Source organism: Elephas maximus, chromosome 17, assembly GCF_024166365.1.
Source record: "Elephas maximus indicus isolate mEleMax1 chromosome 17, mEleMax1 primary haplotype, whole genome shotgun sequence".
Classification (NCBI taxonomy): Eukaryota; Metazoa; Chordata; class Mammalia; order Proboscidea; family Elephantidae; genus Elephas; species Elephas maximus.
The window spans coordinates 14,951,698-15,012,645 of record NC_064835.1 but is presented as its reverse complement, the minus strand read 5'-3'; the positions used below and the strand labels follow the sequence as shown (position 1 = coordinate 15,012,645).

General features: G+C 38.7%; 1 long non-coding RNA gene across 2 annotated transcripts; it reads left to right on the top strand.

The window, feature by feature from the left end:
* Positions 1-2,425: 2,425 nt before the first annotated feature.
* Positions 2,426-22,239, top strand: LOC126060886 (uncharacterized). 2 transcript variants are annotated; one of them, XR_007513667.1, is made up of 3 exons: positions 2,426-5,970; positions 6,385-6,617; positions 7,005-22,239. It is a non-coding gene; the product is annotated as an uncharacterized LOC126060886 (long non-coding RNA). The 2 variants fall into 2 exon arrangements; XR_007513666.1 differs by having other exon boundaries at positions 2,426-5,996.
* The last annotated feature ends 38,709 nt before the right edge of the window (positions 22,240-60,948 follow it).

Here is a 60,948-nt window from a genome sequence, read left to right as displayed (position 1 = left end):
TGACATCTAACGACAACAACAACAAATGCAAAGGCAGAGGGAGGCAATTGACTTATGAGGGTTTGTCTTTCTCTTCCAATCCATCCTTATTCTGGTGCAGAACCATGTGGCCCTGCCTGTCTTCATAGTATGGCAAATGTCCCTTCCAATAATCTGAGGGTGTGGGGATTTAACTGCTCAGTGCGGAGATTTGCACAGACCAGATGTAGATATGGGTATGTTACTGTTGTTAGGCGCCGGTTGAGTCGCTTTTTGACTCATACTGACCCCATGTGACAGAGTAGAACTGCCCCATAGGGCTTTCTAGGGAGCAGATCTCCAGATCTGTCTCCCGTGGAGCTGCTGGGTGTGTTCAAACTATAAACCTTTTGATTAGCACTTAACGATTAGCACTAAGGAGCCACCAAGACTCCTTAGATAGAGTTACAGATAAACACAGTATGTATTATATATAGTATACTGTATCTGTTTATATCTATATGTACATACACAGCCATGATATGTTCTGTGAAATAGGACGTTATGTGGTTTGAACATTGTGTAAACCTGTCTAAATCGTGTGCTACCTCACCCCCTTTCCATTCGAGTATCTGACAACCCGGTTCATCTCCAGGCATTTCCCAAAAGCTCACCTAAAAAGAGCTGAAGCCACCAGAGCAGGGGTGTGTGTGTATGTATACAAGTGTTTCAATTGACCTAACCACTGATTTTCTACCTTCGTGTTGTTTAATAACCTTTTGTTTCACTTCCAAATCGATACTTCTCCTTTGCCTTTTGCTGCTGCTATCACTAGCACTGGTTTTGCTCCGTTTGGGAGCCATGATGCACTTCATGGTAATATTTTCAAAAGAAAATTAATCAGAGAGCTAACACTACAACACTCAAGAGACGTGTGATACAGAAAGAGATCGGATGCTGCTGCCTACGTACGAGTCGAAGCACACACTGCTATACGGTAAACTTTTTATTTGTAAATAGGGAAAGTTCACATTAAAATAACGATAGAAAGCACAGTACAGTACACACGTAAGCCAGGAACATAGGCGTTTATTATGACTATCAAGGCATATGTGTTATAGGTTATATTTTTATGTACTATACTATTATATGCCTGAAAACCCTGGTTGCATAGCGGTTAAGAGCAATGTCTGCTAACCAAAAGGTTGGTAGCTTGAATCCACCAGGAGCTCCTTGAATACTGTACGGGGCAGTTCTACTCTGTCCTATAGGGTCAGTATGAGTCAGAACCAACTCGACAGCCATGAGTTTGGTTTTTTGGTTTTATTATATGCCTGGCAGCACAATTGCTTTGTATACTAGAGACATGCGATATATGTGTTGTGTTTGGGAAGCTATTGTGTTCGCTACATCCAGTAACATCTGCGATCAGGATTTCCGAAGTCTTTTATAACATTATGGGACCATGGACCTATAAGTGGTTGGACTTTGCCCTAACAGACATTATGCAGTGCATGATTGTATATGCATAGATGTACATAATGGATGTATCTTTTCCTGTCAGTTCTTGCAGTCGTTAGCTTCCACTGATCTTCCCCTAAATATTCACAAACACACCAAGCTCTTTTCTTCTGTTCTTCCTTCCGCCCATGTACATCAGGCCTTTTTCTGCTGCATTTATGCAGTTGTTGATGTTAGCCGCCCTGGGATTGGCCCCCAAGGCATGGTGACCCCATGTGGAACAGAACAAAATGCTGCCCAGTTCTGTCTGTGCCATCCCCATAAAAAAAATAATTGGTTGCAAATTAGACTGTTGCGATCCATAGGGTTTTCACTGGCTTATGTTCAGAAGTAGATTGCCAGGTCTTTCTTCCTAGTTTGTCTTAGTCTGAAAGTTCCCCTGAAATCTGCTCAGCATCATAGCAACACGCAAGGCTCCACTGACAGACGGTGATGGCTGGGCATGAGGTATATTGGCTGGGAATCGAAGCTGGGTCTCCCACACGGGAGGCAGGAACTCTACCGCTGAACCACTACTGCCCTTCATTCAAGTAGTTAGGTCAACTAGAACATTTGTATACGTACACATACACACCTCTTCTCTACTGGCTTTAGCTCTTTTTAGGTGAGCTGCTGGGAAATGCCTGGAGAGGAACCAGGTTGTCAGATACTCCAATGGAAAAGTGACAGAGTGGGGAACAAGATGGTAGCAGCTGACCTTCACTTTTCAGTCTATAACATGAGACAGAATGATAGTTGGACATGGCAAAAAATTTTTAAAACGTCAAACCAAGAGCATGAGAGAGGCCAAAGAAAGGAGGCAGTGAGGGCCAGAGATGAAAGAAACTGTGAACCCAAAAAGTTTTAGAGTGAGAGGGATAAAAACTTGGGGGGGGGGGAGAACTAGAGGTGTTTATTATAATGGGGGAGGGAAAGCAATTTATTCTGCCTTTGAAACCATGCCAGGAACCAGGATCCAGGGGGCAGTTGCAGAGGGGAAGGCCAGGTAGGACAATTAAAACGGAAATCTGGCTGCTTACAGCACAGCGTGGAGCAGGCTACAGCATTTGCTGCAGTGGGAGGTGGGGCCAGTCTGGCACAGTGGATGGGTTTGAAGGGGGAGAGGGGTGGAGTATGCCAGTCTGCCTTTGTAGTTCTGAGCTCAGAGAGGGGGTGACAAACACTGGGCTTCAGGTCGGAGCCTGACTGGGGTAGATTTGGGAAAAATTCCCCTCTTAAAATATGCTCAGGGCACCTCTGGCCACTAATCACAGCATAAGTCCGTGAACAGGAGGCTCTCCTACAGAAGAGACCTCAGTAGTCATACCTGTTGGCAGGCTAAGGGGGTCCTTCCCTATTCCCTAGAAGCCATAAACTGTGCCAAACACGATCTCTGCATAGTTCCCTTCACCCTTCCCACAGGCTTCAGGTTTCTCAGATCCTTAGGGTTCATCTCCATCCCGGACAACCTTGCTTTGGGAGAAAAAAACGTGGTGAGCCTCTTGAAGATCTGGGTCCCAGAGGCCTCTGTGTGTCCTCGTCAGCCAGTCCCCAGACAGCTGTTCAAGGAGATGGACATTTACAGAGAGAGAAACAGTAAGTTTTTTTTTTGCTTTTGTTCGTTTTTCAAGGCTTGGTTGATCTCCAGAATTAGGGTCATGAAAGCATGGATTTCTTTTTTCTTTTCTTTTTTTCTTTCTCAGCAAAAACGAAGGATGCACCCCTCCTATACTCGTGTTGATTCATAAAAGCCATTGCGTTGAAGGAGCCCCTTCATCGCTGTTCAGACCCTGGTTTAAGGATACCTGAGGTTGATCTGTGTGTGTCTCCTCTCAATATTGTGATATTTAAAAGTGCAACTGCATTTGTGAAAATAATTTGTACAGGTGGTTCTTCTCTAGCATAAATTCTCAATAACTGGCTGATTGATTGGGATCAGGCTGATTTTGTGCCAGGACTTGCATAGATTCTCACGTTGGGAGATTTTTGTGCATGTTTGCTGCCCATCAAAGTGAACGATAGAAAGATTTGGAAGGAGGGTGTGGTCCAGATGATTCAGCTTCCTCCTGGCCCATCAATGACTCCTTCCTTCTGCTCCTTCCTCTTCCCACCTCCCACCAGGCTCCCTCAGATCCAACCTGAGCCAGCTGTCAATGAAACATAACTGACCTTTCTTCGCTATTACGGCCTGTGCTAGACTCTGTCAGGTAGGAGACCACGCCCCATAATCAAACTCATCACAATCGTGATCTCTGCATTTTTTCCAACCAGGACCTAGACCAGACAATCCCATCCACTCCCTCAGCTTCTCCCATTCTGGGATTATTAGCCAAGGTAATAATAACAATAATAATACTGTATTTAGAAGCTCTCTATCACATTTCCTCTTTTGAGAGTCTTACAGTTGTTAACTAATTCATCTTCACAACACTCCATACAGGGGAGGTAAATATTATTAACCATGATAGAACACACATATGTATATGCTAAGGAGAGCAAAAGAGTCCCCTTACTTATCATGGTTCACTTGATATAGTAACTGGTATTTTTAAAACACCCATCATAGATAGAATAATCAGAGATGTGCTTTTGTTAACAAAGCCACTACCCACTTCTAGCGTACCCTTGGGTACTAAATAATTACCCACTTTGCGTGGTTATCTAGCTCACTAATTACCCACAGAAATTGGGGTCAGGTGTTAACTGCTTGAAATAAGTATCCTCCAAAGACATCACTGAGTTGTAGATAGAAAATGATGTGTTCATAGCAAAACTTCCCTAAGTCAGATATTTGTGTATCTTTGTAAGCAGAGTGGGCTGACCAGGGGCGAATTAGCTTAGAATGTGAAAATCCTGTGGAACTATCGTTGCAGATATGGAGAGGTTTAAGAGAGTCTCAGGAAATGTCATTCTCTAATTACCTTCCCTTTTCAAAGATGGGTACAATGACACAAGTCCATAATCTGGCATTCATATACAAGCACACTAGAACAGTTGATGATTCTGGCTGGGAATGATTCATTTTGGCTTTACAGGGAGGCACCCAGTGACTCAAAGATCTTTTTTTTTTTTTGACAGCTCCACCCTTTATGATTATTCTAGCATGTTTCTTTTTTCTCCATCAGCCTAGTGAAAACACCCTGTTAGCCAAATCTGAAAAAGATTCTAACCAAGTCACAACCCCTGGCAATTCTTTTCACCTAGCCAACAATGACACACACGTATTAAAGGAAATTCAACACTATGACTCTAGGTCTTTCTCTTTTCGCCTCTATTCATTCTCCTCTCCTTGCCTCTCACTTCTCTCTCTCCATCTCTTCCTCTCGTTTTTGCTTTTCCTTCTCCTTGGCAGCCAGCCGTGCTTTTGCAGGTCTCACAGTCAGAGACAAAGCACAGTATCTGAGTTGAGCACAAAGAAGCTACCTTTTAAAAACATTGACTTAGAAAAGCCTGCATCCTTGGATACCCCCTCCCTTTCTTGCGGTGTTATATTTAATGCCCAACTGCCTGTTGTCTGCAGGATTCTAGCCAGGAAAATTGGGCAAAGATGGCAATATACCCACTGTGGGTATAGACAGGTGGAGACCCTATTTTTTTTTTTTTTTTTTTTTTTTTTTGTGGGATGTCTGCTTTAAAGGATCACTCTCTAGCAGAGCTTTTTAAACAGGTGCCAACAGAAACAATACAAGATGCTCTGTTCTTCAACTCAGGATGTCTTTCTTGTTCTTTTGCCTCTTTTTGCCACCTGAATCATTACTTATCATTAGCAAGGGACTTCAAGCTCACCCATGAAGTGTCTGTGTATCCAATGGACATTCGAGGAGAAAACTGCTTCAGGAATAAGGAAAATGTCTGCAGTCGAAGCAAAGGGTTAGGATGAGCTGCAGCGACCTATGGGTCCATTTCAAAATCCAAGAAGATCTAAGTGGTAAATTAGTACATATGGTGAATACAGTCAATAAGCAAACCCAGCCACTGAAAGGAGAGAGCATTTTAACATTGTAGCCATCACTTGTCTGAATGGAGTGTTTACCAATCTTGAATGTAGATTGAAATCATTGCACTTTCAACCCTTTAAATGCTGATTGCAAAGAAACATTTGGGCACTGGCAACATTGAGTAGGTAAAGAAAATCCACCAAGATGCACAGTCACAAAACATGGCTTTCACTCACACACGTACATGTTTTTAATTCCCGTAGAATGTGAAACAGGCAAAGAACCACGTCTTCACTCCTTCCCTCTCCCCCCGTTTTTTTTTTTTTTTTTTTTGAAAATGTGATACCTGATCTCTGGGTCTAGCAGGCCGAGGATTTTTGTATTTGTACAAGACAATGTCTGGCCTTCCCCCTGACCTGCTGGTGTATTTTTGGTCTCATTAGTAGTCAGGGAGATGCCTTGGTGCATCCGGTGCTGCGAGTCAGGGATGAGCCACTCTACGACGGGGAGAGGAGAGGGAGCCAGCCGTGAGAGGATATTAGAAGAGAGGCTTGTCTCCAAGATATGGAAGGAAGTGAGAAATGACAGGACCGCAGCTTTGTATGTGGGAGTCGGGCAGGGAGGGGGCGCGGCCGAGGAGAGCCAAGTGGATTCTTGGGGGAAGGGGGAGCCATAGAAGAGCTAAAGGTGATTAGAGGGGGATATTGATTCCTTATTCTGCCAGCGATTTAAGCAGGCATGCGAGGAATCTGCACGATGGTTGGCAAAAGGAGCCCCGTTGCCTCCTGTAACCAGACACTCGGGCTTTCCAGGAGCCTAGGGAGAGAGCCCAGAAGAAAGGGGGCAGTGTGGTCTAGGAAAATTCAACTTGTCGCTGATTTGTGCCTGATGCTTGCTGTCCGTCAGCAACCTCCCTTACAATCTTTTTTTCCTCCCCCCCCCCTTTTTTTTTTTTTTTTGCTTCTTGTCTTCTCCTTCTTCACTGAAGCCTAGGGGAGCCAGTAAAGATTAAATGTGCTTTCTCAAAGGCGGCCACTTCAAGCTGCTATGTCGAAAGGGCCTGTCTTATTATGTTTTAATAGTAAAAGAAAGAGAGAGAGAGAAATTAGGTACGATGATGACTGACTTAGCTTTTCGGAGAGGAAGAGGAAAAGGGAAGGGAGAGAAAAAGGAGAGACCCTGAACTGGACGGAGGATTGTGCCTGAGAAGAACCCACGGAGGTGAGAAAAAGAAGTTGGGGGGTGGGGGGAGGGCTGGATAGACCCTGTACAGAGGGAGAAGAGACAGTTTTTAGCTGCCATGCTGGTCTGATTATATTTAAAAGGGGAGGTGGGGTCTGGAAAGCCTGGATCTTTCACAGTTATAGTTGCATATGGACGTGTATGTACATCATATTCAGCGTATTTACTAAGCGCTGGAGGCCCCAGCTAGTGTCCTCCTTGCTGTGGTTGCTTTGTCATTCTCTTTGACCAGCCAGCCATCTACCTTGCTTAGGCCTGGGGGAAAAAAAAAAAAGAAGAAGAAAGAGAAAGGGGCAGAATTTTTTTTTTTTTTTTTAAGAGTCATCTTCCCACCCATTTCCCCTCCCTTTCGTTTCATTTTTGGAGGCGGCACTGGAACACCGTCTTTGCAAAGGAAAGCGCAGCTTCCAGTCAGATGGGGAAAGCGACCATCTATCAGGTACAGAACGAGTAGCTGTCTGCGAAGATGGAGGGGAATTATGCTTCCGATTCCTGGGAAATATTGGCAAAAGGCTTCCAAGGCTCCGCGGCAGGGGGGAGGGGGGACGTGTCTCCCCAGCTTGCACCCACCCCTTCCCGCTCCGCGTCTACCAAATGACAGCCTGGTGCCGGCTCTTGGGGATCTGGCCTTGGCTTCAGCCACGCAGCTGATGCAGAGGACGCCCCAGTTTGCAGGACTGGCCAAGTGGACACTAAAGAAAAGAAGGAAGAAATTTTTAAAAAGCAGCTCTGAGGAGGTTGCGCGTTCTTTCTCTTTTTTGGATTTTTAACTGAGGATTTTTCAATCTTTGACCAGTCCCAGCCCCTCCCTCCACCTCCACCAAACTGTTCCCCCCCACTACCTTCCTCCCTCCCCCCAGTCAAAGCATAAACTACAGAGTTACAGTCTCTAGATTTGGTGTCTCGCTTCCTGCCCCCGCCTCCCCCTCCCCGCCCCCGGTCACCGTCCTCTATTGAAACACCTCGCCCAGACCAGCGCGCTGCGAGCTCGCGTTTCCCCCCTTGCTTGGGATGGTGGTACCGGAGCCGGCAGCCCAGTTTCACTTCGAATGGGTGAGTTTCAAACGCTGTTGTTTATACTTCCATTGCCTCGAAATCCCACTTCTTGGTCTTCCCCTAAAAACCTGGTTTCTCTGATTCTGCATGCGGCATGCTTGCCCTGCGGGAAAGAAATACCTCTTCACCTTCGTTTGTGCTAGGGGAAGTCGATTCAAGCTTTGGGAGACATTGAAGCCTGATTGTAAATTGTGTTTTTTAAAAAGCACGGGATTTTCTGAGTCAATTCGTCTTATTTTCCATTTTTGTCAAATATGTTGCTCAAAGCTTGAAAGAGTTTTCTCTGATATACTTATGCTTGTATGTTCAGGTATGTATATGAACCTATAGATGCTGCGCGTGTGTATACGTATATACACATACATACGTATGTATTTATTCAAATTGAATCTAAATTTTCGGAACTCAGGAAGCTTAGGCAGTGAGGAAATGCCATGCCACCTGTTTCTTGCCTTTAAGTCAGGAACCTTGAACAGCAATTGCCTGTCATTCTTGCTTTGCTTTGTTTTGTCTCAAGAAAGAAAAACGGGTTGCGCTCCTCTCAATCCCTGAGACCCTAACTTGTGATGTTTACCGTTTAAATCCACGGGTTAGGCTCTTGGGAGCTGTGAGTCGTGCCTTGGCGTCCTGGAAATTGTGGTGGAACTTTTTTTCTTAAAAGCAAAAACAAAAGAAAAGAAAGTTTGTCTGAGGTGATTGAGGACACCTCCGAGGTTTTCATTGTTAGAGGGAATCAATCAGGTGATTAGAGAGCGGCAGCTCCTGGATGTCTGGTAAAGTAGGTATATATTCTGTTATCATAGCCTGTCGCTGCTATGTATATGTCTGTGTGTTACTGATGCCTGAGGCTGCAGGAATGCATCTACATGGTATTTTCCTTGAGAGCAACACAGTACTATCGGGGCATAACACGAACAGCTCAGTACCTGGTGCTTGGCCTCAGAACGTCTCAGCGGAAGTCCCAGTATCCCCTGTGCCTCCAACTTTTAAACTCAACAGTTAATCTTAAAATTTTGCCCAATTAAAATGGGCATGTGAATATGTTATATATTCAATGCCCTTACATGTGTATCATATGTAGCTAGATAGTGAACATACAGACATGGATAAATGTGAACAGATAGTTTGGGCTAAAATACGAACAGGTTAAAAATTCTAACTCTTGCTATTATACGTGAAGGGTGGAATGTATAGTGTTAAAAAAAGAAAATAGTGTTAGTAGAGATTAAATTTGGATGGTTTCGCCAAATTTAGTAAAATAAAATAAAATAGAAGGAGAAATGTAGATAGCCCCTTTGCTTGGTAGCTGTTTAAAAAATTGTATACCTAATGAATTTAAAAGTAATAGAGACTGGAAATACATTTTCTAAATATATCAAAAGAAACAAACAACGGCATACACACACAATTAAGGTGTCCTTTAGGAGACATCAATGTTTATTATTCTTCATTTGGTAAAATTTATCAGGATTTAAATTCAACCCAACAAAAAGTTATTTCAACACCAAACTGTGCATTTAAAATTATCCTCTCGTAGTTTTCTGAAAATGTAACTTTTTTGAACAGAACAATTTCAGTGATTTAAGTCTATTTCATAGTCGGAGAAGAGAAACAGTAACTTACCTTTCCTTTGTTGTGAAAAATTCCAGTATACAATTTCATGTGAGGAATTCTAGTATTCTTGGGCCAAGATTTGTCTTCGCTTTCTGGAAAATACCTAAATCAACCCTGATTTCAAATGCTTTCTTCTTCTAAACCTCATTTTATACCTGTAATCACAGGTTAAGGAAACTGTTCTCTTCCTGTTTTTTTTTTTTAATGTTTATTGCAATTTTTAGTGATTGATTCCAAATCATAGTCAAGAAACCATTTTGTATTGGAAAACTGATACGAGAAGATTAACTGTGCAACAATGCACTGCATCTTTTGTTAAAACCTGTTCTGTAGTGGTAATATTTAAATATTACTTTCCGGTCTTTGATACTCTGAATGTGCTTCAAAGAAAAGAGTTATTAGTCATCTTTTGGTTTATATACAACAGATTAATGATTTTTGTTTTCCATTTTAGCTGAGGTGCGTGCATAGGTATTTGGAAATTATGAAAAGACATCTATTTAATATATGAGTCTATATTACCCCATGATTCATATCAAATATTTGCGAAACATTTGGAGCTTTTGGGAGTCAAAACATATCTGCAGTTTATTCAGTGAAAATGTACACATTTTCATTGAAGATGCAAGATACAATTGCATGCAAGATACAATTCTTCTGTGATTGTAGATGATAAGAGAATACTGATTGAATACCAGTGTTTCGGTTTGTCGTCCAAGGCACTCTTTTCTGTTTTTTACATGTTTTTAAGTGGATCGCTCATGTTCTGAGGTTGCTATCTTGCAGCTGATCTCACAGCCATTTAGGAGTGCGTAACGACACACAGATTTTATATTTCAGCAGGGAACTGCCTTAGTGCAAGGGCAGGTTTCTCAACACCCCTTCTTCCTCACCGAGCCCATCAGTGAAGTTCAGTGAAATGAATAACATAATTGGTGGTTGGTTCAATCACTACCAGTCTAGACTAGCCCAGACGCATCAATTAGAGGGGGCTGTCTTTTAAAGGGAGAGTGCAACCGAAACAAGCAGGGCATTATTGATACTGGTCTTTAAAAGTGCAAATCCAGCATGGGAGATTAAAAAAAAAAATAAGGCGGGGAATTGAGGAGGGGGTGCGTTGCGGGAAGAAAAGAGAAAGAAGTGAACTGGAGCTTGCGGACACAGAAGGACAGGAAGCTGGAGAGAAAAGGAGGGGATAATGAGTAGAAAGCAGTGCAGCACTTCCTTGGAGCACACAGTTACAATTCGTTCACAGAGCAGGCTGCTTCACCATATTTTTAACTAGATCCTCCCCCCCTTTTTTTAATTCCTTGTTTTTTTTGGCCTGTTTGCAAAGAAGCATCACCTCAAAACCAAGGCAATTGGAATTGTCACAGCTCTAGGAAGCTCTAGTGAAGATAAAACCAAGTCATAGGAACCAGCCAAGAACTCCTTTTACAACCTTGTCCCCCCCAGATTGCAGAACTACAGACAATGTTTATTCTCAAGTCTTTAATTTCGCCTTTCTTAAAAATCAAGTGTACTCATGAACAGTATTCATTTGAAACTCAGCACCTGGAGACTTAATTTTCTGGGCCAGACGCCTTTAGGTAAACCACCCCTAGTTTTCCGTTGAATACGGTAAAATTATGAAGACTGCAACAACAGGCTTTGGTGGTTTGGTGGGGATTTTTTGATTGGAAAAAAAGGCAGATGATTTAGAAAGTGTTAGGAACACATCAAGCCCCAGGGAAAGAAAATGTTTGATTGGTATTAATTAAAACACTGCTAATATATTCTAATAAAATCAAATTTAGAATTCTAAACTAATCCGCCTGGTATGTCAAAGGAAAAGCAAAGTATTATCTGATTTGCATCTCCGCAATTCAAATGCATTTGCTCATTCAGCAGAATTAATTTTTATCACCAGCCTGTTTAAGCTCCTCAAAGATTTAGTCAAACTTATTCCTTAAAGCTGAAAGAGATACGGTTGGGGGACGGGACGCATGGCAAGTGTTGGGGAGACTAGGCACCGTATTTAGTGCTGACTTTATATGTCCTGGTGTTCTTTCCTCTTCCTTCGCTGTAATGGCTTGTGGAGAAAAACAGTGAGACTGCAGCAAGAATGATGAATGGTTAATTTTTTTCTCTCTTTCTCTACTTCTACTTGCCAGGTTATTTAAGAATTGGAATTGCCAAATGACATGAGTGACATTTATTTACATGACTGGTGTTGGCCTGTTGACTAATATCTAATTTATTTCTGATTTCAGAGCCTATTTTTTTTTTTTTTTTGCAAATTCCAAATGCAAAAAGAACCGTAAGCCAGAAAGCCATTGCCTTTCCTAAATTATCTTCAACTGTAACCTTTCTGAGAGAAAACTGGGGAAGTGAATGTAAAATTTTATTCACAAGGAACTGAGCTCTTTGTTTCATTTTTAAGTCAAAATTTCTCCAGAAAAAGAATGGCATACTTTTATGCAACAGCAAGTTTTAGGTTTTTTCATTGTTAAAGTCTCACAACTGATAATCTTACCCCCCAAAATGACGTCATAGCCAAAATTATAATGACTGCCATGGCTATAATATCCTATGTAAACATGTGCCGAAAAGGAAAAATGAATGGGCCATAAATACCGAGAAGCCTATTGGTATGTTTCAGAAGTGAGGAATTCCACACAGTATCAAGGAGCTGTAAACTACTGATTAGACTAGTAACTGTATTATACTGCCGATGACCTGCCTCTCTGCACCGTTGCCTTTTTCAAGTCTTCAATGGAAAAGAGCAATCACAGTTTTGTCTCACATGCATTGTTCTATAATTCAGGCAATAAATGCTAATTAGTAATGCTCAAGGATCTGACCATCCAGACTAATTATCATAATTTACTTCTCCTTGTTAAAGACATTCCTTGCTGATTAAAAAAAAAAAATGAAATCGTCATTTGACCATTGCATTGCAGTGGAAAATGAGCTAGAGAGAGATGTTCAAGGTCTTGCCATATCATTGTGGCTCCCTTTGGAGTCACCAACATGTGCCTCTTAGCTTATTCCAAATGGAATTGCCACTTAATTTCTAAAAAAGAAATTCATGGAAATGCATAAAGTTTTGCATATGCCCCAGGAATGTATGATTTTATTCTACAGACCCCAAGGCTCCTCCTTCCTGGCCCACCCCCTTTCTAAAACCACTTACTGAGCAGAACAAAGGAAACTGCTAAACTATAGAGGCATCATTAAGTGTGAACAGCAACACCATGATAAAGTGTGTGATATGACAACATATTTCATTGCACAAAAGTGCAGATAATTAAATAATTCAATAAGAACCCTGACTAATTAGCAGAAAGATCTTTAAGGAGGAATCAAGAAAATGGATCCAATCAACTTGAATAATATGCTTCATTCTCCAAGATCACAAATACATCTTTGGTTATTTGAGAATTGATTGACTCATACCAAAAAAAAAAAAAAAATTCTCCCCTTGAAACACAGCTTTGATCTGGTGTCCTCTTCAGGACAAATTAATCATTTGCTTTAGGAGAGCTGAGTTTAGAGTTAGGGCTGTTTTCAGGTGATCCAAAAAATCATCGACCGCTTAGCTTTTCATATCATTGCCTGAGAATATATGTGCAGCCTCCTCCACGTTTTCTCAGGGAGGCTCATGTTTAAGTTTGTTTCTTACTGCTTGAAGCAAATAAGTCTCCTATGCACAGACGGAACAGAATAAACAACCGTGCTGCGTGTTTTATATGCAATACCTCCCTTCTTCCTTTCTCTATCAAGGTAATAGTCCCAGTGTTATTGTTCATTGGTCCTCTAAGGAAGAGCATCAGCTTTTCCTTGAGGGTCGTAAGCACAGTAGAGAAATAATTCCCTTTGGATACTGTGCAGAAGGAGCCACCTGCAAAATGTTGACGCTGTTATTGAAATCTCAAGTGGAATCAGCTTTCAAAAAATTAGATATTAGATACATCCGATATAATTTGCAATGTGTAATTATACTAATGTGCATATAGTTGTGTGTGGCTTTACATGGTGCCTACTTGAGATTTTTTTTCTTGGGCATTTCTCGTCATTTGAAATGGCTTTTAAATAGGCAAAAACAGCGTGTTTTTAAAGTCAGCTTTTTTTTTTTTTAATTCCTTCTTAATATAAGAATAAAAGGACTCTATGGTCTGTGTTCTCATGCAAGAATGAGTATGCATGAGCTAGCTGATGGAAATTCATGATCTTCAAAAGGGTTATCGTTTGGACACTTGGACGATTTGCTTTTTACAACTTGAAGTAGTGGAGAGCATTACAACAGTAAAACTTACTCATGAAAAATCCATTTCCTTTGTTGAAATAATGAGATAAAATGCCAGAGAAATAGCCTTAGGCAGAGATAATAATTTTAATTTAATCAAAATAATCACAATAATAAACAACTTTTTTTTTTTTTCCTCCACTTCGCATTGTGCATAGTGAAGAATGAAACTTTGCCTTGGGTCATTTATGTACTAACATCAACTTTTCTTTTGGTGTCTTGGGATGACACCAGAGATCTACTGATTGTCCTGCTGGAGACCCCCTCCAAGAAGCTGCCCCTGAAGATCTATTAATGAAATTCCAGGCAGAGTAACAGCTAGTTGGTCAGCGTGGTCTTTGGCACTTGCCATGTGCTCAGTAGTTGGATAGACTCTCCATGCAAATTCTGAGAGTGTTACCAAAGATCATAGAGGGACCCGAGCAAGATGATACAGGGGTCCCGATTTATGCTTATATGTTTGGGAAACCAAAAGGATTTCACAAGAGGCTTACAATGAGCTAATACAAGATATTACTCATTCTAATTAAATAGGCATAGAGCCCAAAGAAAGCTAATTTGTGAAGCATTTTGGCTTATAATAGACATCTGGAATATAGTGGTTCACTTATTTGTATTATTTATTCCTTAAGATTCAGTGTAATAATGGAATGCTTATTATAAAAAGGACCTTTTCCCTTGGCCGTATCTATGTAACGCCAAAACAACACGTTGGTTTACTTTTCACCCGCTCACGTATCCAGGCCTATTATTAGCAAGTCAAAGGAGCTACACAAAAATTGTATGCAATATCCTTCCTTAAAACAATTTCATATTGATTTATCCATGAACAAATGAGCCTTACACATGTATAGCAGAATCCTAGCACTCTGCCCTCCTTCTATAAAAAAAAACAAAATAGTACATTCTAAGCTCAGTAAGAGGTATATTTAATTACTTATCCAGGATCAGTTATTACATGCCTGATCAGAACAGAATAATATCTATTAACCATATTTAACACTCCTATTTCACAGATCTTAGGGAAAACACACACACACACACACACACATTATACCTGCCAGCTGGAGACTTATCATCCTAACTATGTCCAAAGTGTTTAGGGCAGAAAGCAGGGGTACGTTGGAGTACATCCCTTTTGGCATGCCTAACCCGTTGTGTATCTTTGTGCTAGCATAATGAAAAGGTTGGCAATAAAGACTTCAGTTAAATTAAAACCCACCTGCAAAGTATATTTCATTCATACCACTTTTGTAAAACAAAAGAGAGAAACAGTCCTACAACTCTGTGCAAATATCCTTAGCTGTAAAAATGAGTGGGTTGGATTAGTTGGTCTCTAAGTTCTTTTACAGCTCTAAGAATTTTTGAAGCTCTTCTAAAGGGTAGAGACCCAGGAACACCTCCAGGACCGGTGAATCTATTTGTGGCAACAGTTACCCTCCTGAAGTTATATTTGATTCCACCTCCAGGTTCTGTATTTACTAACGTATTTTGCCTTGATGCTAAAACAGTAAAGACTGGAGTTCATTTTCAGGAAGGGACAGTGACAGAAAAGAGGAACAGCTGAAGAATGAAAAAAGCTACACAGTGGGAGAAGGAAATTGCTGATCTGAGTTCTAAGCCCATTTCCTTCAGCATTAACGTAGAAGAAACCCAGACAAGCACCTGCCTTTCTATTTTCAGATCATATTCTTTAGTCCTTCTGCCTTCCTTTGTTTTTTTATTCCATTGCTTTGACACCTTTGAGGTTCAAGGTTCCTTTTCCACTTGATTCCTTTGGATCATGTAAATATTCCTTTCAGAAGCCTACAATAGTTACATCAACACACCACACTTCCCAAATTAAATCTTAACATGCTCAAACACCTCCTGGAAATTGCCTCCACCCTATTTTCTAAAAACACTCAGAATGTATAATGTCTTCCTGAATTAAGCGAACCTAGTTTCCGGGACTTCCAGGTCTTGAACCCCAGCTTGGGTTGCTTTTTCTGTCGGCCACACTCCGTCCCTCTGCCTCTGCCACATTTCAGAACTCTTCCTTTTCTCTTTGCCTTCCTCCTTTCCGCCCTCGCTTCCTTCTTTGTCTCTGCCTTTCCTTCCTTCTTTCCTTTCTCCCTTTCTCTTTCCCTCCCTCCCTGCCTTCCTTCCTTCCTCCCTCCCTGCCTTCCTCCTTCCCTCCTTCATTCCTTCCTTCTTTTGTTCTTTCTTAATGAAAACCATGTGCAATACTCAGGGCCAGGCACTGAAAATACAAAGATCACTAACTACAAGGAATTAACTCTTAACAATTCTAGAGACTCCTGCTTTGCTGAGCAGTTATGCATTGACAACTATTTTGCATCCGGTCCTTAGATTTATTTAAATGCGTCCTTAATGTCATGTGTCCTTTCGTTCTTTTCTTCTGTGTCTTGTTTCAGTAAATCCCCTATTGGATAAGCCTGAAATTGTTTTCCTAGAGTGTTTTCTCCCAGAGAGATTAGAGTGGGGCTCTCAAACACCCTCAGGTGATGCTGTTGATGGACTTACCCTTGAGAGAGGCGAACAATGAGAAAAAGCTACATTTTCCTAGTGATGTAGCACTTCACCTATAGTTAGAAGCAGCATGTTCCCAAGTGTCATTACATGTATTTCTTTTGATTAAAGAGTCAATGTGGTAACTTTCTGTGACATGTTCTGTTATTTTTTTAGTTGTGTTGATGTTCCTTTCAGCTGGTCCTATAGCCCCCCCTCCTCAGGAATGTCTCCCAGTGAAAAGACAAAGACCACGAGACTGCTACATTGATGGAGCCAACTATGAAGTTGAAACAAAGAAAATGATCTTCTGAAGACACCTGTCCTGCTAAGCAGCACACCCAAATGGTGCGGTTTCTGCCAACAGAACTCTCAGAACAAAAGGCAATCTTTTCAAGAAACAGTAAAAAAATAATGACACCTAGGTTTCTAGTGAGCCAAGAGCTTTCCCTTCCTTATGTGTATTCCTCTGTTTGTATTTAAATTTAGTGTGACATTCATTTTAAGAATTTGTTTCCTAGTATGAATATGCTTATTAATGCACCAATTTTACAATGCACACATTGAAATTGCGCAAATGTGTTAATGTTTTAAGGAGCAAAATTAATACTGTAAATGGATTGAGTTTGAGCTATGCACAGTTTGTTCTAATAATCACCTAGAGAAGAAAAAGAATTTTTGAAATAACATAGCCAGAGGTAGTCCAAAAAATGAAATAATAGCAGAAACTATATAAAAAAAAAAAAAATACTTGAGCATATAAGCACGTTATTCCACCTGACGTCAACCATTACTTCTATCAAGCAAGCTAGGTTCTGTGAGATATGTTGCTGCCTCCCACAAATTTTTATCTAGTTTTTAGAGTTACATGAACTCTGTGTAACAAGATGAGTAACAAATTGAGTCAGGAGATGACAAGAGAGAGGTAAAAAAATAAAATAAAATAAACAAGGAGCTCAAAGGAGGTTGCCATAAAGGGGCCCTGTTTAGAGAAGAAGGTTCCCAAAGGAGGTAATGTGTAAGATGAATCTTGAATGATGTTAAAAATGTAGATAAACAGAAAGGAAGGAAAAATAGAGTCCGTTCGGTGGAGGTAATATTGTGAGCTAAGCTATGGAAGAAGGATTCATGGGATGAGTTTAGGGGATTCAGAATACCCACCTTTCATCGAACTCACCCCGGACATTCAAGACCAACATACCTATGTATCTGGTAAGGATTTTGCGCACATACCTTCCCTTTCCCTCCTCAGGGGTGCCTAGAATTATAATCATATTTCTTTGCCATTAGAGCTAGTGTGGGTGATTGGTGATACAGAGAAACTGTGATTTTTTTTTTCTGTTAACCTAATAATAATTGGCATTTATCGAGCTTTCACTGTATGTTAAGTATTTTTCATAACTCACTTCAACTTCACAGCAACCCTGCAAAATAGATATCATGATTATCCCCATTTTACAGACAAGATAACTGAGGTTTAATAGGGTTAAGTAACTTGCCAAAGTGGCATATACAGGGTTGATATTCAGGATTATGACTGCAAAGTTCATGATCTATAAAGTACTAAGCCATGTTATTGTGATCAGTGTGACAGTATTAGCTCTTTCTCTAGATTCCTTGATATTTTTCTATGCTAAAAAAAAAAAAAAATGATGTTTCTTTTCATTATTCCCTAAAATTTTTCAGGGTTCTGGTTAAATTATGGTAGAGTGATCGAATGCATTTTCATAATAGAATATTGAAAACAATTGAGAAATAGAGCTTGTCAGCATTTTAGGCTTTTTTTTTTTTTTGGCCAGATTTTGATGAGATTTTCCACTTGGGTTTTCAAATTTTTGAGAATGAAAAATAGGAGGATTTAAGGTAATCTGTTGCAATGTCCTTTTTTACAAATGAAATAAATCTACAGCTCGTAAAGTCAGAGTGACTTAGAAAAGATCACACAGTTGGGGATGGCAGAACTGGCTCCAGAAACCAGACCCTCCAGCCTACCCTCAGTGGCTCCTGAACTAGGGTCAGGGCTCTTGAACCCTGCCTTAATGCAGTATAAACTTGAAATTGATCAATGGAAACATCCTTTAGTTAATCAGGGAGCATTGTGCCTAGTAGATTTCTTCAATTCTGCACTTCTGTTGGCTTCCTATCTCATTATGAAAATATAACCAGCTCTGAACTAACATCTTTAAATCGAGAAATTGTCAATGGTCCATCCCCAAAGACTGTATAATGACGGAAGTTGTATGTGTGCAGTGTCTTCAATGATATTCTTCAGTTATTTGGAATTCTTAGCTCACTTAAACAAATTAGCTCTTCGATTGAGCACCTTCTTAACCAACTCTATGCACGGTATATATTTATAAGTCTTTCTGCATGAGTATTTATAAATGATTCTTCATAGTACTTACGTTTTTCAACTGTCGATAGATATTTGCTATTTTAATCCTCACTTGTTCATGGAACTAACTGAAGAACACTTTGGCCATAAAAAGCTGGAAGTGACAAAATGTCACTGTTCTTTAACAGCCTCTTTGCATTTGGTTGGCCTTTATTAATGACTAATAAAGTGGTCAGCTGGATAACACAGAGATTCAAGAGGCTCTTTTATCCTGAAGGAATCTTAAGTTGGGTCTACTTAAGGACAAGCATCTAGATATTTGAAGGTATCTGAATATCTTATGGTTGTAAAATTCCCAGTTAGATATATGGTATTGGTAGACCTCCTCTTGGCTCTCATCATCCTGATGAGATCCTTTTTGGCCATATTTCACCAGTTTTCATTAAGTTCGTAAATAAATGGGAATTTTACAAGAATAGCCAAGCACAAAGTGTGGCTTTGTTGACATTTTATGAGACTCTGTTATATATGTCCCCTGAACCCCTAATAAAAGCAATGTTGAATCAACTGTGAACTTGTCTTAATTTTTTGGAAGAGCAAAATCTCAGAATTTTGTTTGTTGCCACTATTGTATATCAAGGCTTGTTTCCAAATCCATAAGGAGGAAATAATGAAATGTGATGGACAAATTTAAATTTAGAGGCAATTTCTAAAACACCCATTAAAAAAAAAGAAAAAAACAAATGGCACTATCTTCTACTCAAGCCAGAAACTTGGGTGTGGTCCTGTCTCTTCCTTTTCCACCTCACCTGCCCTGTGCAGTTGGTCATGTAATCCTTTTGATTTGTCCTTCTCTATGTTTCCCAGATACACATACTTCTTTTCATCTTCTACGCTAGTACTTCAGTTAAGACAACCTCATTTCTCATCTGAATTACTACACCATACTCCACTTTTCCCGTCTTCACTGTCAAGCAGCAGCCAGGGACACCTCTCTAAACCACAGATAAGATCATATCATCCCATGGTTTCAAAATCTTCACTGGCTTCCCATTGACCTTTAAGTATCATGACACCTAAAGCCCTTCATATCCTGCATTCTGGACCCAGCATAGCTCTCTGGACTCATCAAGTTCCTCTCTCCCACTATTTTTCAAGGCTCTAGACATACATCTTTGCAGTTTCTCAGTGTTGCTTTTTATTTTGAGTTTTCTCATACACTGAACCTTCAGCCTAGTACTCTCTCCACTATCCCTCCCAAACCCTATCACTTGTTCCTTAGGTTTCACCTTAGAAGCCATTTCTTCTTGGATGTCTTCACCCCAACCATGCTCCACCCCCAGGACTAGGCTAGCCTCCCCACCTAGGTCTTTTAATACCATTCCGTGCCTACCTTGTATTTGACCTTAATCACCCAGCATTGCAATAACTTCTATATATGCCTTCTAGAGCTACACCATTCAGTATTGTAGCCACTAGCCACTTGTGACTATTTCCACCTGAATCAATATTAAAATTTAAAATTGAGTTCCTCAGTTGCACTACCCACATTTTAAGTGCTTTAATAGCCACAGTGGCTACCCTTTCTGAACAGCACGGATATAAAACATTTCCATCATCGCAGAAAGTTGTATTGGACAACACTGTTCTAAAAGTCAAGTACCGGGTTTGTCATTTTAATTCCTTAGATTCCTAACAATTGTCAACTGAGCTTCCTCATCTGGACCACAGAGCACAGAAAATGATTTGAGTGACAATTTTCTCAATTCTTCCAAGGATGACATGTAACTGGCACTATACTAGTTGCATGGAAAGGATGTTAGTTTATTACATGTAAAGATGCCCATGGCATTAAGGTTGAATTTTAGTGTGAAACCCTGTTTCAGAAAGTCTGCAGTAGGCTATTATAGTTCTTGGCACCATGAAAGTACTTGGTAAATAACTGCTGAAGGGATGAATGAGACGTCTGGGTATTTAGACATTTTATTTATTTATTTAGATTCTAAAGGACTTCTTCCTAGAAGATATTGTGATAGACTATTTCCTTTAATCCCAAGGATAGGTGAATTGTATCACTGAAATAGGATTGGCCATTATTTCGTTTTCCTTCACTGTTTACACAGACAAACAAAAGTGGAGAGCTGAGCTCTTATTCAGTGAATAAGATCAAAGTGAAAATGATCAAAGTACGTGGCAGGTTTGACAAGACCTATCGCTTTTAGGGACTTGGCTGGAGTTTATTAAAAATATTAATTATTTACCGAGTACCTACTATGTGCTAGCCACTTTGTTAGGTCCTGAGGCCGTAGAAGAGAACAAGGTGGACACAATTCTTGCACTTCCAGGGAACAAAATTAACATTTCAGTTCCTCCCTGGATATTGTACCCTAAGCAGGAGTTCTCAAGCTTGGTTGCACATTGTAATCACCTGGGGAGTTTAAAAAACACTGGTACCTGGATTCCTCCTCAAAAGTTTCAGATTTTTTTTTTTTTTTAAGCTCCCCTGGTAATTATAATGGGCAGCAAAAATTGAGAACTATTGACCTAGGGGTACATAGTCTGAGAGTGAGTGCAGAATACCAAGGACTTTTGGCACTGAGAATCTGTAGCACATTAGAACCAAAAGGAGAAACTTTAAAAGTCATCTGTCTAACATACCCTCATTTTAACATTTTATTATTCCTCAAGAGAGAAATCAATACTAAGAGTCACTGAGTTGCCCAGGTCAAACAGCCAGTTAATGATTAAGACCTGACCCCAGGTTTCTGACTGCAACATAATGTTCTTCTTGCTACCCCAAACTGTACCAAGGAAATGGAAAATATATCTTCAACTCAAGCAACAGTCAACATCCACTAAGGTCATACTTTTTAAAAGGAAGACTCTGGGTTCAATTTGAATCCCATATACTCAAATTTTTCTAATAATCAAACTCTAGATTCATTTTGCTAAAATGCAACTACCTTTTACAAAAGCGACTACCTTTTAAAAAAGCACAGAAAAGAGAGAGCTCAGTTCCTCAGGAGTCCTAACCACATTCTAACAAATTCCAAAATCAATATACAAATGTTAAGCTCTGCACATTGTTAGGAACACATTTTGCCTTTAAACTTGAATTACTCAATAGCAGGAATGGTAGTGGGAGGCGAAAATAAAAGAGTTTCATTGTGTTCCCACATTCTCTGACCCCACCCACCTTATTACATGACATTCCAGTCAGTTTACCATTTCACAACACAGGTAAAAATTGCCAGTCTCCCCATGAGAAAGTTGACTTTGAAAAATAACTACCATAAAAAAATAATAATCACTTTCCTTAGTCGCCATCATCCCCCATTTTTAGATTCTACTCATAGCTTAAGAGAATCTAGGAACTCTAGCTCATTTAGTCCATTCTTCTTCATCCATGCAAGACCACATAATGAAAACATGCCATTCCATTTTTGTTAAGGCATCAAAATGAAACTAACGTTCACATACTTCCTTCAAGACACATTTCAGTCTTTGAGAGCTTACACAGTTGGGAAATTCTTATTTCTACTTCAAATTCCTCATGCTCTAGTTTAATCCCATTTTCTCTTGCTCCCTGTGGAGAGAAAGAACAGCTGGTCTCCATTCTCTCTAAACTCAACCCCTTCATGTCCTTAAAGACAACCCTCTGTCTGCTCTACCCCAGAATAAATAATAACAGTTGCCATCAGGAAAATGACTCTCTTGGATTGTGCATAGTTACTGCCACATCATATATATTCATGCTCATTATGATGTGAAACAAGCCAAATCCAAGAGCAAAAACAAGCAAATGTATCATAGTTTTCATAAATGAAGTTACAGATCCAATAATAGCAAGTAAATAGTTGAGAATAATGATCTTCCAGTAATTATGAGCCAGAATTATCAGAATTTCTTTTAGAATGTATTGGCAATCTGTTGCTTTTTACAGAGGTGTGTTAAAAATTAAAATGATGAGGTTTCAATTTCCTTTATGCAAGTTTCCCCATACCCCGCAATAGAGTATTCCATTCAGCATTCCACAGCGGGAGCCGCCATTGCTTTCACAAAAATAGATTCAGTATTAGAACATTCAGTCAATGGAGTAATCCAATTGTCTGAACATTCTTTTCTGCTTTGTCATTTACATTTTAATAAATCCCAGAATATGTCAAGCTGTATCGAGTTGTACCAAGTGTAGCTAATAACGTGCAGTTACCAGATACAATGAGGAAACCATAACATGCAGTTCCTCCAATGCATCTACATTTGGTTTGTGTGTGTTTTTAAGTTACGATAAACAACAACTCTTAAAAAAATTTCTTTTTAAAAAGGCATTTGGCAAAATCTTTGCTATTTTCAACATTCTGTTAGTACATTCAGTTTTCATAAAGGAAGCTGTGTGTGTGTGAGGGGGGTCTATTTAATTGATCTAGGAATGCTGGCATTTCTTAACCCAATATATATTGCTGGCAAAAAATGTGGAATGCTAAATTGTCATCTTATTCCTAGTTCTCTGCCAGTTTACTGTCTCTGCATTTAGGAGTCCTACGTAATCACACTTTAAAATCACTTGGCATGCTACGATGTCAAAATTTCAAACAAACCAGTCCTGAAAGATTGTATGTGTGTGTATATAGTTATTATTAACCTGTATGCATAAGTTAGCCCATGCATATACCGACCCTCAACTGTTTCAACACTGAGAAATTTACTCTCCTGATTCGACAGAGTCCAGTGAATTTTTACAGTTTGGCAGAGCTGTAATGATAGTGGAATGAGCCTCAGAATTTTGGAGATCCGTAAGTGGCTGATATGTCCTTAGGGAGGAGGGTTCCTTACAGATGAGACTGTTCAGATTAGCCTCTACTAGTGAAAAATCCCATGGAACCTGAGGCTTAAATTTATCTCTGATTATATTCTTTGTACCATATTACTTAATTCACAGAAGTTAGCCCATCAGAAAACTCTCACTTTAGGCTTCTCCTCTCAACCCTCTGATTATTACCCTTTGGGATATTAACTGCCAAAGCACAGAGTTATTTTCTGACACCAGGTAAATCTGATTTGTGTTAAACCTATCATAAACTCAAAGACGAAAAAGAACCATGAAAGAATACATTTCTTTTCTGCTGGTGCTTAGAGCAGTTTGAACGTTTGCCACAGGGACTGACAGCTGCAAACCATTATTACTATATGGGGTTAGATATTGTGTTGAGGACAGTGGTATCATAGCTTACCAGTAGTGGAATAGAGAAAAACAAAATGTCATGGCATTGTAAGGGACAAGCATCAGTATTTCTTGATTCCTAGAGTTTTATCATACTCTACCATTTATAACTGGGAGATTCAGCAGTAAAGTAAGACTTAATCAGTAGTGGGACAATCTCAATATCTTGAAGACCTCTAAATAAGGACACTCTACAACTTTCTCCATTCACTTCAAGTTATTATCAGCACTTGCACTCATAAAATTCTACCGTGATTGTAGAATAATGGGTCATGACTTCAGATGATATTAAATGACCTTGATTTAATCAACTCATGATCACAACTTACATTAGGTTTGTCAGACAGTGAAGGTCAAGAAGCACATACTGCAAATTTTATTTGCATGAATCAAAAGTCCTATGTTCTAGATTTAACTGTATTGATGATTATTTCATTTAAAATTTATGGAGCTGAGTTCACTCTTCTGTAAAATGGGAAAAATGGTATTTGACTGATTCTTGTTTTAGAAAGACATTGGAAGTAAATACACCCACTCCTTACTTATCGACATAGTTATGTTCCAAAGGCCAGGTCATTATGCGAAAATCAGCATTATGCAAAAATGGAAGAGGACCACGTTAGATCATAAAACAGAGGATGACTATATCATTACATAACTGCCAAATTACATCATTACATAACTGCCAAACATCTGAGAATCATGGCCCAGCTAAGCTGACACATAACCTTAACCATCAGAGCTGGCATTACCCTTGCCTTACACCTTCATGTTCATTACTGCCAGACATATGTCATTAATAGCAATATAGTCAGATGGTAGATTTTTTACTATTGTCACAAAATGTGAAATATCAGATAATGAAATAGCTGATAAAAAACAGTGGGTGTATGGTAAATTGTTTTGAGAAGGCCCTCAGATTACATAACACTCATGTCAATAGAGAAGTGCAAGGTTACAGATATTAAAAAAAAAAAAAAGGTTTTGATAACGAACTTTTGACTTTTGTTTCAGTTTCCTTTTTAACTCAAAATTCAAATGCTTTTAATGATTAAGAAGCCATAATAGTCATCTAGTCCAATTACCTTCTTTTGCGTGAATTTTCTCTGCTATAACGGACCACCATCCTGATCAGCAATTCCATCTTTCGATAGCTTAGATGGTTTAACCTTTCTTTTTCTTGTATCCAATCTCAAGGACTTCTGTTGTCCCTTGTTTTACCCCTGGGCCATATAGTGTAAGTATGATCTCTTTTCTATGTGTCAGTACTCCAAATATTTAAAGCAAGAAATCATGTTCCTTCCAGAGTCTTCTTTTTTCCTAGGTTACCACACAAATATTACCTTCAATTATTCTTCCCATGGCATTATTTCAAATACCTTCACAATTCTTGTTAGTCCCCAGTTTGTCTGTTGTTGTTGTTAGTTGCAGTCAAGTTGATTCCAGTTCATGGCGACCCCACGTGTGCAGAGTAGAACCACTTCATAGGGTTTTCAAGGCTGGGATCTTTCAGAAGCAGATTGCCCAGACTGTCTTCAGAGGTGCCTCTGGGTGGGTTTGAACTGCCAGTCTTTCAGGAAGCAGTCAACCGCTTAGCCATTTGCACCACTCAGGGACTCCTCCAGTTTGTCTACATGCTTTTTAAATGTGCTATTCAGAACTTTTTTTTTTTTATTCAGAACTGAATCATTTTTTTTTAGATGTGGACTGATAAATGGGGAGCAGGGTGTGATAATCACTTAAAACTTTTTCCCTAAGTACCGAACTTTTATGAACAAAATCTCACATTAACCTTCTTGACAGCCTTTGACAGTGTTGATCCATATCATGTTATTGCTGTTGTTAGCTGCCATTGAGTCAGCCCACAGCTCATGGTGACCCCCAACTCATTGGAACCCTATGCACAGTGGAACAAAATGCACCCAGTTCTGTGCCATCCCCATGATCAGTTGTGATATCATAGGCTGATATTTGGAAGTAGATCATCAGGCCTTTCTTCCTACTTCATCCTAGTCTGGAAGAGCTGCTGAAACATGTTCAACATCATATAACATGCCATCCTCCACTGACTTATGGGTAGTCGCTGCCCACAAGGTGCATTGGCTGGAAATTGACCCCAGGTCTCCTGCATGGAAGGTGAGAATTCTACCTACTGAACCACCGATGTCCCTAGTTGTGGATTGAATTGTGTCCCCCTAAAATTTGGAGCCAGAGAGTGGGGTGCTACTCTAACAAATACCTAAAATGTGGAAGTGGTTTTGGAATTGGGTAACGGGTAGAGGCTGGAGAAATTTTGGTGTGATTCATAGTAAAGCCTTAGATTGCCTTGAGGAGACTGATTGTTGGTAGAGTTAACGGACTCAAAGGCAATTCTGGTGCGGGCTCAGAAACAAGTGAGGAGAGCTATAGAGAAGTCTCTGTTGTGTTAGAGAACACATATGGAACCATCAACAGAATCTTGCTAGACATGTGGTCATTAAATGTGCTTCTGGTGAGGCTTTAAAAGGAAATGACGAACACGTGATTGGACAATGGAGAAAGGGAAATGCTTTTTATGCAATGGCAAATAACTCTTCTGAATTATGTTCAAATGTTTGGTGGAAGGTACAACTTGTAACTGATAAACTTGGGTATTTGTCTGAGGAGATTTCTAAGCAAAATCTTAAAGAGGCAGCATGGTTTCTCCCGGCTACTTACAGTATAATGTGAGAGGAAAAACATAGACTAAAAAATAAACTATGCAAAATGAAAACAGAACTTCAAGATTAGGAAACTCCTGTTGTACAAACTAAAGACACATGTCCTAGTACTTTCACCAAGGACATGGCTACACAATCCTTTGTTAAATAAAGTGAGCCCATGACTGATGGATCTAGACAACCACCACAGCAGAAGACCCATCAGCTTAGACCGAAGGGGGCAGAGTACGAAAGGAAGGAAAGCTGTCTGCTTATTGGAATTTTATAGGCAGGAAACAGGCCAAAGAAGAGACATTTGTTGTCCTACAAGAAAAGAAAAGGACCATTCCTGGAGCAGCTAGGAGATCAGCAGAACTGGTGGAGGGAACATGGGAAGCAGGGCTGCCTTGGTTTCAAAGAAAGGAGCCACAGCCTCCTAGGTCTCCAAGGATAGAGTCATGGCCTCCTGGTTTTGAAAGAGTTAGATCTCCCCAACTTGGTTCAGGAGTATGGGGCTGCCATTCAGGTGAGCCAAGAGTATGGGTCACCACCCAAAGCTTACGGTGCGAGGAGGCTGCCATGCCCAAGGGATAGGAGAATGGAGTCTACTGGGGTTGAGGGGGTGGGAGTCACCATACAGATGGACTAGGAGAATGGGGCCACCCAAAGCCAATGGGACAAGATTCCTATACCAGTGGGCCTGGAAGGTGGAGACTCCACCCAGGGCCAAGGGCTCTATACCCATAATCCCAAGATAGTGGCCAATACCCAGCGTCTGGAGGGCAGGGCCCTTGCCCAGATGGTCCCGAAGAACATAGTATTGGTTTCAAGCCTGAAGAACTAATGTTATTTGTCCTGCTGGGTTTTGGACTTGCTTGGTGCCCGTTATCCCTTCTTTCCCTCTAATTTCTCCCATTTGTAATGGAAATGTCTACCTTGTGCATGTTCTACCACTGCACTTTGGAAACAAATAACTTGTATTCTAGATTTCACAGGTTCACAGATAAGGAGGAATTTTGCCCCAGGATGGAATATGCCTAAAGTCTAATCCATATTTTATTTAGTTGGTTCAGAGGATGAGGTTTTGGACATGGAGTTGATCTAAGACTTTTGGGATGATGTGATGGGGTAAATGTATTTTATATGTGGGAAGAACGTGAATTTTGAAATGTTATGGATTGAATTGTGTCCCCGAAAATATGTTTTAAATCCTAATTCGTATTCTTTTGGTTATAATTCCATTGTGGAATAGGTTTTGTTATGTTAATGAGGCAGTATTAGTGCAGGATGTGTCTTAAATCAATCTTGTTTGCGATATGAAAAAGTAGATTAAGCAAGCAAGCAGAGGTGGGGGAAGATAGATGCCACGCCACATGAAGATCACCAAGGAGCCAAAGAACAGAGAAGCTAAAAGAGACAAGGACCTTCCCCCAGTGCCGTCACACAGAGAGACTTTCCCTAGAGCCTGTTCTCTAAATTTGGACTTCCAGCTACCTAAACTGTGAGAAAATAAATTTCTGTTTGTTAAAGCCACCACTTATGATATTTTTGTTATAGCAGCACTACATAACTAAGACACCCTCCATATCATCTTACTATCTACTAAAACATTTAAGTCTGTTCTATACATACCACTGTCAAGCACCACTTTCCTCATCCTTAGATTCAGCCCATTATTCCACCTACCTATATTATGTTTTATCTTAATTACAACATCTGATATAATAGATATTTCTCTCACATAGTCACATATTCGATTCAAATGGACTGTAAAAAGGTGATCATGAAAAGCCTTCTTAAGTGACTTGTTGAAGTTAGGATACCAAATGCCTTTCCCCCAAACAATCACTCTAATTATTGTCAAATAAGTTAGTCTGACATGATTTGTTTGTTCCCATATTTACATTAGTTTCTTAACAACTACTGATACTAGGAAGCTGCCATCTAGATATATGATGAATGGCAAAGTAAAGTTGATCTGGGGGTCAACATTTTGCTTCAGGTAATAGAAGGAATATTTCACATGTGAAGAATTGAAATCATTACTGCATATATTGATGTTTTAAATAATTGGATTTTCCTCTGTCTTGCTATCTCTGGCTTGATAACGATCCTTGAGAGAGGAGACTTAGGCTAAAGGAAGCTGGAAATCTTTTGTCCATAGTGTGTAAGGATTTTTATGTGTCCATGCATCCTTGCACTTACCCAGCCCCTATAACAGAGTAAGAGAAAATATGATATATGTATACCTGGATTCCTCACTATAGTAAAATTTCTCTATGAGAAGGGGGTATGGTCTGGCATCTATTCAAGGGATTTAGTTACCTAAGTGCCTAAAGGAACTCATAATAAGACATTTCAGCTCAATTCAAATTGTTAAAATGAATTGAAATTCATGATAAAGCAGTCCCACAACCTGGCCCCAGAGGACAGAATTCTTAGCAAGGCTCCGTGTTATGTGATGGTAATGTTATCCAGAAACATTGAAAGTTCCCTTTTCTTTCCTCTCTTACGCCTCCTGTGAGAAGCCTGGCAATTCTTTCTCTGTACTCTACTCTACCCTCTCTCTCTTTCTCTCTTTAATCCTTTTATCCTTCTTCCATTCTTTCTTTTTTTGTTTCTTCCTTTCCTTTAATGTTTGCATTTCTTCTCTTTTATTTTGCACTGATTTTTTTTTTTTTTTAAATCATGATTATTTCCATGAACTATGAGCTATTTAAAAGCCTTGGGTGCTTCAGTTTGGTGTGTGTATGTGGCTTTATTCTCATGCTACTATCTCTCGAGACTTTAAATTTCATCTGAGGATATGACTTCATGTAGAAATATAGAAAGTAGTTGTTAGGTTCTGCACGCTCCTTGAAAGGAAAGAAAAGAAAGAAAGAACTCCTTGGTGATTTGTATTGTCTTTTCCTGTAAATTACTTCCTCACTCTTCTCTGTTGCTATCTGGTATCTCTGACAGCAGAACAGATTTAACTAAAGACCCACCCTCCCTTTTCTTCTGTCCCAATGGTTAACACCACTCACTTTCACGATTGTCCTAATGACCACCACCCCTGTTCTCTAAGTGGTTCTGAAACTGGAGTGTGCATCATAACCACGTGCAGGACTTATTAGAAAACATAGATTGCTAGGCTCCATCCCCAGAGTTTCTGGGGTAATGCCCTAGGATTTGCATTTCTAACACGTTCCCAAGTGATGCCGCTGTGGTTGGTCCTGGGACCCACTTTGAGAATGACTGCTCTAATTCTCAACTATTATTACGCCACCACCACCACCAGCAACTGTTTTCAATGGGGTAAATAATCCCAGTTCCTTTAACTTTCTTTAACAACATCTATTTCCGGAGCTTTTAATCATGAGGGTGACTATTCTTTGAACTGTTTCCAAATCCATCTTTATCTGGATGGCTAGAACTGGATTCAGGACTGTAGCCAATTCTGACATCATAGAAAATAACAACCCCTTATATTTCTATGATGTTTTTCTCCCAAAGGGTCAAAGTACCACTTTCTTATTTGTTATCTTGTTTGTCTGCCTAGTATCCATGTGATATCATCTTACTTTGGTAAAGGAGACATTTGAGGGTAGAAATCCTGAAAAATTATGACAAAGATATGCAGGATATGGCTTACACTCAGCTTTCCTGACTCCTACTCCACAGCTCCGTCTGAGTCCTTGGACAATTTCTTTAATTTCTAAAATTCAAAGTCTGGTTCTGCTCATCCAATGAAGGGTGAGATTTTTTGATGTAGTAATACATCGTCAAAAAATTAGAAAATTGCTTATTTTTCATTCCAAGTTGTCATTTGTCGCATAGGTATAAACTAAGCCCAGTTTAAAGAATTCCATTCAAACGTTATGAATATTTGAAACTCTCATTATGACCTTTATTTCTATGATCACATGTATTGGCTTTTAACTGTGATTCCACCTTTGGCTTTCAGTTCATCACACGTATTAATCTGGGTGCAAGTTGTCCCCAAATTTTACCTGCTATAGTAAAAAATAGCCTGCAACCTGGTTTTATAAATTGGGTATGATATTAGCTTTATTTTTGCAATCTTGATATTCACAAGATAAATAGGAATTTATACATTCATAATTTACCTGATTTTATGTACTATATGTTTCCAAAAACAAAAAGAGAAGAAGTGGTTTTTCAACATGCCAATTTTATTATTTACATGATCTCAAAGCCTTTTAGCTCCTTAAGCCTCATGGTTTTCTCAGTGGCGTCATTAGAGTTGGTGTCACCCAGTGTGTTAACTCATGGTGTCACCCCTCACAGATCTCCTCCTCTTCCAGACCACACAGAATTCTTAGTCATGTTTTTTGTACTAATGTTACTAAATATAATTCCCCTATGTCACTTCTTTCCCTTTAGTTACTACTTCAGTCTCAAAAAATGTTTTTTTCTTTAATTTTTTATTGTGTTTTAGATGAAAGTTTACAGAGCAAATTCATTTTCCATTCGATAGTTTACACATAAAGTGTTCCATGACACTGGTTACAGTCCCCTCAGTGTGTCAGCACTCTCTCCATTTCTGCCCTGGATTCCCTGTTTCCTTTCATCCAGATTTTCTACCCCTTCCTGCCTTCTCATCTTTACTTCTGGACAAATATTGTCCTTTTGATCTCGTATAATTGATCATTCTAAGGAACTCGCTCCTCTCTGGTGTTATTGTTTATTTTATGGGCCTGTCTATTATTTGGCTGAAAGGTGGTTTCCAGGAATGGCTTCAGTTTTAGCCCAGAGGGGTGTTTTAGGGACATAGTCTCAGGGGCTCCTCCAGTCTCTGGCAGACCAGTAAGTCTGCTTCAAAACAGCTCTTGATACATGTTCACAAATACTAATTACCACGATATTGTAGCTAAAACACTAGAAAATTTGACAAACTCAATGACTATAAGAACACCAGCAGCAACAAAAACAACAGCAGGTGCTTTGTAGGGAGTGCAGATGAAACCACGTGATTTGAAGCATTGCTGTAACTGGGTAACAGCGACAGCCGTGACCAGAGGACATTAGAAGGTTCATAAAGTAAATTAGCACAAAATTTTAACCTTATAGGTATACTGATACATGTAAGCTGGGCTTAAAAAAAATGTTTTTGTTGTTATAACTAACTACAGGGACATTTTTATAAAAAATAATAAATTTCTGCTGAAACACTGCACAAAAATGTTATAGTTAGTGATTTTGGTGTCACCCCTCTGACAGTGTCACCTAATGTGGTCCTTCCTCCTCCCCCCACCCTGCACTCCCCTAGTGATACCACTGTGTTCTCTCTCTGCTTTTCTTATATCCTGTCTTATCTTCCCATCATGACAAAGAAAATGAAGAATCTAACAGTTTATGAAACCATAAAGTTGGATTAGATGGGTCTTTAAGGGTCCTATTGTTTGCCCCTAAACCATTGTTGCAAAAATAAAAGGCTCCAACTGTTCGACTGACACATAAATTGCCATCAGCAAGGTATTAGAAGGATCTCATTTCTTACCACCAAGGAAATAAGTAACACCCATGGATTGGGTGTCTTTCATCCAAATTAGACTAACCAAATCAATTCAGGTCATTAAAATACATTATATCCAACGATACATAAACCTGTCTTGTCAATAGCCACGTACCTGCTTGCCCAGAGCTACGCAATGCTGTATGTTAAACCAACAGTTTAAAAAATTATAGAATAGACTGGCAAAATATTTTAATGCGTTGTTACACATTATTCACCTAATTTATTTCGTAAATATTAATTGAGGAGCTACTATATCCTGGGAATACAAAGATAAATAATTCCTGATCCTGGTCTTCAAAGTGCTCAGTTAGCAAGGGGAACCGGACTGGTAAAGAAATGATCACTCTTCTCTGGCCCTAGGCAACATTCACCCAAAAGAAACCAAACTCGTTGCCGTCGAGTCAATTCCTATAGGAGAGAGTAGAACTGCCCTATAGAGTTTCCCAGGAAAATTAATGCTGGGAATTTCTGCCTGATTCAGGCATGGGGGTGGTGGCGGGAGATAAAGGGACTAGAAACAATGTCTAGAGGAAAGTAAAGGATAAGAATTTGAGAGACAATGCATAATAAATCATATCCAGTGCCTTCCAATGACCTTCTCTAGTAAATGCAAGTTTTAGGTGAAGCAAAACATAATGAGGAAGGTAGGCCTGGTGAACATTGTATTTCAAGGTCAAATAGAAATGTCCATCAGATTATCCAGATGTTTGAGTAATCTGTGTTCCCAATCTCTCTGTTCTTAAAATTAAGTTAAATACATTAAAAACATATTTGCAGGGGAATCACTAACAATGGGGAAAGACATTCTTCTAATTATGTTTCTATTCCCAAGACAGCCCATTTACTTAGGTAATAATATGTTCTTTACTTTATATAACAAGAGAGTTTGACTGACCCATATTTTGCTGAACACTTATGTTAACGATTCACACGGGTCGACCCACATTTTCTTGGCCAATATCTTTTACACAATGGCATTTGCTAATTGTCTAGCTGGAAATGGGCTGAGCTATCTGAGATCAGGGTACATAGCGAGGACTGAAAAGTGTGGGGTAGAAACTATCTGGTTTACATAGGGATTGAATTTATGAACTCATGAATTGATAAACTGTAGAGCCATGTAATGAGTAAGAAGAATCTTCCTGGTTTTAGTTTTTCAGTATTTTCTTCCAAGGACACAACCCTAACCCAACACATCAATTGAGATATAATTGTGATGTTTAGACTCCCAAGGTGAGGCTGAGAACAGTTTTACAAGAGTCTTTCTTCAGGCCTTTAAGAGAGAGACGTTCTAAAGTCTATGAAGAGTTGAGTACATTAGTTGTACAGCCAAGTTGAACCCAGAAATGAAATGACAACCTTTTTAGAACCAGTTCTGAGAAAAATTGTGGATGCATCTTTTGAACCCTAGGAGAAAGTCACATAAAAGACTAGTTTCCTTCTTTCTAAGTCATTCACTTTTGCCTTTTTTAACATAACTTGTTTCCATTTTCAAGCTGTCTCGCCGTCTCTCATTCTCCAAGTTTTTTGTTTTTTGCAATGATTGTAGTCTTATTTTATTATTAGTTAATGATCCTGAGTAAGTAATTCACTTTTTCAACTGATTTTTTGCTTATAAAAATCTGTTATTAAGAATATTTAAGGTTTAACTATTGGGTCTTGAAAACTGGCATTTCTTGTGTGTGTGTCCAGCTTGGGATCAAAGTGTTGCAGAGTTTTGACTGGCTGACGTGCTTGTGGTCTGAATGCCAGTCATTAATGCCTGTCCGCAAAAACATGCAGTGAGGTCATCGTGCTTGCACTGAGAAAGTCTTGCATATTTTTTATTTTGTATGTAGTTTATAATCACTTTTCCTTGCATCTGGTCAAACATCAGACTATGTAAAGTTCTATAAACCGAAGCTCAAATGCCTCAAAACATATTTTTTTTCTAAAAATATGCCTGAAAATATACGTACATTTTTATTGTATAATTTATGTGAATGACTATTCTGTGAATAAAGTGTTTGCTTATTACAGTGACATTGTGTTAGGCCAGCAGCTATTTACTAGGAGCCAACAGGGGCTCTTGCACAGTTGAGGCCCTGGTTGAGCCTCACTTGTGAAGTTAGATGGAATTTTTTTCAGCAGTCTCCCACTTGAATTTATCTCTACCCCAACCCTAAGCTTGTGTTTCCTGCCTTCAGGGCCTCAGGCTCAGCTCTCAGTACCTATTAGAAAATAACTGATAGATTAATCCTCTTTAAGGTATTATTTAATAAGGTGGGTTCCTCCCATGGGTATTAGTGTTTTAATAAAGGAAACTTGAAGATTTAGAAGAATCAGAGAATGATCCTCCAGTGATAGATTTTTTTGACACCATGGCAGACTTGAGGGGCGAAGGGAGGAATCCAGGCTAAATCACTTTTATTCATGTTTCTCAACACCATTGCCTGGGAAAAAAACTGTTAAGCAGATGAGGCTTATCTTTTGTAGTCACAGCTTCAACTTTCTACAGCCTTTGCTCTCCGTGACTCTGTCCAATAGCCTCATGCTTCTTCTACGTACATTCAATTCAAAACCCACTAAAGTTCAAATCATGTGCCCAGAAACACAGCTTTTCTCTCCATATAATTTGCTTCATCATTGTTGTGCCAACAGAGCTAGAAGAGCTCATTTAATTCACCCAGGGAGGCCCAGGAAGTAGGGAACATATATAAAGGCTGTCAGAGCCCAAGGACACTATTCTTCGTCCTCAAAGTTTCACTGTGGATACGGAATAGTTAATGCAGTGTCTCAGAGTTCTTTATGCATCTTCTCTCTTTGCTTTTTCTAGTCTTAAGAATTTTAACAGCTGGAATGGACCTTAGAGATCATCCATCCAACACCACCTTCCTTCTCTTATTTCACCGAAGTGTAATATTCTGCCATCCCATTTATTTTCATAAGTTCAATGAGAAACATGTTTGCAAATAGCTATCCAGCTAGAGCCAGAAGCACAGAGAGAATGACTTCAATCCCTCATGTTTGATTCCATCTAACCCCACTCTTTTTTGCTTTAGGTGCCCTATCCATCCAAAGAGGCGATAACATTACATTGGCCCAGACTTAGACGTATCCATGCATATTCTCATGAAAGGTTAGGATAGGCTTTTCTTTTGTCAAAATTCTTCTAGTAAACTCTAAATGTGAAAAGCTTAACTCAGACAAAACATACTTATAGGTTAAAGGTTTATAGGATTTGTTGGAAACGTCTAGGATGGAGATTGATGAGATACTCATCATTTCCTCCTTTTTGCCTTGCGTTTATGTCTCTACCTTTTCAGGTTTATTAATTATTCACTGAACTGTTTCATTTTTCTTTTCTCCTTGGCTTTATCTCTTTCCTCTTGTATCATGTTCTTCTCTATACCATCCTTCTTATTGTCTGCCTACTTTGTTTTCGACATATGCTCAAAATTATTAGCTTTGATGTGTAAGGCCAGCAAGGATACTTGTCATCTTCACACAGTCCTAGAAACATCTGATTGCAGGGTAGAAATGCCTGTAAATGGCCATCCTGTTCAGTCTCCTGCTGTCAAGTTACTACTGTGCTGTGATCTACTGCTATCATCATTCAAATCTGAATAAAACATCGATTCCTCAAGGAAGCCTTCCCTGACTTTCCCCCCATTAGATCTTGTCCTTTTGTTTGTGTATCATAACCTTCTGTAATGTTTTTCTTTATGCCATTTAGGTTTGTAATTCTATATTTGGGCAATAATTTGATACATGTGTGTCCCTCCCATTGAACTGTGAGTTCTATCAGAGAGAATTGTGTGTGCTCCACTCATCACTGCACCCCTACCTCTGAGTTTGATGCCTGGCTCATAAGAGGTATTGATAAATGTTAATTCATAGTTTTTGTTATTACTGTTAGCCCCTTCCTTAGGATGTATTTGAGTTATGATGAGCCACACTTATGACCGTCTTTTTTTTGGTACATTTTATCGTTAGTAATATGTACTACGTACAATGTTGCAGCACGTAATTTGCTGATGTTATCATTCTTTTTTATCATTCTTATGCCAACCCTCAAAGACAAATAAAATCAGATTTATAAATATACTGATAATAAAAGGCAATAATACATGAAAACCAAAAAAAAAGAAAATGAGATATCCAACTTAAAACCGAGTCATCAGAAAGGAACCTTGTCTTAAGTCAAGGACTACCTGTATTATTATTATCTCTCTTGCCCTTGCTGGCCATCATAACTTCTATGATTAGTTTTGTCTTTATTATAAAAACCAAACCTGGCTATAGGTAAAAAATTTATTTTTTATTTTTACTTGCATATTCACTCATTTATTCAATACAATCTCCAAACAAAAGCAACAAATGCGTATCGCATGACTACTATGTTTAAGCCACTTTAAAACAAAAAGAATGAAACAGTTAAAAGCCCTTCCCTCTGAAGGAACTTATAATTGTTTAGGCAAGAAAAGGCAGGTACACAAATGATTCTAATACAAGGTAGAATCTGAAAAGTGCTCGAGAAAGCCGTAGGGCACTTCCAACTCAGACGACTAGAGAGAGCTTCAGCAAGGAAGTGGCCTTTAGCTGAAACTTGGTGCTTACAGAGACTTCGACAGGTGGAAATGGGAAGGAATAGTTCTCTAGATGGAGAGAAGAGATCAAAAGTTTGTGTCTCTACCCCTCAAGTGCCATGTACATGCAGAGGGAATGGCCAAGACCTTAGTGATCTTGAAAGGAAGGGAATGCAGAAAGAATAAAGGAAAAGCAGATTCTAGAGGAATTTGTATGCTTAATCACAGGAGCTTAGATTTTTGTTCTTAGACCGTGCAGGGTCATTGGAGGCCAAAGAACATGATGACTTCATCTAAGTGGTGCGTTTGTGAGATTAATTTGTCATTACTGTGTCTCAGGGCTAGGTTGGCCATTGTGCTAATCTTGGTGACTTGCGTCCCCAATGCTTTGTCCCTATCCTTGAGTCTTAGTCTCTGAGGGTCTGGACTCTAACCCCTGCTGCCCTGGCCTGGGGTCAGTGCTAAAGTTCCCTCATACTGTTTGCCTATGGTTTGAAACTCTGCTTATCACCTACATGACACATTTAATTTTGATCTCTCTTAATTAATGGACTATTCCTGACACATCTTTTGAACTAGTTCTTCACACTTCCATTTTCAGATGAGGAAGCTGAGGAATGTAAGTGGCAGAACTGGTTTTCAAACCCAGGTCTCTGTTTCCCAAGTCTAGGGCCCCTTTCTGTCATAAGTTCACATCTCTCTTAACTTAGAAAAAAAAAACAACAAACAGAATGAGTACAAATCAACCACAATAATTAAAATTTACCGAGTCCTTTCTGTTTGCCAGCTCTATCCTAAATGATTTTATGTGTATTAAATCACTTAATCACCACAAAAGTTTTGTGAGATAGACACTACTGTGATTCCCCTTTTACATGAGAAAACTGTGATAAAGAGAGTTTATGCACGACCACACAGGCAGAAGAAACCCTGGCATCTGACCCTAGGGCCTGGGCTTTACTGCTATTACTGCCTCCTATTTTTTTTTTTATAGTGATGTACAATTGTGAAAGCACATTGCCCCATAGATAGTGTTGTTGTCGGCTGCCATCATGTCAGCTCTGACTCATGACGATCTTATGTGCAACAGAACAAAACATTGCTCGATCCTGCGTCATCCTCATGATCACCAGCATGTTCGAGTCCATTGTTGCAGCTACTGAGCCAATCCATCTCACCCAGGGTCTCCTTCGCCCTTGCTGGCTCTCAGCTTCACCAAACATGGTGTCCTCTTCTAGTGATTGATTCCTCCTGATGTCGTGTCCAAAGCAAGCGAGTTGGACAATATTCGGTTGTGATCCACAGGGGTTTTTTTGGCCAATTTTCGGAGGTAGATCACCAAGACTTTCTCCCTAGTCTGTCTTCGTCTGGAACCTCTGCTAAAACCTCTTCACCATGGGTGACCCTGCTGGTATTTGAAATACCAGTGGCATAGCATCATAGCAACACACAAGCCACCACAGTACTAAATCTTTGATCTCAGCTAATGGTTGCTGCATCTCACTTGTCCTGTTCCTCAGACCAATTTTGGAACTTGTGATTTTTTCTCCAGATGCTTACATAATGGCAGTCATCCCCAGATTAATGGCTCTACTGCTGTGCATTTATGCTTTGCCTATCAGCTTCTGCCAACCCTAGGGGTCCATCTCACTTTCCATCCCAGCCTTTCCAATCGAATTCAACCTGTCCTGTTCTAGTTAACTACAGATGACATTTGTTCTTCTGTACTTGCTTCAGACACAGTCTTCAGAATAGGTCCACATAGCCACATTATGAAGGACAAGCATTTTAAGAACCTATAACCCTTCTTCCAGCACTGTACAGGCTTCCAAAGATTATCAGGAAAAAGCTTCTGGAATGCCAAGCAATTCACTTAAAAATTCAGCAAAATGAATTGAACTAAAAAGGGGGAAACTGCTAGCTACTCGACATCTACAATGTTGACCACGCACTATGTATTTTCATGTGTTTTTCTTATTTAGTAATGATAACAATTATGTGAAGAATTATCTCATTTTATAGACAAGAAAACAGTCTCAAAGAAGTTAAGTTGTCCATGGTCACAACTAGTGAGTAGTAGAATTGTAGTATCAACACAGGTTTGTCTGACTTTAAAGCTCATTAGTTTGATTAACAAATATTTATTAAGTACCTACTATGGACCAGAAACCCTGGTGGTGTAGTGGTTAGGAGCTATGGCTGCTAACCAAAAGGAAACCCTATGGGGCAGTTCTACTCTGCCTTATAGGGTCACTATCAGTCAGAATCAACTTGACGGCAAAGGGTTTGGTTTGATTTGGTTTTTGGTTTACTATGGGCCAATTAAGGAGCAGTTCTAGTCTGTCCTATAGGGTCTGCTATTAGTTGGAATCAACTTGAAGGCAATGGGTTTGGTTTGGCTTTGGTATGGGCCAAGTCGAGTCCCTGGGTGGTAGAAACTGTTAACACACTCAGCTGCTAAACAGAAGTTTGGAGATTCAAGCCCACCAGAGGTGCCTCAGAAAAAAGATCCTGTGATCTACTTCTGAAAGATCAGCCATTGAAAATCCTATGGAGCACAGCTTTACTCTGACTCACGTGGGGTTGCCATGAGTCAGAACTGACTCAGCAGTGACTGGTGCTGGTACTATGGGCCAAGTGCTCTGTTGGGCCTTGGGAGTACATGAAGTGAACTAGATAAGCCTGGCCTCTGGAGAGAGCTCAGAATCCAGCAAGAAGAGCGGATAACTGCAGAAATAACAGTACTAAGTGTGATAAATTCGGTGATGGAAGCAACGCAATCAATGTATCTCTTTTCTGTATTCCAAAGCTAGTAAAAAGTGCTAGCTCTAAATTTTTTAAGAAATGTATACCGCATTTAATGAACCAATTATTCTCTTCCCTCAGATCTTCATTTCTCATCTTTTTACCATAAGTTACTAAGCAGTTTTTTAATCAGCCAATGAAAACCCTATAAATCATAGTTGTCTGATCTGGTTTAGCAGGGGTCGCCATGAGTTGGTGTTCAACTCCATGGCAGCTAACAACAACACTAAGAAGTTTGTTTGAACAACTGAGAGTCCTAATAGAAAATAAAGCACCATGACATCTACTGCTGGAAATTCGTAAAATATGAAGAGGTATGGTCCCAGGCCAACAGAGGCTTACACAACACTAGCAGTGGTCATGGGCCACATAGCTGCTAGAAAACTTCTGGAAAAGCTTGTAAGAGCATCCATTTCAGGGTACCAAGCTTGCTGCATGCGTGGTCGAGGAAACAGCTACCACGGGACGGTGCCTTGGCCATGGCCGCAGCAGTCTGTGGGAGGGAGAAGAGCTTGTACCCTGCTCTTGTTTACAATTTGTCTGAGGTTTCTTGGGCTCAGCCTAGCCAGATGGACTCTCTCTCAGATATCAGACCTGATCTTTTCAAATAAAACGGGACAAAGCACATTAAAAGCTTTGATCCAATTGTTTACTTTGCATTTGTGTGTGTTGGGGGAAATCGGGACAAAGGAAGGATTTATTAGGCCTTGCTGTGGGTGGCCAGTGCAACCGCTGGCATGTTAGAGGAAAACGGGGAGCGCTCTTCACTAACATACACTGGATAAGTGTCAGCACTCGGACCCCCATCCTCAAGTTAAATTCCTTGCACTTGCCTTGTGGGCCTCTTTCTACATTTCTGTCTTCTTATCCACAGAGGGGCAGTTCTCGGTTAGTAATCCTGGAGTTTAGCAGCTCAGTCCATCCCTCTGCCTCAGGGCCAACTGGACTTAGACACCTTCTTTAGGATTCTCCTGGAAAAGACATTTCTCAACATCTCCAGGTAACATCACCTGCCTTCTTCATGAGCACGTTATACTTTCAAAGCAATTCACATTAATTTACTTATTTGATCCATATTCTTCTGAAACAGGTGGTTACCTATACATAAACCTCACACACACACACACACGCACATGCACGCACATGCATGTGCACTATATAGACATTTTGACTACACAAATTAGGAAAATGAGAGTTTTGATTACAGGAAGGGAGACTCTTTTACTGACTCCTACCGAGGAGGTCCCTAGTTGGCACAAATAGTTTGCACTCAACCACTAACCTAAAAGTTGGGGGTCTCAACCACTCAGAGGCACTGTGGAAGGAAGGTCTGGTGATCTGCTTCCATAAAGATTACAGCCAAGAAAATGGAGGAGTTCTACTCTGTCACACATGGAGTCACCAGGTGTCAGAATTGATTTGATGGCAACAGGTTTGGTTTTTTGGTTTACTGCATACCAGGCCCTTTCATCAGATTATTTGCTTAATTCCCTCAAACATCTCATGAAGTAGGTAAGATGTGCCCATTTTAAAGCCGGTTGCCGTTGAGTCAGTTTTGACTCATGGCGACCTCATATGTGTCAGAATAGAACTATGCTCCATAGTGTTTTCAATGGCTGATTTTTTGAAAGTAGATCACCAGGGCTTTTTTTCTGAGCTGCCTCTGAATGAATTCAAACTTCCAACCTTTTGATTAGCTGCACTGAGTGTGTCAACAATTTGCATCACCCAGGGGCTCCTTGCCCATTTTAGAGATGAAAAATACTGAATCCCCGAGAAGTTGAAAGTCGCCCAAGGTCATATAGCCAAAGGGGCAGAGCTAGGATTCAAAGCCAAATATATTGATCCCAAGCTTAGTTTTATTTACCCTTCTACTGTTCTCACCAGGCTGAGGTTGCAACCCTGTGCTCCTTGCAGGACTTTTGTGTTCTGACTTCCGGCTCTGTTCCTTGTCCTCCATCAGAGATCCAGTGCAAAGGGACTATTGCTCTCAGAAAACATTACTTTATGTATGGTTTCCTTTTTATTTGTGTTTGTAGAGTCAGAGAAAAAAAATAAAAGGAAAAGCAAGAAAGGTTTTTGAAATCAGTAAATGAAAGGAAGCTATCTGGGCAGAATATATGGTGTTCAGATGGGGATTGAGGAACCTTCTTATGCTTAGCTTAAAAAAAAAAAAAAAAGAAAGAAACCATTGCCGTCCAATCAATTCTGACTCACAGTGACGCTACAGGACAGAGTAGAACTGCCCCATAGAGTTTCCAAGGAGCACCTGGTGGATACGAACTGCCAACCTTTTGGTTAGCAGCAGTAGCACTTAACCACTGCGCCACCGGGGTTTCCTTCTTACATTTAGGAATGGGAATATGACAAAGAACTGCAACTTTCTTTTAACTCAACAGAGGAGCAATCCGGATTACTTAATAAACACAGCGGATGGAGCATATACAATCCTGAGGGGTTAATGTAGAATTGTCCCTTTGTTTCTCAGCTCCAGTTCAGTCTCCTTTCTTCCTTAATGCTGCCCCCAGATAAAACTGTTGCACATTAAGGCCATGGCCTCTAGATAGGTTAGTTCAGGGATGGGTACCAGGAATTTAGAAATTCCGGTACAAACATCGTACTTAAAGCTTAATAATTAAATGATGCTATTTAGTGAAATTAAGTACCTCAAAAAAAGAAATAGGTAAAAGAAACCAACCTTCTTTTGAAACTTTAAAAACCAAATGAGGCATTAAAAAAAAACTAAGATAACGCATGATTGTTTCATGTTTATCAAATAGGATTTGAAAATATGTAGTTGGTAGTGTGTGTGTGAGTGTGAGAGAGAGCCAGAGAGAAAGAGGCTAGGTACTGTAATTTTAATTGCTTGTAATCTAACTTGCCTTTTTGTTCCTTTCTTTTCTTTTCTTTGCTTTTTTTTTGTATCAGTTAATCTGTTGGTTACATTTTCAGCTTTTCTTTTGCTTCTGGTTTCATTTTCAGATGAAAAAATGCTAGGCACACAGCGCTGCTGTCTGGTTGCCATGGCGACCACAGCCTATTATTCTGCCTTGTCATTCATCAAGAAAGAATTGCACTTGACAGGGGAGAGGAAAATGCCTGCAGTGTGCGGCATAGGAGAGAAAAAAGGTTTTCTTTTCTTCTAGGTATATAAAAGGTCTTTAATGCCCGTTTAGTTACATGTTTTATTTAGCATTATTTATTACTTGTAACGACAATAATTGATACCTGTAAAAAATAAATCCCCTCCCCCCAAAGCATTTAACTTGCAATTTGTTCATTTGCCTTGCTTCCTCATTTCAAACCTATACCTGGTCCTGCAACACTCCCCGCCCCCCCCCCAAAAAAACCCACAAGCCCTGCTTCCACCCAGCTCTAGAAACTGCAAAAGGATTACGTTTTCCAGGGAGAACGGTCATTGTCAAGGTGGCTGAGTGAGCACGGTTTTCTTCCTAAAATTGTGTTTCATAATCAACAGTTCTGTTGTTCTGAAAAATAATTAGTGTGGTACGTAAGGAACCAAGAATTGAATATAACTTCTGATTAAATGGCTTCCCCAAGTGTGCAACGCCCACCAAATATAGCATTAGAAAAAATAGTACCAAAACACGGCCATCTTTCCATTAGATAATTGAATATAAGGCCCTGATGGCTCTTTACAAATTTGGATTCATCCCAAATTCATTGTTCTTCAAAGGCAGGAAAAGGGAATTACTTATTATTTGGTTATTCCCCATCTTGACTGTTTGAATTAACTCAAATTATTTCCAAAAGTAAATGGTCTGATAAGTTTTGTGTGTTTAAACATTCAAGTTTTTGTTTATTATTTTTAAATCTGATTTTTTTTTACCTCATTACTCATCTCTTAAAATACGTCTTATTCGGTGGTCCACTTTAAACAGTTTTGCTCTGCTGATTGCTTTGCTTTGCTCTCCTTGAATTGTTTGATTTCCTTGTTAAGGTGGCAAACGCATTTGTAAAATAGGCAGCAGCATTTTCAGTTGAGATCCTCTAACCTTGGTTTCTGAGAACTTGTTTAATCCTCCGTCTGAATGATCAGAGAGAGCACGGACAATAACAACACTTCACCTCGACTTGTTAAAATCTCAGCATTTAGCATAACTGATGTTTGCCACAATTAAACCAGCCGCCTTGAGTGTAAATGGGCAACCATGTTGAGGAGTAATGAACTTCTGAAGTTCAAGTTCTCTTCTGTTTGAAGACGATTTCCCTCCTAGAGGTTAAACTTAACTCGCACACACATGGAGGCATGGAAGTCATATCATTACACTGCACGGGAAACAGAGAGTTAGACAATTATCTGGTCAGTTTCGGCTTTGAGATGGTTCAGATTCTAACCTTCCCACCACTTCCTTAATTATCTGGATAATTCTGACAGGAGGAGGATTGGGGGAGGAGAGAGAGAATTCTAGAACTAAATAATCACAGCTGTCAGGAAATCTGTCCTGGATTTTAGATACCTGCCTACTAATTCAAAATCCCTTCATTTTCGTTGCATCGAAGTTAAGTTCCATTAATGCATACCTCAGAGCACCCTTTATATACCTTTGCCGTGTAAAAATGTAGAAACCATGGATGGCTTTTCTTTAATCTTGATCTTTGGGAGAGAGCTCAACAAAAGGAAACAACAAAAAGGAGGCAAGAAATGCTGAGTTAAAATTGTGCCTATTTCCTATTGGTTCTAAACTTTTACTTTAATATTGCAGCAACACCACTGTTCATTTCCTGTTCTACTTCCAACCTACCTTTTGATTTTCAAATGTCCCTTAGGCTAATGTTTTCACTGAAGAATGAAAGGAACAGGCAGAAACAATTAAGTGAGCAGATACAGTGAAAACGAACACCCCGCTGCATTTTCACAGAAATGGAAGGCTATTGAGGAATTCTGCTTGGAATTTGATCCTTCAGGAGCTAAGCTTTTGCTTCTTGTCATTTTTCTTTTGCCCACCCCCAATGCACACCACTTCCCCTTTATGGGGAAAAGAAAAAACTCTAGGCACACAAAGGAACTCCTAACTACTCACAGGCATGGGACATAGTTTCTCTGCCTTTTACTGTTACAGGATAATCTCCTCAAGGAAAAAAAAAAAAAATCCAGCTAGATATTCTCAACTGCAAATGTCGCCCAAAGCCTGTTGAATGCTCACATATGTCTTTGTGAAATTTGTAATATGGATTGTTTATACGCTGCTCATTAAGGGCATGAACATCATGAAAACGGACTAAGTCAGTTGAAGCACGGAAAATTAAAAAATCAGATAGAATTGTTACCTACAAGAAAAAGTGTGTATTTTTTTTAGAAATTAATAATCTGTGCCTTTTCTAGAAAAAGACAAATCAAAAGCCAAAAGTGAGCTATTAAAGAGGCTTCTAAGTTGCATCAGGAATTAACAAGGAAGTAATTAACTCTACCCCAAACAAATCTGCCATCACATGTTTATAGCATTTTTGTCACTCTATGAAAGCTATATCTTCTTTTTTAGCACGGTGGCAGAATCTTGGCATGCCTAGTCTGGGATTTACTTTGAAACAGAAGTTGTGTATGCCGTAATACACAAGAGACTGGTTACAACTTACCGAGCAAGGGGTGCTGAGAGTGAGGCATCATCGGTTCTATTCTAGAAGACTGTATTATTTTCTGACATAGATCTTTGTAACAGATTCAAAGTTGGTTCCCTGTTGAATTCAAACTTTATTTCTAAAGTCAGGACGCAATGGGATATTGCCTTGTGAGAGGATCTGAATACAGAAAACACAAATGCAGTTTAAACTTTGTGGATGGAGGTTAAACAACAGCTCAGCAATGAATCTGGCAAGTTGAAGGTAGTCGTATACTGAGTGGAGACCTTTTTTTTTTTTGTTATTGAATCTACGCCTTAGTATTTTCCCAATGAAATACCTGCCGTAAACCAGGGATTTTGTATTTTGTTGTTGTTGTTATGTGGTTTTTTCTTAAATACCAGTATAGTACTTTTACTCTGCAATAGTGAAAATTTGAAGACAGCTGCCAGTAAAATAAAACCAGCTATATTTATATAATGGCATCACGATGGATTTTCTATTTGAGATTCCAGCATGGTGTAAATTTGTTGCCCTAGCAAGTGGCTGGTTACACGGAGATTGACTTCACATAATAGAGAACCATTTCCCTGGAATAAAATAGAGGGCAATTTATATCGGTTAAAACACCAAATACCAACACATTTCCTCTTCTTTGTTATTTAAAAAAAAAAAAAAAAGGCAACAAAACAACAGCAAAGATACCACTATGTGGTGTCTAGACATGAGAACTCTCCAGTAAACCACTGTTCTTCCACGTATCACCATACCTGTTTTGGAGCAATTAACAACAACAATAACAACAAAACATGAATTTTCAGTAGTTCATGGATGTAAGTGGAATAGGGTATTTTCTGTCTTATCTCCAGGTACCTGTCATTAGCATCACATAAACTAAGCAAATTGAGATCACTTGATCATCTTGCTTATCTTTGCAACACAAGAAAAGGTAAATTTAAAATATTTGTGCATAAATTTACATATTTTGCAACACAGTGTTATTTTTTGGATTATAGTGCTACATTTGTTAAATGTCAAAATAACTTTCCAGACCAATTGTTAAGAAAGAAAAAAATTGGCATGGTGGGAGTAAGGAAAGTTTAATTAAATCCATGAAATAATTTACTGAGATGAATATCACTAAACCTCAAAACTGGTCACCATTGAAATTTGGGGTTCTCTTTTACTAGAGGCGTTCTACAGAACCTGGAATCTGTGAAAGTGAATTTATTTGGAAAAAAATGTCTTTGCGGATGTAATTAAGTGGAGAATTTTTAGAAGACACCATCCTGGATTGGAGCCCTGGTGACACAGTGGTTAAAGAGCTTGGCTGCTAACCAAAAGGTCAGCAGTTCAAATCTGCCAGCCGCTCCTTGGAAACCCTATGGGGCAGTTCTACTCTGTCTTATTGGGTCGCTGAGTTGGAATTGACTCAATGGCAATGGGTTTGGTTTTTTTTTTTTTTAAGTCCTGGATTAGGGTGGACCCTAAATGCAATGACAAGTGTTCTTAGGAGAGAAAAGAAGGAGAGAAGACACACAGAGACACACAGAGCCATGTGAAGATGAAGGTCAAGATTGACGTGATGTGCCACAAACCAAGAAATGCCAAGGATTGCCAGCAGCCACTAGAAGATAGGAGAGAGGCATTGAACAGATTCTCCCTCTGAGCCGCCAGAAGGAATCCCTGCTAACTCCTTGATTATGGACTTCTGGCCCCACAAAACTGTGAGAGAAGAAATTTCTGTGTTGTAAGCCACCCAGTTGGGTAATTTGTTAAAGCAGCACTACATATCTAATGCAAGGTCATTCAACACTTATGCCAAAGAAAAGTACAAATTAACACATAGAATACAAGCAAGGATAGAACAACAACTAAGTCTTTAGAAGGTCAGCCATTCAACTGCTCCTCATGAATAGGCAAAACTCAGGGTCCAAAATCTGCCCAAACTCTCCCTCTTTCATCTCTTTTCACTGCCTCTCATTGAAAACTGGCTTTCTTCACTTGAAGGAAGCGTTGTTGCTAACATATCCTAAGTCTTGTGGTTTCAATCATCTCAGAGAGACTAACTCCCTTTCACTTTTCCAAATCCTGTGGAAGACGCTACTTTCCCAGTTTGAAGCAGGCCTGCCCCTGAACTAGTCAACAGGTTAAGCAGAAGAAGTCTTATACAACATGGCTGCTTCTGAGGAAACCATATGAATGGGCAGAGGTGGTAGGCACCCAGGTGTCCATTGTACAGGATCCTTTTCTTATTTGTCTGTGATGCTGTAGGCATTTTTCTTAAGGAAAACAGTGTGATATTTGCAAAGACATTTACAGAAGAGCTGAAAGTGAGCACTGGCTCTACTATCACTGTAGGAGTATCTTTAGCAAGTCACTTGGCCTTTCGGAACTTATCTTCTTTTGAAAAATGAGGATGAATTCACTGCTTGATAAAGTGCCCTACATATAGAAAAAAAAAGGAGCTCAATAATCTTTGTTACCCATGGTTATAGAAGTAAAAACTTGAACGAGCCTTAAAGATAATCAGGGCCAATCACTTCATTTTTGTAAATGAGATCTCAGAAGTTAAGTTGGTGAGAAAACCAGGGCGAGAATTTAGGTTATTTAACTAACAGATTTGTGTTCCTTTGTCATTTTATAGGCTCTGTCCCCATCCCAGGGGATATAAAATAAGGTCTCATCTGAAGGGTGTCATTCAACTAAGGAAAAAACACCTCTCTTGGAACAGAAACTGACATTAAGCTTTAGACCAGATGGTAAGACAGAGGTCAAGATGTTAAAAAAAGAGGGTGCAAAGAAGTGATGGGGAGCTAAGACGTGGGGAAGCCAGCCTCTGTGCCCGCAAACTTTAGCTACCACTTGAGATGATAGAATGCAATTATTTTGCCACAGCATTCAGAAAAGGGATGAATAAGCTGTGGCAGGCTCAGAAGCCTCTAATCTCTAAGCCATGTCGTCTGTATCTCTCTACCCTGTGCTTACTTTCCGTTTGTCATTACTTACTATAGAATGACCCCACTTGCCCCAGTTTTGCAATGAGAAAATCAAGAGTAGCATAATCAGAATCTATGAGACTATGCATACTGTTATACACGTGTGCACAAATACACATTCACATTCACCGCTTGTAATACGTGGCATTCCCATAAAAGAGTTTTTTTTAGGCCCTATCTGGCAAAAAATACTGCTTAAAATGAATACTCTGGGCGCAAAAATATTGTCTGCATTTGTTAGTTAATAACCGCTTTTTACATACCTATCTGTATCTGTATCTGTAGGAATACTCTAAAGTTCTCTTTAGCATGGAACTTTTCTCAATACAACAAAAGGATCACTTGAAAACGGTGGGGCATACACCTTGGTATGAAAACTGCTTTCAGTTAATACATAGATCATTTAGGTGTCATTGTATATTCAACAAATTGTATCCCAACTCCTTCTTTTTAAGGTTGGGATGGTAATTACATCCCAATCCCTTCTCACCAAGGATTTGGTGAAACAAATATTAACCAAGTAGTTGCATTCTTACTTGATCCAATCTGAATCCCATTCTGCTTTGCCAGTGGTCCTCTTCCTTATCGTCCCTTACTATTCTTATTCCATGACAGTCTGTGCTGAAGTGGTCACCTTATCAGAGCATTTCAGGTACGTTTCAGTCTCTAGGTCTGCCTTTTCTTAATGATCACATTCTATAAATATGGTATCATGATCATTTTATTTCTACACAATTTTGCTTTCTTCCAGTGGTCTCTGCAAAATGTATACCATTTTATTTTTACCACAAAATTGGCTTTTCTCTGTGTATTTGGAGCCCTGAAGCCTCTCCCTGTTTGTGCATACGCTGTGATTTCAGTCCTTCATGCCTCCGCAGTGCTCTGCAGTAGAAAAGAGATCTTATATTCATTCATTCACGTCATTCACTTGACAAGTATTTGACTGGATCTTGAACGTCTCTGCAGTGTTCGGCAGTAGAAGGAAGATCTTTTATATTTATTCATTCGTTCATCCAGTACATTCAGCAAGTATTTATTCAGTCCTTACTATGTTCCAAGAGGTGTTGGTGGTTCAGTGGTAGAATTTTTGCCTTTCATGCTGGAGACCCGAGTTGAAGCCCCAGCCAGTGCACTTCAGTTCAGTTCCCAACCAATGCACTTCAGGTGGCCACCATCTGTCTATCAGTGGAGGTTTGTGTGTTGCTGTGATGTTGAATAGGTCTCAGCAGAGCTTCCAGATGGACTTAGATGGACTAAGAAGAAAGGCCTGATGACCTACTTCCAAACATCAGCCAATGAAAACCCTATGGAGTACAAATGGTCCAAAGCCCAGTCGATCATGGATACAAGACCACGCAGTGTTCCTTTGCATTGTGCGTTGTGCATGAGGCAGAGGCCAAATTTATGGCAGCTAATAACACCAACCATGTCCCAGTTAGTGTTCTAGGTGACTGGGATATATGAATGCACAAGACTAACTGGCCCTCATATTACTCACATTATACTGGATAAAATAAATAAAAAGACAATAAACATAATAAATGGGCTATGGAAAAAGAAAAAAACAAGAGTAAGGGTGATCAGGAGTGTTGGTGGAAGCAGGTGTGGATGCTGCAATTTTAAATAAAATGGGTAAAGGGGGGTTTCATTGAGAGATAACTTTTTTCTCCCCCAGCCCCTGGAGACCACTAATTATCCTTTGTCTCTAAGCATTTGCCTAGTCTAAATATTTTATATAAGTTTTATCACATACTATTTGTCCTATTGTGTCTCACTCACTTTAGTTAACACAATGTTTTTAAGGTTCATCCATGTGGCAGCACGTATCAGAACTTCCGTTTTGAATAGTGCTCCTTCGTATGGACAGACCACATTTTGTTTATCCACTCATCTGTTGTCGGGCACTTCAGCTATGTTCACCTCTGGCTATTGGGAATAGTGCTGCAATGAACCTTGGTATACAAGTACCCCTGCTTTCATATCTTTGGGGTATATAACTAGGGAGTGGAATCGTTGGGTCATATGTTAAGTTTTTGTTTAATTTTTTAAGGAACTATCCAAATGTTTTCCACAGCAGTTGCACCATTTTACAGTTCACTAGCAATGAACCAGAGTTCCAATTTCTCCACATCTTCACTGGCTCCTTATTTTCCGTTTTTTTGGTAATAATCATCCTAGTGTGTGGTCACTAGGATGAGAAGTGGTATCTCATTGTGGTCTTGGTTTACATTCCCTAATGACTAATGCTGTTGAGCACTTTTTCACGTGCCAACTAGCCGTTCATGTATCCTTCTTCGTGAAGTGCCTTTTACTCATTATTGCTTGGTTGTTATTATTATTATTGGGTGAAATCAGTTGTTTATATATTCTGAAAACAAGTCATTTTCAAATATGTATCTTAAAATATTTTATCTGTTCTGTGACTTGTGTATTCATTTTTTAAGTGTCTTTTGGTGTGCAGACTCTTAAAAATTTGATGAAATTCAATTTTACAGTATTTTCTTTATATTTAATACTTTCTGTATTGTGTCTGAGAAATATTTGTCTACTCTATGCTCTTCTATGTTTTCTTCTAGAAGCTTCAGATTTGTAGTTTCAGGTATATAATTAATTGCAAAATTAATTTTTCTGTATGGTTTGAGGTTAGGGGTTTCAGTTCTGTCTCCCTCAGTTGCTCTGCCATCATTTATTGAAGATAATTTCCTTTATCATGAGATTACTTTAGCATCTAGTCGAAAAATCAAAGATCTTGTAAGTAGGGTCTATTTTCTACTCTCAATTCTGTTCCATTAGCCTACTTGTTAATATTTACACCAATGCCACACTATTTTAATTTCTGTAGCCTTGTAATAGGTATTGAAATATGGTACTATAAATCTTCCACCTATGTTTTACTTTTCAAAATCATTATGAATTTTCTAAGTCCTTGCATTTGCAAATACACTTTAGAATCATCTTGTGAATTTTTGTGTTTTAAAAAGACTGCTGGGATTAAGACAGTTTTGCCCTTTTTTCTCTTCATTATCTAAGTGGAAAGCATTTGGTATTCTGAAATTAAGTACAATGTTGTATACATATATATACATATAAATAATATATATACAGTTGTAAATGGCCTTTATAAGGTTGAGGTAGTTCCCGTTTTTAATTTTGTTTGTTTTTTTGTTTTTTAATCATGACTGGATGTTGAATTTAGCCAAATGTTTTTTTCTTCAAATAATGACAAAATCAAATAATGTTTTCTTTTTTTATCCTGTCAATATTGTGAATTACATTAATTTTATTTTAAATGTTTAAACAACCTTTCATTTCTGGAATAACTCCACTAGGGCCTGACGTATTTTTTATATATTGCTGGATTTGGTTTTTAAATATTCTCTGTTAATGAAAAACATTGATCTGTAATTTTATTTTCTTATAATGTATTCTAGTGGTTTTGGTATCAGGGTAATGTTGGCCTCATAAAATGAGTTGGAATATGTTCCTTCCTCCTCTGTTTTCTTGAAGAGTTTATGTACAATTAATATTATTTCTTCCTTAAATGTTTAACAGAATTCATCTGTGAAACCATTTGGGTTGGAGTTTTCTTCCTGGAAAGGTTTTTTTAAAAAAATTATTTATCAATTTCTTTAATATATAGGGCTATTTAAATTTTCGTTTTCTTTTTGTCAGTTTTAATAGTTTGTGGTTTTCAAGGAATTTTTAATATGTCAAATTTATCTTCATAATGTTGTTGATAACATTCTCTTATCAAATTTTTAATTTTGAATGATCTCTTTCATTCCTACTATTGACAGTTTGTATCTTCTCCTTTTTTATTAGTATAGCTAGGAGATTATCGATTTTATTAATCTTTTCAAGGACCCAATTTGTGTTTTCATTGTTTTTTTCTCTATTATTCGCCCATTGGGTTTTTTATATGTAATGAATTTCTACTGCTATTATTTCCTTCTTTATTGTTACATCGGGTTCATTTTTCTGATACTTCTAGCCTTTCAGGTAGAGTATTAGATCTCTGCTTTTACACTGTTCTTATTTTCTAGTATAAGCATTTCAAACTACATATTTCTTTGTAAGCACTATTTAACTTCATCCTACAAATTTTGCTATGTTGTATTTTCATTTTCATTTAGTTCAAAATATTTTCTAATTACCTTGTAATTTTGTCTTTGACTTGTGGGTTAATTGGAAGTGTTTTGATTAATTTCCAAGTAAGGTGGATTCTTGAATTTTCTTTTGTTGTTGTTAATTTCTAATTTAATTCTGTGTGATCAGAGAACATACTATAAATGATTAAAATTGTTTTAAATTAACTAAGATTGTTCTGTAACCTAGTACAGAATTTATTTTGGTGAATGTTTCATGATCAGTTGCTCACGTGGAGTCTCCAGTTGTTGGGAGGAGTGTTTTATAAATGTCAATTAGGTTGTGTTGCTTGATATTATGGTTCAAGTTTTCTATATACCTGTTGATTTTCCCTTTACTTATTCTATTAATTACTGAGATGGAAGTGTTGAAATCCCCAAATATAATTGTGAATTGATTTATTTCTCTCTCCTGTTCTATCCAATTTTGCTCCATGTATTTTGATACTTTGTTATTAGATGCATACTCCTTTATAAGTATTGTGTCTTCTCTATGATTTTTACTTCTATCAAAGTCATTACCTCTTTATCTCTGGTAAACTACTTTTCCTGCAGCCAACTTTGTCTAATATTAATATAGCTGCTCCATCTTTCTTATGACTAGCATTTTCATGGCCTATGCTTTCCTCGATTTTTATTTTTAAGCTATCTATGTCTTTACATTTTATGTGAGTCTCTTGTAAATAGCACATATTGGGTCATGCTGCTTTATACAACCTGACATTCTCACCTGTTCAATATAGTTATTAACCCATTTACATTTAATGTAGTTATGAAATGATTGATTTAAGACCACCATCTTATTATTTGTTTTCTGTGGTCCCATCTGATTTTTGTTCCATTTTCCCTCTTCACTGCATAATTTTGAATTGAGTATATTTTAGTATTCTGTTTCATCGCTTCTGTTGGCTTATTACTAACACCTTTTTGTTTGATTTTTTAAATGTTTGTTCTGTTGTTGTTAGTTGCCGTTGAGTAGATTCTGACTCATGGCAACTCCCTCAGGGCAGAGTAGTACTGTTCCATAGGGTTTTTTAAGGCTGTGACCTTTCAGAAGCATATCACCAGGCCTGTCTTCTGAGATGCCTCTGGGTAGGTTTGAGCCTCCGACCTTTTGGCTGGTGGTGGAGTGCTTAATTATTTGCACCACACAGGGGATCCCTCTAAATGTTTTCCCTAGGATTTATCGTATAGATCTTATCACAGTCTACCTTGAATTAATATTAATATTAGTGCACCTCTTGTAAAGCATAACGTAAGTTAAAACAGTTTCTCCTCCCTTTTTTTTCTTTTTTCTATTGTTGTCGTATGAGGCACTGGTGGTTCAGTGGTAGAATTCTTACCTTCTTTGTTGGAGACCTGGGTTTGATTTCTAGCCAATACACTTCATGTGCAGCAGCCACAAATCTGCTACCTGTATGAGGCTTGTGTGTTTCTATGATGTTAAACAAGTTTCAGCACAGCTTCCAGACTAAGACATAGTAGGAAGAAAGTCCTGGTGATCCCTTTCCAAAAATCAGCCAAAGAAAAACCTATGGATCACAACGATCTGATCTGCAACCAGTCATGGAGATGGCGCAGGACTGGGCAGCATTTTGTTTCATTCTGCATGGGGTTGCCATAAGTCGGGGCAGACAACGTTGTTGCCATACATTTCATGTCTACATGTGTTATGACTATCACAATTATTATTATTTTTTCTTTAAAGTCAACTGTCTTTTAAAGAAATTAAAAATAAAAATGTATTTATATTTAGCCATATTTTTTTTTATTCCCAGTACTCTTCATTTCCATCTGATTTCCATCTGAAGTCATTTCCTTCAACCTAAAAAACTACCCTCAAAATTTCTTGTAGTGCAAACCTGCTGGTGTTAAATTCTCAGACTTTTTTTTTTTTTTTTTTGGTTAATAAATAGAATAATATACTTTACCTTCAGATAAAAGATATTTTCTGCTAAATACAGAAATCTATGTTGACAGGTTTTTTTCCTTCTTTTACTTAAAAGGTGGTATTCTATTGTCTACTAGATTGCATTATTTTCAATGAGAAGTCAGTATTTTTCTCATCGTCATTTCCCCTGTATGTAATGTGTGGTTTCTGTTAAGATCCCTCTCCTTATTATTACTGGTTTCCAGCTATTTGGTGATGATGTTGGAGTGGTTTTGTATGTATTTGTCTTCTTTGGGGTTTATTAAGGGAGCCTTGGTGGCACAGTGGTTAAGTGCTCAGGTGCTAACTGAAAGGTCTGCGGTTTGAACGCACCAGCCACTCTGCAGGGGAAAAATGTGGCAGTCTGCTTTAATAAAGATTTACAGCCTTGGAAAACCTACAGGGCAGTTCTACTCCATCTGTACTGTAACTATGAGTCAGAATCAACTCAAAGGAAACAGGTTTTAGTTTTGGGGTTTATTAAACTTCTTGAATCTCTGGATTTGTAGTTTTTATCAAATTTGGAAAACATTGAACCATTTTTTCAGCACCTTTCCTTTCTCCTCTTCCTCTGGTACCCTAATTCCACATATGTAATTCGCTATAATTAAATGAGACTGAAGCTCTGTCAATTTTTTTAGTCTTTATTCTCTGTAGGAGAGCCTGGGTGGTGCAAATGGTTAAGCGTTCAGCTATTAACAGAAAGGTTGGTGGTTTGAATCCACCCAGAGGTACCTCAGGATAAAGGCCTGACAATCTAATTATGAAAGGTCACAGTCATTGAAAACTCTACTCTGACTTACATGAGATCAATTCAGTGGCAACTGGAACTGCATTCTCTCTGTGTTTTAGTATGGATAATTTCTATTTTCCTGTATTCAAATTCATGATTCTTTTCGTCTGTTGACAAACTTGTCCAGTTAATTTTGTATCTCAGATCTCCTCCACTCCCATTCTTAGTTTTCTCTTTGACTCTTTTAAGTGCTTTCATAAAATTTCCATTCTCTATTGAATTTACCAATTTTTTTCCCTCATCTCCATGTTTTCCTTTACATTCTTAAACATATTTATAATAGTTGTTTTAAAGTTCTTGCTTGTTAAATTCATCATCTCTGTCTTTTCTAGGTCTGTTTCTGTTGACTGATTTTTCTCCTGATTATGGGTCGCATTTTCCAGCTTTTTCATATGGCTAGTAATTTCTGGGAAACCCTGGTGGCGTAGTGGTTAAGTGCTATGGCTGCTAACCAAAGGGTCAGCAGTTCAAACCCACCAGGCGCTCCTTGGAAACTCTATGGAGCAGTTCTACTCTGTCCTATAGGGTCGCTATGAGTCGGAATCAACTCGACAGCACTGGGGTTTAGTAATTTCTGATTTGGTGCTCGACATTATAGATCCTTTGTTGTCCAGTGTCTTCCTTAATACAGTGTTGAATTTTATTCTGGAAGGCAACTAAATTACTTGTATATCAGCTTAGTTCTTTTGAGTCTTGTTTTTAAGCTTTGGCAGGGAAGATATAGAATACCCTTTGCTTCAGGGATGAATTTGCCCTTCTCCTAAGGCATGACGTTTCTGGCTTCTTTACTGAGTACTATGAGTGCTTAAAGAAGTCACTTCACTATGACTGATTGCAACTTGACTGTCTCTCAGCCCTATGCAAGAACTTGATCTACTCACAGCTCCTCAGTAGGTTTTCTTTCCCCATTGGTTGTCTTTTCCAATTAGTTTTTATGTATTGGGTCTTATTGTTTCTTGCCCTAAACATGTGAAGCTTTTTGTTCAGTTAAACACTCAAGTTCCCCCAGTATAGATTTCTGAAGCTCTTCTCTGTACACCTCTCTTTATCTGGTACTCTGACCCACAAATTCTAGCCAGAACAGGAGCCTGAAAATATGTTCTTTTTCTCTTTAGCTGAGCGGGAACAATATGCTGTTTGGGTTTTCTCTTTCTACACCACAATCCAGAAAGTTCATCCAAGAAGAAAGTCGGGGAGATTATGGAACTCACTTCATTTAGTTTCTCTCCACACTGATCACTGCCCTGTGTTGCCTATTGTTCAGCATCTGAAAATGGGTATTTTCTATACTTTGTCCAATTTTATAGTTATTTATGAAAAGAAGGCTAATCCTAAAGCAATTATTCAGTCATGGCCAGTATCAGTTATTTTAATGTTATCAAATTTTTGTTGTCAAGGCCTTTAAATAAAAGTTTTGAATACTTTCCTTTATAACAAGAGATACGACTTTGGTAACTGTACTGTAGTAAATTTGTTGTTGATATGTTTGAATAATGAAGCTGAATATACCATAGACTTCTAGAAGAATGAACAAATCTGTCTTGGAAGAAGCACAGCCAGAATGCTCCTTAGAAGCAAGGATGACGAGACTATGTGTCACATACTTTGGACATGTTATCAAGAGGGACAAGTCTCTGGAGAAGGACTTCATGCTTGATAAAGTAAAGGGTCAGTGAAAAAGAGGAAAACCCTCAACAAGATAGATTGACACAGTGATTCCAACGATAGGCTCAAACAGCAACAATTGTGAGGGTGGCACAGGATTGGGCAGTATTTCTTTCTGTTGTACATAGGGTCACTGAATCAGAACCAACTTGATGGCACCTAACAACAACAACAAAAAAATTACAACAAATTTTATTGTATATACATAAGCTATTTTGTATGTAAGTATTTGTGTACGTGTGTGTGTGTGTGTGTAGAGCATAATGTGATACAGTAATCACAAGGGATAACAATCACTTAATTCAGCACGTGTAGTCTTATCAATTTTCTGTTTGAAATCAATTTTGGTTAGTTTGGACCTTACTTAGGCTTGCCAGAATTATAGCTACGAGAACCAGAATAAAAGCAATCTTTTCCATTTTCTTTAATTATATTTCTTTTCAGAGTGCTATGCACCTAAAATAAAGAATAATCTTGTTGGTAAGAAGCCTAATTAGAGTCAGTTATATCCTAAAAGAACCAACAGTCTTTACATGAACTATAAAGTGTATTTGTTCTTTGTATTTATATAGTTGATTTAGAAAGTACATTATTCACAGTAGTTTTGAAACACTGGGTAGAGTATCCAGGTCAATAGAATAAAAATGGATCTATATGATTCACAAGGATTCCTATTGTTTAGATTTAATAAAATCCATATGCATTATGTTGAAAGCAACTAATACCAAAAAAAAATTGTCCCTTATTTTGAACCATGTCTTCCCTGGTACTTTTTTGAACCTGATTACTATGATATAGACATGTTTTGCTATTTGTCTTAAGGGTTCTCCTAGTATAGATTGTACTTAGGCCTTGTAAATTTTGAGTCCCTAGTAATCTGTAGAAATGGTTAAAACCAAGGTTTCATATACATAGACTTCTTTGATGATCTGAATAAGAATATGTATTTGGTGCTATTGATTTAGTCAGTCATTCAACTAACATATTTTGTGTACTGGGTACTATGTTAAAAAAAAAAAAAATTTTTTTTTTTTTTTTTTTTAACATAGTACCCAGTACACAAATATGTTAGGTGCTGGAAAAACTATGGTGGACTATTTTAGGTACATGATAGAATATCTTTTGAGAAAATATATGTCTGTGTTAAGATGTGATTATAAATGACTCTTTTCACTATCTTCACACTGGGCAAACCAAGAATTTGAGAACCCATCTTCCCAACCTCCAATTCCAGAAACGTGAAAACTGTCACTCACCCCATGGAAAAAAAATCACCTAGCCAATAAGAACTTCCTTTTTCCTAAGAATAGAATTGCATTGATAGTCATCCCTGGGGGTGCAAACAACATGCTTAGCTGAAAGGCTGGAAGGTTGAGCCCACCCAGAGGTGCCTCGTAATAAAGGCCTATCAATCCACTTCTGAAAAATCAGCTAATGAAAACCCTGTGGAGCAGAGTTCTACTCTGACGTACATGAGGTTGCCATGAGTTGGAGGTGATTCGACAGCGACTTGTGTAGTGGATTGTGGCATTTTATACTCACTAATCTTAACATCTGAGTCTCTGGTGGCATAGTGGTTAAGAGCTTGGCTGCTAACCAATAGGTTGACAGTTCAAATCCACCAGCCGCTCTTTGGAAACCCTATGGGCTCTACTCTGTCCTATAGGGTTGTTACGAGTCAAAATTGACTTGACAGCAATGAGTTTTATTTTTTGGTTAACCTTACCATCAATTTTAGCTGTGAGTAAACATTTGAGTGAGTTATTATTTTTCTTTTTTAAAAATATTTTTTTGAAGCCATAATGTCCTTGACCTAAGTAATGGATGAAGGAGTTTCCTACTCAAGAATCTTTTTTCTTAGTGCTACATGGAATCAATCTCAGTCTCTACATGGAATCAATCTCAGTCTCTACATGGAATCAATCTCAGTCTCTACATAGCTTCTATGAATGATCGTTAAGAACTAAGTTAATTTCTTGTAGTTGGCAATATATCATGTAACATACAACTGAAAAATCTCTCTGGAAGACAGACTACAGGATGGTGGAGATTTCTCATCAGATGCATCTGTTAATAAATTAATGTTTGTAAGGCATTTTCAAGAGTAAAGAAAGAAAATTCATTTTTATCAGCATTGGAGTCTGTTTCTTCATGAACTCTCAACATATACTGAATCATAGTCACAGACCTCATTGCAGCTAGCACTTGAAGCTTGTCTAAGAAGCAAATGCTGATCAATTTCTGTGATTCTCATCCGAAAATGATAAAACCCAAGTTGTCCACTGGAGATTAACTGACTTTCTCAATAGCAAATGTCCTCATTTACCTGAGATTAGTAAGAATTCAGACCCAGCCAGGCTGCTTTTATATTTGTCCCGGATGACACTTTCAATAGATGGCACATTCCAGAAAAAAATACAGATATGTCTTTGGTATTTAAGGCCCTCTTTATGGAAAATTTCATCCATACATTTTAAATATAACAAGTATAGAATATATTATATATTATTTCCTTTCTCTTGAAATAAGTAATTGATATCTGTGGGTACATATGTACCAGTGTGTATATATGCATGTGTATATGTATGTGTGCGTATATTAAAGATGGATGCGTACACACACACACACACATAAAAATAAATGTATGCACTTTAAAATTCTGCTAAGTGTTAGTTTTCTCTTCAAGTTTCAAATATCCAGGCTATGACATGTCAACATGAAAGAAATACAACTAATTAAAAAGTTAAATTTTTAGTAGTCAATTTAATTTATGTGATTTTAATTGTTTGATTTTTTTTTTTTACAGAATTCACCAATTGTTTTGACATCATATTGACATTTTGAAGAAATCTGTTTGCTTGTAATTATTAAATGATCATCTTTGTATGTAACATATGTTGGTTTTGTATATATATATTTTTAAATTCCTAGATTCTTAAAAAACAACTTGTCGAGTTATTCATCCAGCTCCAGCATAAGGGCTTAATCTGAGATCTGCTAAAGCCTAGTGGTGCAATGGTTAAGCACTTGGCTGCTAAATGAAATGTCAGCCCTTGTAACCCACGAGCCACTCCTTGGGAGAAAAGACTTGGTGATCTGTCCCCATAAGATTACAGTCTAGGAAAACTTACAGGGCAGTTCTACTCTGTCATATAAAGTAGCTATGACTGGAGGGCACACAACAACAAAGCAAGACATAGCATCCCAGGTCTTCAGTCTTAAAAGGACAGCGAAGAGCAGAATGGTTTCAGTATAGTATAAGGAAGAGAGTTTCCAGAGACATGCTTCAAAGAGTCACCCTGTAAGGTAAGATCTACCTAGAAAAATAAAAAATAAAAGAAGGGAGACTTTCCTTAGAGAACGTTTGTTCAGAATAATGGAGACAAATAAAGCTGGCTCCTATGAAACCCAAGTAAAATGAGGCCAAAAAAGTATACTAGCGTGGAATTATTAATTGGATTTTGCTTAAAAACAGCCTGAGGATAAGTGTTGTGAATAAGATATTCACATTAAAGTTATCTACAAACACAAAAAGAAGTACATCTTATATGTTTAATTTGTATTTCCTTCTCTTTGTTGTGTGTTTCAGGGTTGTTTTTTTTTTTAAGTAGATATTTTGATAATCTGCTTTAATTTAAAAACAAATATTTCTGTTGCTGTTGTTGTTAGTTGTTAGCTATTCAGTTGGCTATGACTCATGGCAACCTTATGTATAACAGACAAAATGTTACCCAGTCCTGTGCCATCTTCATGATTGTTCATGTGTTTGAGTCCATTGTTGCAGCTATTTGTGCTGCCTTCCAACCTAGAGGTCTCATCTTCTGGCACTATATCAGACTATATTCTACTGTGATCCATCAGGTTTTCATTGACTAGTTTTTGGGAAGTAGGCTAGGCCTTTCTTCCTAGTCAATTTTAATCTGAAAGCTCTGCTGAAACCTATCTACTATGGGTGATCCTGCTGGTATTTGAAATACCGGTGGCATATCTTCCGGTATCAGAGCAACATGCAAGCAATCACAGGATGAAAAACTGACAGACAAGATGTGGATATAAATATTATATATTAACCTAATTAGCAACTTTAGAAAACCTGAATTTTGTGAACAAGTCTGTCTTAGTTATCTAGTGCTGCTATAACACAAATACAAAGAGAAATTTATTCTCCCACAGTCTAGTAGGCTAGAAGCCTGAGTTCAGGGTGCCAGCCCCAGGGAAAGGCTTTCTCTCTCTGTCGGCTCTGGGGGAAGGTCCTTGTAATCAGTCTTACCTGGTCAAGGAGCTTCTAAGAGCAAGGACCTAGGCCAAAGTTTGCATGCTCCTGGCTCTACTTTCTTGAAAGCATAAGCTCCCCATGGCTTTCTGCTCGCTTCTCTCTTTTATATCTCAAAAGAGATTGGTTTAAGACACAACATAATCTTGTCGATTCCCCACATGTCTGTCAGTTTGTCGTACTGTGGAACTTGCATGTTGCTGTGGTGCTGGAAGCTATGCCACCGGTATTCAAATACCAGCAAGGTTGCCCATGGAGGACAGGTTTCAGCTGAGCTTCCAGACTAAGACAGACTAAGAAGAAGGACCTGGTGGTCTAATTCTGAAAA